This window comes from Rousettus aegyptiacus, unplaced genomic scaffold (assembly GCF_014176215.1).
Source record: "Rousettus aegyptiacus isolate mRouAeg1 unplaced genomic scaffold, mRouAeg1.p scaffold_m13_p_3, whole genome shotgun sequence".
Taxonomy (NCBI): domain Eukaryota; kingdom Metazoa; phylum Chordata; class Mammalia; order Chiroptera; family Pteropodidae; genus Rousettus; species Rousettus aegyptiacus.
The window spans coordinates 150,032,076-150,103,047 of NW_023416306.1; the positions used below are offsets into that span (position 1 = coordinate 150,032,076).

The following is a 70,972-nucleotide window of genomic DNA, read 5'->3' on the forward strand; positions in this document are numbered from 1 at the left end:
TTTACATTTTATCTATTTCTAAATCTAAAATATGTAGATGTAATGACAATTTTATTTTCTTAGAGCCATATATAGAGTACATTTTTATAAGAACATTTACCAAATATTTAATTGTAGGAAGAAAATTTCTGGGTTCATGCTCCATTTCCTGCTAGATAAAGTAACTCTTCTTTTCACAGATCACCGTCCTTGTGAGTATGGTTTTCTGTGAATCTGACATACAACTTGAGCTACTTCTTTACTTTCCTGTAGGTGCTGAAGTGTAAGATTCAGTCATTTTACAGATCTAGATTTAAAAACAGCTAAAAAATAAAACTTAGAAACAGCAAAATAAAACTTAAAAACGGAAAAAAGGTTTGAAATGATAGACTTTGCAATACAGCATCTTTTCTCATGTCATCATTCCATACCATGAGTTATTCTCAAGCTATATGCAAATGAAGACTATTCACGAATATACTATTTAGATATACAGTGCACCCATGTAAAATGTAAAGCTATTTTGTTTGTGTGTTAGCATTCAGGGCTTTGTTTTTTAATATGCCATATATAAACCTGAAAATATTTGTCTAATTCATGGACAAATCACTCAGAGAAACAATTTGTCTTCTTGGAATTCATTCATCTATTCATTTTAAATTATTCATTCAGCTGTCAGTTATGGGTGAGTACAGAATGGCCATGTGAACCAATAGTGTAATTTACAGTGAAAAGCGATATAATAAATGTTATGGACTTACAGAAGACAAGTCAACTGTAAAGCACTTGACAAACTATGGAATAATGGGGGAAGGCTTCTATTGTGAACATGCTTAAATTTGTATTTTTAGATGAATAAGACATACTTGTACACATGTATACATTCAAAGATAAAACAAGTAATTTGTAATTAATTTTTACTGTAAATTCTATTATTCCTCTTACCTAAAACCTGTATTTACATATGAGTTTGTCATATCTCAAAAGCAAGATTAAAATCAGAATGATTTCTGTGACATTTTATTATAGAATGAAAATAAATTTGATTTGATATGTAATTAACATGGAAATAAGTCAATTATGAAATTAGAATGAATAAGTTTAAAGTGGTATTTAAAATCACACTTGTGTGTATAAATTCAATAAAAACATTTTTCTCCATACAGCCATAGCGAACATAGGTAGAAAGATTTACAAAGGTAGAATCTTTAAATTATTTTATGTTAATGTTGCTTGTTATTAAAGCAAAGCACTAAAAGTTCCTGACTGGACTCTATAGAATCCCCAAAATACAAAGGCTTGATCCTGACTTAATAGTTGCCGGTAGAATTACACTTATAATTATTACTATCACATGGCAGTAAAATATAACTTATTCAACTATATTCCTTAAGATGCAGAAAATATTAAGTAATAAATGAACTAGAGTTGGTAATGTTTCCTTGGTCATTTTTCTCACCCAAACTAATAGAATGCTAGGCAGAAAAGTGAGTTAAGCTGAATCATAACAAAGTTAAAATACAACTGAGTTGGAAAAAATGTCAGCAAAAATAGAAATAACAAATATTTACATATTAAGTACTTCTGATAAGCCAGGCACAGTGTACTAAGCACTTCAAAGAAATGACTGTATTTAATCCCCCCCAACAACCTCATACATTAGTTACTATTAAATCTCCACCTCACGGAATCACAAAGTAGAATGGTGGTTGCCAGGAGCTGAGGGAAATCACGAGATGTTGGTTAAAGGGTATAAACTTGCAGTTCTAAGATGTATAAGTTCTGGGGTTCTAATGTGCAACATGATAATTATAGTTAATAATACTGTGTTTTATACTTGAAATTTGCTGAGAGTAAATCTAAAGTGTTCTCACCACAAAAGAAAAAAAGGTAATTATGAGGTGATGAATGTGTTAATTAACTTGATTGTGGTAATCATTTTACAATGCATACATGTATTAAATCATCCCACTGTATGACATAAATATATTTTAAAATAAACTATTTTTATTTGTCAATCACACTTCAATAAAGCTTGGAGGGGAAAGTTCCCAACTTACACATGAGGCAACAGAAACTTAAGGAAGTTAAACAAGTCACTCGAGGTTACAGTGACAGATGATAGAGCCCAAGTCTCCAGGACCCTTACTCTTTCCCATTTTGCTGTTCTGTCTTTAACATATTGAACACTACAACGGAAATATGAACTAGTAACAAAAGATACATATGATTTTTTTTCTAGAAGAGGAAAGAAGATGGGCATTTTGCTCTGATTAGGGGAATCGCTGGTAAAAAGTCACAGAACGGATCTTGTTCAAAGGAGAGCAAGTATATTGTGCCTTAAGCATACAATGTGATGCTCCTGGAGGATGAAACTGGAAGGGATACTTGAGCCCTATTTGTTTCAGAGTTTATTTGCTTAGGAGTTTGACTTGATCCTAAAGGCACTGCCCAGTCAATGGAGGCTTGCATTTGACAATGGGAACTCAGATGTCAGGGTGGAGAGTGAATTGGATGCATACTAAGCAATAGTTCCTAACAATCCAGACAAGAAGTGATGATGCACTAAACTAAGTGCATCCAAGTAATAGCGATATAGACCTTGGAGGGATAAAAGAAATTTGCTCTCCTCCTCCTCCTCTGCAAGCACTTAATTGGCTGTTGGGTATGTGCAAAAATGGTTATGGTCAACAAAGGAATGCTGGCCTCAGTTTTTCACACATCAGTAATGTTTTCTGCCATGGGTTCTTCTTTATCAACTCAGATGGGGAATCATCACTTGTGGACATCAGAGGAAAGGGTAATTATAAATTCGTTAGGCTTCCTGAGCGAAGACGTATAATGTCTTCCAAGAAAATAATTAAACCACCATGGGCAAAAAGCCTCGTCTGTATAATTTAAAGCTATGCGGTGGATCATTGTGTAGTGTCTCAAATTTAATCTACCTGTAGCTAATTCATAATCATGTTCCATCTGGCCAAAATTAGTCATATCATTCTGTAGGCCAAGCAAAACTATTTGTTTTGCTTTAGAGGTTTCAATCTTCTGTCCAGTGTAGTCTAATGTGCATCTGGATTATCCATTCTCCTTGTCTCAAAATATTCGAATCTTGCTGGAGTGTAAAGAAAAAGTAGAATAAATGGCATGTATAATAAAAAGCTCTTGTTTCAAGACCCCAGATCCCTTAATACAAGGGAGTTGGGATGGAATATTCACATACTTATTTAAAAGACAGGGAAACCAAACAGATGTGTACCAAGCTGCCAGGTAGTGAAGTGGTCAATTAGTATAACAAGCCAAAATGAAAGTAACAATCAAACCACTTTATTCACTTACTTTGACAGCACAGGCGAGAGGCAAAAAAGAAAGGCACTGGCTCTCCAGCGTTTCATTTTTCCACATGGAAGGGCTCCAGGCAAGGATCAGACGGAAGCACGAATGAGGGTTGTCATCTGACTATCAAGGAACCCTGAACAGTTCCTGCTTGTTTATGGACCTGTGTGGCCACAGGAGGAGGGGGAAGTCTAGGTGTGAAAAGGTACTGAGTCAAAGTGGAGAAAACTGCCTCAGCCAAAGGTCTCTAATAATAAGATCTTGGTGGAGAGGCTTGGAAAGTGTCTCAACCAAAGCCCACTGATAAAGAAGACTCCACGTGGAAGCGCCTGGGCAGGTATGCATATGAGCATGGCTGGCCCCAGAGGACCTGAGTCCTTGACTACAACTCCTTCCATATAACTACAATCCACTGGTTGTGCACCAAGCCTGGTGTGGGGAGGGCAGCTTCCCACACGAGGTCCGCCAGGCAAAGTCTTGTAATTAATTGCCTGTGGTCAGACCTGACAGATCACACATAGGATTTTGTTCTGGAGCCATGCTCCTCAATGTGAATCCAGAAGAATGCAGATCTGGTGATAAAATTAAGGTGGGTTCAGATATTCAGGGTGCTAGTCTGCCAAAAGCCATAAATTGTGAGTAGAGGGCATAAAGGAAATTTTTTGGTCTGTCATGAAATCACATAAAGGTAGTTGGCAGTCTTGATTTTATATATTATATCTAGGAAGCTGAAGACCAAAGATTAGATTTAGAAGTTGGGTAGAGAGAAGAGAAAGTGGAGTTTTCCTTCCTGTTTCCCAACTCTGCTGATTTCCTACCAAAATGTCAGATTTTAAGATGAGAAGGGAAAGGAAAAGGAGTAGTACTCTGAAAATATTTGACCTTCCTCAGTCCTGTGAGCACTGACTGGCGTAAGCCTTCGCCACAGGGGAAGTAGGCGTCTGCACGTACTGTGTCATTTCAGAGCACTGGCAAGAGTCTCCCCATCTGGCTGGAACGCAACTCAGATCTCAAAATTCTCTTCAATTTGTTCTCTCATTTTCATTCTCACCGCTTCTCACTTAGATTATTGTGATAGACTTCTGATTACTGTCCTTGCCTCTGCTTTATTTTTTCCCACTAGACTATCTGGTAAGCAATAAGAGACACAGAACTGGAGCTTCTTTAGAAGCTAGTTGTGCTGAGTTGGTAATTGAAGCTCATGGGGATGAGCAAGCTCTCCTAGACAGTGATATAATATTAAAAAAAATCACCACCACCACCACCAAACTCTTCTACTAATTAAGGAAAGCGTATACACCTATTTTTTCATTTATTCGATAAATAATCATTATGAATATTTATTATTATTCTGTTACTACACTCCGGGGATTAAGAAATTCTATCCAGAAAACGAAGGGAGCAATGGGGCCAAGTTTTTGGCAAAGGATTTATATAGGAAATGACGTCTGAGCTGACATAAAAGTTGAAGTTTTTCCAGATGGGGTGAGAGGGGGAGGAGAGAGAGAAGGGAGGAAAAAGGAAGGGAACAGAAATATGTAGACACACAACATCCTGGAATATTCAAAAAGTTTTACAAACATTTCCCTATGTCTAGATATTGGGGATAAGGTGGATAATGAGTGAGATTAGTAAGTATAAGCTACAGCAAGAGGCAAATTAAAGTAACTGGAGGGCTTGTATGCCACAATGAGTCATTTGGGCTTAATTCTGTAGGCAAGGAGGGAACCATTAAAGAATTTTTTACTTAGGGCAATAAAATGTGAGATATTTGTTTTTAGAAAGCCCAACCTGGAAGTTCTATGAACAATGGTTGGAAGGGTGTGACTGGAGATAGTACTACCTATAGACTAAGCAAAAAAAGAATATAAGCCTGAGCAAGGAACAGGCAGGAAACCTGAAGCTACCCGATAGGCTCATTTGAAGGTAGATGCAGGTAAGAGTCCAGATTTGGGGATTAGGTGTTTGCATTTATGAAGTCATATTTGAGCCTTGTCAGAAAAACTGCATTCACTTCTATTTAAGCTCATTAAGAGTTCATTCGCTTGTACCCAGTTTCTGGAGGTGGTGGTAATAATTATAATCAATTACACAAACTCTTCATTTGGATAATCGTGTATTGTCAACAAATGACTCACAGTTTTGGTATCTGCAGCTGGTTAGGAAAATTCTGTGGGAAAATCAAATGTCACCTTGGATGGTGCATGCTCAGTGGAGGCAATAAAAACTGGTTCTTGAGAGGGGGTGTAAAGAAAACCTCTCTCTATATAAAGCACTGATATACATGTGGCACATAAATAAGTATACAGTATATTTGTCCCATTGAAACTTCATAGGAACCCCATATTATATGATTCCTTCATATGAAATGTCCATAAAGATAGATCTATAGAAATAGAAAGTAGATTAGTGATGTCTAGGGCTGAGGAATGAGGGTGGGGGTAAAAACTAATGGGTACAGAAGAATAATGCACAACTTTTTGAATATACTAAAGCCATTAATTTGTACACTTTAAAAGAATGAATTGTATGGTATATGAATCATATCTCAATAAAGCTGTAAAAAAACACTTCCTTCTTTAAAAAAATGTTTGTCTTTTAGGTATAGCTACCATTTATTGAGCACTTAACCAAATATCAGGCACTGGGCTAAGTACTATATAAACAGTCTCATCTAATTCTCACAACAAGCTTGAGAGATGGATGTTATTGTTATTCCCACTTTACAGAGAAAAAAACTGAGGCTAAAATGCCCAAAGTCACAAAGCTTACGAGCAATAGAGGCACATTTGACTCCAAGGCCTACAGTCACAGGGAAGAGCCCAGCCTAAATGGGAATGATGGTGTCGTTTGACTAAACATACGTTAGGTTGATTTCTATGGTTTAAAAAAGAGATTAGAACTTTGAATTCACACTTTAACAGGTGCTTTCAACCATAAACTTCTCTATGTCTCCCCACCCACCCTGTTTTTAGAGAGTACTAAAGTGTTTTCCTAGCTTGGCAGTAAGTCTCTCTATATCTTAGTTTGACTAAATAATAACCACTAACATTGATCAGATATTGAGCTAAGTACAGACAACATTTTTCCATGTGAATCTCGCAATAATCCTATGAGAGGATACTGGGGTTTGGAGAGGTTAAATAGCTTTCCCAAGGTCACAGAGTTCACATCATTTAGCAACAATGCTATACTGACTCATTTTCCATTATCTTAATCTTGACGGTAACAATAACTACCACAAAAATAACTCACATGTGTTGCACATTTATTATGCCCCAGAAACAATGAAAATACTTGACATGGATATTGGCTTTTAATCCTCCCAACAATTTTATGAAGTAAGTACTATTGTTTCCTTTTTTTTTTTAGTAAGAGAAAATAACCAAATTTAATATATTTATATGTATGGGAACCCCACATACATAAGAGAGTCAGAGATCCCCACATGCCCGGGAGGCTCAGAGATAGTAAGGGGGATTGAGGTATATAAGACATTCTGAGCTACAGGTGAGGTAATGCACTTTGGGGGCATCAAAGGCTCATGGTAGGATAAGAATAGAACTTTAGTAAATAGAAGTTTGCCTTGCCCTAGAGGTAGGTCAAAAGAATCTTATGGCAAGTCCCCTAATTCAAATTTTTCTAGGTAATTAAAGTGAGGGGCATAATTTTCTCTTGAGCCTGTGGCTAAATTTGCCTTTAGCTCAAAGTAATCTGTATACCACTGAGGCACCTTTGGGTGGCCAGTTCTGAACTCCCAAATTTCCCTCCTCTGAAACTTCCCTAGATGAGTTTCACATTCCAGAAGCTGGACTGATAGATTGTTCTATCATTAAACCAGTCTCATCTTGAGAAAAATTCAATTCAGTTAGACAGTTGTGTCTCATTTCAGGAGGTAGTGATGCTGGCAGGCTCCCCAAGGTAAGCCTATGGTGCAAGTAATCAGGCATTTAATAGGAGGCATCTCTATGGGAACACAAAAAACCCAAAGGTTACCACAATCCTGGTTTTTGAGTTCTGAAGGCAGGCAGTCAAGAAGATTTCTAAATGTCTATCTTGTATCATCTTCAGATGGAGTGAAGGCATACTCTATTTTTAAGATGGGGATTTTGGAGCATAAAAAAGTTGTCACTGGCTTAGTGATAAGTGGCAGGGCCAGGAGTCTAACACAAAAGGCTGATTTCAGAATCCTCACTGCAATCACTACACTTCGGTTGAGTGACCTCTGACGTCCGTCTCCTATTACTCAATGCCCTGCTGCCACCTGTTTAAAGACTCAGTGACTTATTCCTGGACCTTGGAGCAGTAACCATTTTAACTCATGTAAGTTACATCATTAAAATTATTATTTTGAGTGGTTGTGTTGAGTTTAACCAGTTTAACAAGTTTTGGTCTAGCTTAAGCATTGGAAGTAACTAAGGAAGAAGAAGCAGGTCAAGCCAGTCACAGATTGGCCCAGGGCCAAGTTGAGGCAGGGAGATTTATTTTTCCACCCTGAAGGTACAGGGAAAGAACTGAACCTTGGCTTCCGGCATCACAGATCAGGAGGGCACATACAATAGAAGCCACTTTTGCCGGCAGGAGGCTCTGCTTCGCCAAGCAATAGTCTATTGGCTTTAGAAATGCGAGGCTGGATGGATTTCTTTATCAGTGCTCAGGAGGGACTATAGAGCCCAGATTTACCAGGACGAACAAACAAACAAAACAAAACAAAACAAAACAAAACAAAAACAAAGTAAAACAACACTTAATTTTTCTCTGGCTTAAAAAAAAAGAGGATTGGTAACATAGACCACTATAATTAAAAAAAAATTTTTTTTTAAGTAAATCCTGAGCATGGTGCTACCTAAAGTCTTCAAGCTAATGCACTAAGACTTGGCTTGCCCTTTTGTACTTGTCCTGTAGCTGTCTGATAGCCCTCAACTTCTACAATACCGTTGCGCCACCCTCCCAGCCCCTCTTTCAGGTCTATCTGCCTTTATTCTGAACTCGTCTCCGGATTTCCCCCCATCTACTCCTACATGCTGAGGTGGCCCTGATAACGCTACTACTTTGTGAATTAAATAACAGCCAACTCAAAACAATGCAGTGCCTTGCCTTCAGCACAGAAAGCTACTCAATGGACACAGAACACATCTGTCAACTATAACGCAAACTTAGTTACTGGAAAATAAAAGTAAAGAAAGACTGGAAGGAGAGAAAAATGAAAGAGGTAAAGAAAGGGAAATTGTTAATAAACTCCATCTATGTGGTGTAATATGTGCTTTCACGTGCTTTTCTCTTAAATTGAGCCTTAAGCAGCCTTCTTGATCCTACCAATGAGCTTGAATTGATTCATTAAAAAAGTTCAGAGAACCCTGAATTTCAAGTTCAGATATTTTACACCCCTATTACCAGATTATCTGGTACATGTAAGAGAAATAAGTACAAATGAAGCTATCTGTCCATCCCCATTCTTTTTCTCTGCTGTACTTCCCCCTATGTCCAAACACCTCCCTCCCAGGCCCACATATCAGCCCTGAATTTATTGACAGCCTCTGAAACTTAAAGGAAGAAAATAAATAATGGATGATAAGCTTGGCTGGTGACAGACTGTTGTAACAGCAGCAGAGCCTGCAGTTTAGATGCTATTCTGCAGATCTGAAGAGATCTTGAGTATAAGAGAAGAGGGTGGAATCTGGCTCTTCCGCAGCTCCAAGAGTGTGAGTCTACACTTCGCAGTCATCACAAGAAAACCAGAGTGGTCCCACACAATCCAAACATTTGTGGTGGTAAAAGAGTATGATCTGAGGTGCACAAGAACAGCCACCTGTTCAGAAAAAAAAAAAAAAGCTCTCTCTTACTGGGTCTGAAATGCCGCATTCTTTCAAGAAACCTTGATAATTTCCAAGTTCAAACATCACGACACCATGAAAACATATTGTACCAGTCAGGTAGTCAAATTTAACAGATTTGAGTATAAAAAGGATTGATTAAAAGAGTGAAGTGATATAAGATGGTGAACTAAGAAGCTACAGGTCCTCCTTCCCCATAGAGACACCAAGTTAAAAATATACAAACTAGAATACCTCTGTGAGCACTCTAGAGACCAATCAAGAAGCTACAGTACCCAGGTCATTTTAAAACCAAAAAGGATTCCAATAAAAGAGGTAGAAAAATTTGCAGCATTCAGCACATCCATCCCTGCCCTTCCCATGTGCAGTACAGTGCTGAGCAACCAGGAGAAAATCCCTCATACCTGGGCTCTTCTTCAGGACGGAAACAAAAGAATAGACCATGTGTCCAATATTCTAACTTGTCTGTAGGTTACCCAAGGGACTAGTTTCTATCTTGCCTAACTTGGACCACTGAAAGACTGGCACCAGAGTTTGGAAGCCACTGAAAACAGAGTTTGGAAAGCAAATAGCATGTTAGAGGTGCAGAACTGCAAGGTAGACACCAGGGGGTGCAATAGATCAGAAAAGGTTTGAAATGTCCTAGAACCTGCAGCTGAGTTGACTGGCAAAGATCTTCCAGTGTATAAAGCCAATGTGCAAAGACTGAGAGAAGTGGTTGTTTTTTTAAATGCCCAAATTCTAGCAAAAGATTACAAGGCGAACAAAGAAACACAGAAACATGGACCAGTTAAGGGACCAAAATAAAACTTCAGAAACACAGATCTATGAGCTGTCAAACAAAGAATTTAAAATAACTACCACAAAGAGTCTCAATGAGCTAAAAAGAGAACAAAAGTAGACAACTAAATGAAATCAGGAAAACAATGCATGAACAAAATGGGAATATCAACAAAGAGATAAAAACTATTAAAAAAAACCCCAGAAACTCTGGAGCTTAAAGATACAATAACAATACTAAAAACAATTATTACAAGAGTTCAACATCAGACTTGATAAGTCAATAGAAAAAATAGTGACCTTGAAGACAAGTCATTTGAAATCACTGAATCAGTGGAGTAAAAAGAATGAAGAAAAGCAAAGAAAGCATAAGGTATTTATTGGGACACTATCAAGAGGTAATATACATAATAGGGAATCCCAAAAAGAAATAGAGAGAATAAAAGGGGTTTAGAGCTTATTTGAAGAAATAATGGATAAAACTTACAAAATCTGAGGGAAGAAATGAACATACGGATTCAAGAAACTTAAAAAACTCCAGCTAGGACAAATCCAAAAAGAACCACACTGGGAAACATAACAATCAAACTGTCTAAAGTCAAAAATAGAGGATCTTGAAAGCAGCAACAGAAAAGCAATTTGTGACATACAAATGAGGTTCCATAAGATTATCAGTGAATTTATCAGCAGATACTTTGCAGACAGAACAGAGTAGTATGATACACTTACAGTGCTAAAAGGAAAAAAATCTGTCAGCCAAAAATACTGTATTCAGTAACACTGTCCTTCAACAATTAAGGAGAAATTAAGACTTTCCCAGATAAACAAAAGCTGAAGGAATTTATTACCACTAGACAAGAATTATTAAAGAGTCCTTCAAGTTACCATTGCAATTAAAGTTATAGAATTCTATTTTCAACTGATAACAACATAACTTCAATATTTCCATGTATTTACCTTTACTGGAGAAATATTTTTATACTTTTAGTGTAAATCTAGTAACCTGTTGTAAATATAGATTGTAATTTCGGTACATAGAATTTAAATGACAAAAACATTAAAGAAAACTACGAATCTATTTTAACAGGTATACATATATAAAAATATAATTTAGAACATCAATAACATAAAGTATGGAGGTGGAGTTGTAAAGGAGTAGAGTTTTTGTGTGTTATTGAAGATAAATTGCTATCAGTTTAAAATAAAATGCTATAACTTTAAAATGTTTTACATAATGCCGCGGTAATCCCAAAGAAAATGTTACACGAGTTATCTAGTCAAATTCACAAAAACCAAAAGTAGAATGGTGGTTAGCAGGGCCTGGGAGGAAAGTGAGGTAGATTGTTTAATGGGCAGAGAGTTCCAGATTTGCAAGACAAGCAAGTTCTGGAGGTTTGTTTCACAACAACATGAATATACTTAACACAACTGAACGAAACACTTAAAATGTTTAAGATGGTAAATTCTATGTTTTTTACAACAATTTAAAAAAAACTATGGGGGCAGGGAGAGATTTACTATTTAATGGATACAGAGTTTTTGAGTTTTGCAAGATGAAAAGAGATTGGCAGATGGATGGTAGTGATGGTTGCATAACGATGTGCATGTACTTCATACCACTGAACTGCACACCTAGAAATGGTTAGGATGATAAATTTTTATATTATGTATATTTTATCACAATTAAAAAGAAACCACATCCAAACCCATCAGTAAGTGTGACCATATCAATGAATTTGCTTCAATCTAAATTGTGTTCCACTTTCCCTGGCATAGTACCTTCGGAAGCCATTATATAAACATTCCCAAAGATTTGCCAATATAAATACTGCAAAACAAAAAATGTGTGGGATGGTTTACAGAATCAGGGCTAGACTCGGGACTACACCGGAAAGAAACAGTGCCCCCAAACATGCTATTAAATAAATCTGCAGTGCAGGCAGCATGCCTGCCACCACTACTACTGGATTCTGTTACTGGTAACACTTGTCAAAGCAGTCCATGACTCATTGCCACAGAAGATTAAGAACTGATGGACCAATAGCAGTTGACAGAACAATCTTATGCAAACTTCCTATATACAGAGTAGTATATTTTAACATCTTAAAAATGTATTGGTAATATTTTTCAATTTTAAAATTAGGAAGTTAAATTTACAGAAAAACAAACTAACTAACTAAGGAGATATGCGTTCTAAATTCCTTTCAATGCCCTAAGTTTCATGCATAATAAAAATGCATGCTTTTCTGCATATTGTGATCAATGATCAGCTTACCTCATTTTATCTTTCTTTTGATATTACACAAACACCTTCTTGAGCTCTGGCAGGTAGCTAGGTACAATGAAAACCACAGTACCTACTTCTCTCTTGAGGTAGACAGCCTCCAAAACTACCCTCAGTGTTCCCCTTCATCTGCTATTTACACCCTATGTAGTCCCTATCACCTTTTTCCAGGACTAGTCTGACCAATAAAATACAGCAAAAGTGATGGTATGTCACTTTCAATATTAGGTTTTAAAAGACTATGGATCTCTTAGATCTCTTGCTCTGGGAGAAATCAGGTGCCAAGTCATGAGGACATTCAAGAAGCCTATGGAGAGGCCTATCTGGCAAGGAACAAAGATGTCTATCTAGTAGCCGGCAAGGAATAGAAGCCTGCCAACAATGATGTGAGTAAGCCTGGAACTGTGTCTCCTCCAGGAGAGCCTTCAGACACCTTCATTGCTGGCCAACAGCTTGACTGTAACTTCCTGAAAGACCTTGAGCCAGAACCACCCAATTAAGTCACTCTCACAGAAATCGTGGGATTGTTTAAAATCGATAAATGATACTTTAAGATGCTAACTTTTGAGATAATTTGTTATGCAGCTATAGATAACTTATATCTCTATTCAGGAATTCTGAAGGGAAAAAAGTGTGTGTGTGTGTGTGTGTATGTGTGTGTGTAGGTTGTGAAAGTGTTAAATGCCTGGTGACACATACATAAAATTATGAGAAACGGAACAATGACAAAAAAAAAAAAAGTACAATCTCATATACCAACAGCAGAGCAGATCTCAGCACTTGGCCAAATAGGCTCCTGACAAGTAGACAGAATTTAAAAGTAAAAAGGTACATATTAGCTCCAAATAGCTGATCCTACTAACCTGAAATTTTTCCATTAGAAATAAATTTCATCGAGTCTTGTAGTATCAGGTCTTTAAGCATCTCCTAGAAGGAATAACATCTTATAATGGTATTTATAATAGGGTCATAACAGGAAAAGAACTCTAATTCCAATGGTTCATCCGAAGAGACTTTTAATACATACTACTTACAAGCACAGGCATGGTTATAGGAACCAAATAATGTTGAAGCATCCAAAGACTAGAAAGAGGAGGAAGATATTTGGGCAAAAGGCAGAAATTATGCCACCAGAGTCCATTGATAGGTAGACATGGGGGGAGGGGGCACCCAGCCATAACTGTCGTAATAACAGGGCACCCCCAAAACCAAGGTGCCAGAGCAGGCGGGGAGTGAGAAAGAAACACATAGCGCTCTCTCTCCCTGCATCCTCCAGTCTCATGTCGATATCTTCCTTTGGGCAAAGCTGACCAGCAACAAGAGGGCAAAAGAGCCCAGTTGGCGCAGGGGTCAGTCTCCTAGGGCACAAAGCCATGGGAAACTATTTAGCAGCTTAAAGGGCAGAGAATTGGATGGTGGGGGGGTGGCACAGTGTCAGAGCATTTCTATATTCTTAAAAAATCTTGAAGATTGTCCAAGACAGACCACCAGGCCATCTGTATAAAGCCTCTTTACTTCATCCCTAGCAGAGGTACTGAAAATTCCAGTGGTGGAAAAAACATGGCCTTTGGAGTCAAGCAGGCCTGCTCCCGGTTTTTAAGATGTATGACCTTGGGCAAATTACCTAAACTCTGAAAACCTCAGGTTTCTTCTTTGTAATGTGAGCATTTTAATAACCTCATGGGGTTGTGGTGAAATTAAATATATATGCAGAGGTGGGGAGCCTGGCCTCCTCCCCATGGGAAGCTATTAACTTAGTTAAGCATTAAAAATTTGATCACCAGACTCACAGTGCAATCCGACTTCTTAACTAGTTGAGTGGCTCACCAAAATATCTTCACTACTACTTAAATATCTGTCAGCTGAAACCTGGTGAAATGTATTCTGCTATGTCCGAACAAATACCAAACAGCGATATTTTAAAATGTGACAATTCTTAATATACCGAAATACAATGATTCTCAAGATTGTACTTATAATTGAAGGTAGGTAGTTAGATAGACAGACAGATAGACAGACATAATCTGTAGAGTGATGCATAAGAAACAAGTAACAGTGGATGCCTTTGTGAACAATTTTAGAAGACTAAGTCTGGGGGTAGAAGAAAAAATTAATTTTTATTATATATTCTTTTATAGAGAATACTGTTTGATTTTTTTCCGTGTATATGCACTATCTTTTTTAAAACTTCATTGACATCAAAAGTCTTTCAAGTCGGTCTCTTGTATTCTATTTATTCAATTTATTCCATAACTTATTCCACAGGCATTACAAAATGTTTATTACTATACTAGGTGCCGGGGCTACAAAAAGAATAAGACACAGTCTCTGCTTTCAAGTAGCTATAGTCTAGTTGCAGAGACAGAAAAGGCAAGCAGATAACCATCATGCAGTGTAATAAGTATGGCCTACCTGATTTTCCTTATTTGAAATTTCAAGACACACACATGCCCAACTCCCCTTACACTCCCCTTTTCATTGTGCTTATCACATTCTAACGTCCTATATAATTTATCTATTTGTTGTTCATGTCAGTCTCCCTCCACCCCATGAAGGTGAGAACTTTTGCCTGTTTTGTTCATTGATAGATCTCCAGTGCCTGCCTGAAAGAGTGAAATTTTTCATTATGTTTGTTGAATGAATGTTGAATGAATAAGTGCTATATAATATCAAAGTATGTAAAAGGAGCTACCAGAACACAGCAGAAGGAACATCAGACTTGTGTATGGAGGTCAGTAAAGTTTCATAGCAGAAGGGACACTTGTGCTAAATCTTGAAGCACATCTGGGTGACTTTGAAAGACCTAATGCTCTAAGAGCAAGCAAATGAGAAATACAGAATGATGAAACACACAGGGAACTATGAGTTCAAAGGCACATAGATCTAAGAGCATGGCCCATATAGAAAACTGAAAACATGATAATAATATTAGTTGCTGTTAATTGTTTAGCTGGCTAGGTGATGGGTTCTTGAAGATTTGTTATGCTATTCTTTCTTTTGTGTTTGTGTTTTAATTTTCCATAATACAAAATTAAAAATAAATAAATAAGTAAACTATTTTTTAATGAGTGTAAAAGAATTTTTTAAGTGAATGTTTTCTAGACAGGGGACATGGCTATAGTTACATGGCTATGTAACAGCACCCAAACTGGGTTGGCAGTAGGTGATGGGTAAAGAGGGTAAATGCCTGAAGAGGAATATATAAACCAATAGTTTTCTATTGTATGATAATTCAAACTAGCTCAAGTATGAAAGGAAATTCATTAGTTTACATACTGGGAAGTCCGAAGGTATCTGGCATTAAAAACTGCTGATCTAAGAACTTAATTGATACTTGTCTCTCTGTCTCTGCTTCATATCCTTTTTGTCTCTGTTCAACTTCATTTTTCAGCTAAGCCTTCTCCAGGTGGTAAGCAAGACAGCCATTGATAGGCTCCACCTCAAATCCTCACAAAATTAAAGAACTTTTCTCTCCCAATGTTCTTATATAAATCTCTTGGAAATTTCTGATTGTCTCTACTTAGGTCATGTTCCCCTCCCTGAACCAATCATAATGAGGTGAGGAGATAGAATAATAAGATTGCCCAGACTAAAATAGCACTAAAAAGTGGGGGGCGGGGGGAGGTGGAAGAGGATTCAGACACTATAATCGACAGCTCCACAAGGACTACATGGAATAGCAGAAGGAAGAATCCCCGAGAAGAGGGAGACAAGCAGATCCCAATAACTGACATCGTGGCCTCCACGAAGGGCTACAATTGATATTGGGGATGAGAAGGTTGTGGGGGTACAGTGTAGACTGAGTAGTAGGAGAGTAGGGATAGGCAGAGAGGCCTTATTTTTCTAAATAAGGCCAGACAGAACTGGACTCCAGAATTGCAGAGAAATTTGTCGCGGTGGTGGGGGTGAGGGGTCGGGTGGTGGAATGAATGAAAACATGAAGCTCACGTTAACTTCATATGGCTAATGCCACATGTGGGCATGAAATAGTTAAAAATCTCCCACTTTTCCAAAGAAGGATGACTGAAGACTGAATATGAATAAACACTGGTGATAGAAATGCTATAATTTCCTCAGGTAAATTGTGAAGTTAAATGCAATTAGAAAAACATCCCCAAAATAGCTTTTTGTTTTGTTTTGTTTGGCATGTGACCAAACCCTGAACAGCTCAGATTAGTATAAAAGAGATACAAATATATGTCTTTCACATATGCCTAAGACACTGAACTGGAGGAAGAGAAAAAAGCAGCACATGCCACCCGTTTAGGAAGTATAGAAGCTCCTAAGGGGACTTCAGTCTTCTAAGACCAGTAGGCAACGAGAAAGGTGGAGACTCAGAGAAGCAGAAACAAGGTCAGAACCCAGGGTGGATACAGAGCTTGAGACCCAGAAAGCCAGCAGGAGCACTCCGCCTTCTGCTGTCACACCAAGTTCTTTCCATCAAAATAGCTCCCCATACATCTCCTCTAAGAAATCTCCCAGCAAAGCTCAGCAGTAATGAGTTATTCCATTAGTGGTATGCTCACCCACAGAATTAATTGGCCTGTGTCCAGTGCTTGCCCATGAGGAATGAAGGGAGAGGTTTTGGTGACATTGGGCTAAAGGAACATGAGTCCTAGAAATCCTCCTGGCTCAATCACCTTTCTCCCCTGTGAGGAGCAAGCAATATATTCACAGGCCATCAACAGATAAGAGTCAAAATACTACTTTATTTTCACCTGAATAGATGCCAAATTTTTAGTGCAGAGCTACCTTGTAAAGACAAGTTTGAAGCAATAAAGAGCCACAGAGCCTTTCCCTCCCTTCCACACACCAAAATCTACCTACCTCCTGTCCTACCACATTTGGACCAGAAATAGTATCAATCAAAAGTATGTTCAGTGATGCATTTGAGGAAGAGAAAATGAGATGACCAGCTCCCAAGAGCAGACCCTGGTTCAGCATTCCTGTTCCTACTAAGTAAGGTAGAAGAGAAAGCTGCGTGGAGGTTCATTCCCCTGCCCTGTAAATGTGGGCCAATGAATTGCCTGGAATCTGACCAATCTATAAACAAATCCTCTTTGAGAAAAGGCAAAGGCCAGGAGAGAAGGGAAGAGATGGAATATCCTTTTCATCTAAATACTTGCTTCTTAAAATGTGGGCAATGGACTAGCAGTATCAGCATCACCTGGTAGCTTGTTAGAAATGTACAACTTTGGACCCTATCCTAGATTAATGGAATCAGGGAATTGCATTTTAATAAGATTTCCTGGGAATTCATATGCACTGTAAAGTTTGAGAAGCACTGAATTTCTGATTCTGAAATCCATGCTCAAATTGTCTGTCATTTGGATCTTTGCTCACTTCCTAAAATAGTGCTCTGAATATGGTCAACAGTTAATGACAGGATGTTTGAGAAATTCTCTTTGGCACCTATTTAATTCCATGTGAAGGGAAGAGAATTTCTGAGAAACCAGCACACATTCACCAATGAGTGGCTTAGACAGAGAGAAACATACTGAAAACAAGCAAACAAAACAGTTCTAGACATACACACATAGTTCTGCTGAGCGGGACAGATGGGCATAGTAAGTCTCTCACTCTATCCCTCCGCCCATAATATTCCCTCCCTTCCTCACTCAGGTTTTCCTTCAACCATGCTAGTTTTAAGCTCTTGTGTTGAGCTGTTTCATACACAGGATAGTACCATGTGGATTACATGTTTCTCACAGACCTGTTCTCGAACCCAAATTATGAAAATGAGATACTCTACCATTGAGCCAGGACATAGCAGGAAAACAAAAAGCAATTTGGCACATCGGTATTTCTCACCTTTAAACAGTTGTGACCATCATGACCCAATTCACATCTTATTTCCGATAGTAGCCAAATCCCAGGCCTGGATCTTTGTCCAGTATTTGCCTTCAGTAGCTCTTTCTACCTGAGTAAGAAATTAACAATAAAAACTCAGAGCATCCAACCCCCAGTACCTTCTCTTTCCACTACCTGACACAACACCTTAAAGTAAAAAGGGCCAGGGGTTGGCAAATGTGGATTAATTAGAGTCTGTCATAACATTTTTATGGGATCCAGTAATGACAGGACTTAATGAGTAATGATTAAAGTTACTGTCTGTTAAGCACGTGCAGTATGCTTCACAACTCTATGAAGTAAGTAGTATCCCAATTTAATGAGTGGGAAATTTGAAGTTTTCAGAAGTTGAATAACTTGCCCAGGAAACAGCGAAGATAGAATTCTAGCCCACACCTACCTGAGTCCAAAGCCTCTTAACCACTCAACTAATATATCTCAGTGGTCAGAAACCACTGTGTGAGTAAAGAATCATTTTCCTTCTCTGAGGCTAGGGTGATGATTAAATGCAATTAAAGATGTTCAAGCACTTAGAAAAGGTGCTATAACAGATAAGGTATAATTTAGTACATTAAGATTATGTTCAAGTAAAGGCCCTTAGTACTATATAAGTGGCAATTATACATGTGAAAATTATAACTAAAGTGATTCTAGTTCATTCAATATAAAGTTCTCATTTATTAAACTAGAACATATTTTTTAAAGTTTAACCCTCAATGTTGGCAAGGATGTTGAGAAACTAGTACATTGTTGATGGGAGCATAAATTAGTCAACCTTTCTTAAAAAGCAAACTGACAATATGTTACGAGACATTTTAAAAAATTGACATCATAATTTCTTGTAAGGAAAAATAAATTAGGACAAAAACTTAAGTATATATTCAGTTAAGAGCATAAATTCTGAAATCAGTTTGCTTGAATTTAAATCCCAGCTCCACTACTTACTACGGTGTGATCTTGGGCAATTCTCTGTCACCTGGTATCTAAAATGAGGATACTAATAGTGCCTGTTTCACTGGGTTGTTATAAGGATTAAATTAATTATTATATGTAAAGTGCTTAACCTAGCACCTGGCACTAAGTAAGCACTATATATAAATGGTATCTATTTTTATTATTTCAGTATTCTATGTAATAGCTAATAATTGGAATCAATCTATGTGATCATAGAAAAATGGTTAACTACACTATGATACAGACATAAAATGAATACTATGAGGCCATTAAAAATGAGGCTTTAAAAGATTAATCGCATATAATGTAAAGTAAAAAAGAGCAGGAAACTGTAATATATCATCTCATACCACTCATGTTTGTTAAAAGAGAACTTTGTGCAAATACAGCTGTATAGAAAACTGGTAGCAAATACATAAAAATATTAACAAAGACTATACCTGGGGGACGGTGTAGAGTGGGAAATTACCCGTTTCCGTGCTTTGCAAATCCTTGAGAGCAATGCTTCTCACATTCTGATAGGTATAGGAACCACTTGGCGATCTTGTTAAAATGCTCTAACAAGCTCCTGGGTGATGCTCATGCTACTGGCCCAAGGCCCACACTTTTTGAATAACAAGGTTTTAGAGCAGGGGTTCTCAAACTTGAGTGTGCATCTGAACCAACCAGAGGTTTTCTTAAAGTACAGGTGCTGGACACCACCTCTAGGATTTCTGATTTTAATAGATCTAAAGTGGGGACCCTCGAATTTACATTTCTAACAGTTTTCCAAGTGATGGTGATGCTACAGGTCTGGAAACTCCACTTTGAAAACCACTGCTCTAGAATATATATACTTTTTCTCAGCATAGTAAGAGAGGGGAAGCACTAAAAAATAGGTCAGGCTTCTCCATGGTTTACAAAATCAAATCCATACTCTTCATCCAAATGCCTCCATAATCTAACCCAGTCATTTCCTACTACTTCTGATTAGGCCACAAAATCAAACCACAATGCCCTAAACATTGGAGATTTCGAATATCATTACTTCTCTATTTCCTCACTCTAGCTGATATGTCCTTCTATTTCATCATGCTCAAATTCTACTACTCATCTTCAGAGCCCTGGAATGCCATTTCCTCCATAAAGCCTCCTCATCCGCCACTACTTACACAGTCAACCCTCCCTCCCCTACGGAGCTTCCACAGCTCTGTCTATTCCTGGTAACACTGGTAGAGTGATTCTAAGGGCGGGTGGTGTCTCTCCCCAGGAGACTGGGAGTTAATTGAGAGCAGGGCAGTCATTTGCTTATCTCTGCCCCTTGGTCTCAGCAAATCCTCAGCGGACAGCCGACACTCAGGGCTGACTGTAAGAATGAATGGAGTAAGGAGTGGCATCCCGAGGAAAGGCACTCGACTGTCCCGTAAATGGAAACTAGAACACATGCACGCCAAGCAGCCTAATGACCAACAGTAACAGGTGTTTTCCATCTCTGATATCTGTGACTCATTCTACACAGCTGTCTCTGCACACCGAGGTGTCAGCACACGGAGGCTTCTGGAGTACAACGCCTCACACGCTGAAATGGGCGCCCGGGCGGCCACACACGGAGACACACCTCAGAACAACCTGGATCCACATAAAAGAGGCCCTGCCCCCTTAAAAATACTAATGTCTTACTGTAAAGAACGAGAAGCTATGGCTTGTGCCTATGCTCTTTGCTTCCCGCCGCACCTTTCCTTTTAGTTTCCAAGAAATCTATTGAGGGTGAGTCTCCCTGTGTTTTGTCGCTGGAGTCCCCCTTACACACACACACACACACACACACACACACACACACACACACACACACCCTTCCCCCATTCGTCTCTTTCAGACGAGGCACGTCTCCCAGGGCTCGATTGAATGGGAAAGGACGGGGCCGTCTTTGTCATTAATCCTCCCTCCTTCAGGCAAGCCAAGCTTCTTCCGGGTCAGGGACAATCCCTGCCACCCCAGTCAGGCCCGCGGTCCCCCATACCGCTAGCCTCAGATTGCGCGAGGGCCAGGTCGCCACCCCCTGCAGGTTGCGGGAGGGGAGGAGGGCGAGGAGGAGGGCGGGCGGCGCGGGAGTGGGGGAGGGAGGGAAGGAGGGGAAGGCAATCCGAGGAGGAGGAGAGAGCAGCCTCCCGCAGCTGGCGAGGAGAATGGGAGTGCGGGGCGACAGACCGCCGCGGGGTGTCACGGCCGCGGCCAGGCTTGCCAGACGCAGGGCGAGCGCCCGCCGCTTTTAAACCCGGGAGGGCGCGGCGGCGGCGGCGGCGGGAGGATCGCGGCGCGCGCGGGGCGCCGGGCGGCGGCCGAATGGAGAGGAAGGGCTCCGCAGCCGGGACCAAGGGGAACCCGAGCCCACCCGCGGGCAGCGAGGCGCAGCGGCCACCGCCGCCGTTGTGCGTCCCGGGCGGCGGCGGAGGGGCCCCGACGCGGGGCCAGGCTGGGGCGGCGGCCGAGCCCGCCGAGTTCATCCGGCGCGCGCACGAGTTCAAGAGCCAAGGGGCGCAGTGCTACAAGGACAAGAAATTCCGCGAAGCCATCGGCAAATATCACCGGGCGTTGCTGGAGCTGAAGGGGCTGCTGCCCGTCCCCGGGGAACAGGAGCGGGACTCGCGCGCCGCCTCCCCGGCCGGGGCCCCCAACCCCGGCCGCCTCTCGGAGGAGCAGAGCAAGACCGTGGAAGCCATCGAGATCGACTGCTACAACAGCCTGGCAGGTGAGCTGCGCCGCGCCGCGCCGCGCGCCACCCGGCCCCTCCTCCCCTGGCCTTCCCCGCCTCCCGCCGGGCGCGGGCCCCCGTTCCCCGGCCTTCCAGTTAAAGCTGACCACTGCGGCGCGCCCGCGATGCGCACTCCCCGCTGGGACCGTGCTGCTCTGGGAAGGAGAACCTGGGAAGGGGGCGCTTTGGAAAAAGTGTGACTTTTTAGCATTATACCTTCCTAAACTCGTTGCGTCCCTTCCCCCGCATCCATGGTAAATCTCGCCTATAAATAACTGGACAGACAGAAGGGGACCCAGCTGGCCGGGCGGCGACTGCTGCTACTATCGCTCCCCAGTGGACCTGGGTCCAATGCGGGAAGCATCGCCAAGGTGGGCCACCCGCGCCCACTGCGAGCCAGGCGACTGCTCTCCGAAGGTATCTTGGGCGCCAGGGCTGACCCCTCACCTTTTCCCCAACTGACCCTGTAGGTGAGGTCTTTCCCCAAGTTCACCTGGCCCCAGTAGCAAAGTGCAGTTTGCCACGATGCCTTCAGCATCTTGAGCAAAATGGATTCCAAAATGCCACTTTCTTCTCTCTCCGCTCTGCTGGGGCCCGGTTGCCAGGTAAAGAGAGTGATCTCAAAGGGAGCCTAGTTCATGGTTGGGCTGGGGCTGTGCTGTACGTTCTTGCTTTCCTCACTGCCTCATTCTCAGGCATATATCATTGATCTTCACACCAGCTACCTGCTAGGTGTGAGGAAAAAGGAGCCCTTCTACTGGGATGAGAAGGTGAGGTATACATTCCAGAGTTCACTTGGGGAATTGAGGGGAAAATTAGACATTTCCACAAATTTAACTTTGACACAGGACAATTTAACATCGCTAAGAAAGTCTGGGTCTTTCCAGGGCCCGTCCTGTGAGAAGGTGGGAGATGTTGACAGAGGCAATGGCCTTATATGTTAAAAAGCATTCTCTCCTCTTCCCCCAGCCCGTTTGCTGGAGTTTGGGCTTGGTCCAGCTCCTCTAACCAAACAGAAGGCCATTACTCCTCATCCCTAACCCTTGAAGTTGCCTAAACTAGTTATGGACAGTTGGAACTGAGCAGGGTTGGGAGAGTGACTGGGTGTGGCTGGGGATGTGCCTGGGGTCTAGGCAGTTGGGAGATGAAGAAAATATATCGATAATTCTGCTCTGTTCCAAAGTGCAGATCTGTTCTGTTCCCTTTGAGGTTTCTAATGCCAGCCTACCTCCGCCTTCCCGTAATGCCATGTCCAGTATCATCTTTCATCAGGCAAAACCCAGGAACTTTAAAAATTGTAGTTTACACACTTAATTAATAGTAATATTAGTAGCAGTTATAGAAATGATGGTGCTGATAACAGTACTAGCAATAACGGCAGCAGGTAAACTACTAGTACAGCAAAGATGGAATATTTCGATCCCTCACAAGGTACAGTTTGATTCTCTTTATTTCCCGTAAGTCTCTGGCATACTTGTTATTGCCTGATGAATAGTTAAAGGGCAGAGTGGCTCTGAGTGGAGGAAGAGGCATTCTGGATCACTAATGCGGTGATTTCAGAGTGGTAATGGAGTCTTATGTATGGTATTATCCAGGGGCATTCTAGGGTTGCCCTGCACCCCATGCTTTTGGCTACCGGCCTGTGGCTAGCATTGCCTATCTTCTATCGCAGAAGTGGTTACATTTCCATGGTGAAACCAAAGATGTGTCCTTGTTCAGGCCAGCCCAGTCAGGGTGGGGCAAAGAACAGGACAGCTCCTCCACTTCTGTCCCAACCCCTCACCTCACCACACACACATACACAGACACTTTAGAAAACTTAAATGGTGAGAGAAGCAGATTCCTCCCTCTGCTGCCTTCTCCAGTGTTCACCACTAATATTAATAATTTATTGTGTGCACTGTGTTAGGCCATCTACACGAATTTTTCTTTTTAATCTTTAAAACGACTCGATAAAAGAAACATGATCATCACTTTTGCAGAGAAAAAAACCCCGAATTTCTGAGCGATTCAACTCCAAAATTAGTGTTCTTGTCATCACACCTTGATGCACAAAGTCAGCATCCTCTAGGCCTCTGTCTCCCTGGAGTCCTGTCTTAGGTAGGCTCCAGAGCCTTCCACTTGGAAATTCTGTTGGGAGCTCTCAGTACTGGTAACCAAGAGGAAGAAATACAGTTTCTTGATTCAAAGCTCTAATAGGGCTATTTCTAATATTGTCATTTCACATTTAAAAAGAAAAGAAGAGTAATTACAGGATAAGCAGTCTCATCAAAGCCAAAATCTGTATCCTCTATAGAAAATTCAGTTGAAAGAAGGGATCCACACAAAAGTCACGTAGAAAAGAAGTAGAAGCCTGATGTTGGTTTCCTTTTGGACAATGAAAAAAATTGATTACTACTACCTCAGAAATCCTAGCAAATAGAAAAGTATCCTTTCTTGTTGGATTATAAAAGCAATACATACCTATAAAATGTATTTTCTTTTAGAAAATACCAATAAGTTTAAAGAAGAAAATAGAAAATTACCTTTAACCCCGCCACCTAAAGAAATCCAGTGTGATGATATATTTCCTTCCTGTTATTTTTTTCTATACATAAATGTTAACTGTTTACAAAGCCAAGGACCTCCAGTACCCTGCTTTTATTTCTACTTACCATTATGTCAGAAGCAGTTTACATTTCATTAAACATTTTTGTGATGATCGTTTTAAATGGCAACCTAAAAATTTTAAGTGTGTGTTTGCAATTATCATTTGATGGAATGGGAAGGAAAGATGATCACCTATTTTGTTAGAGCCAAAACAGTGTAAGGTGGCCCATAAGATATGCTTTCCCTCTTGTGCCTGCCAAAAGGAAGGAGACAGCAACTGGAAGTTCATTCTGGCAAAAAGGCAACCGACCCTTCCATCGGGGCTGCAGTGCCAGCTGAGCAGCCAGCCCAGCAGCAGGCTCCACGCAAAAGCTGTCTGTAAGATGTTCTCTCAAGGATCTGTCCCCCTTTACATAGCTGTACATAAAGGGGGAGGTTTGGGCATTAAAAGGAATTCGAACTTACCCAGAAGTACCTGGAGGAATAGGCTGTGTTGCTAAGGGCATCTCAGCACCAAACAAAAGGCAGTTGTGAGGTTTCTGGAAGAAACCCGGATTCAGTGGACCCTTGTACTCTTCGTAGAAGGCTGCAAGAGAATAGCAAGGGGGCAGCTAGAATGTGCTAAGAGGTATTTGTCTGAAAATCCATCTGGATGACTCGAGGAGGCTGCATGAAGAATGAGCAGGCAATTTGCAAAGTACCCATGGTCATGGTCTATTCGGTCTTGGTTTCTTCTGATTAATAGGGATCTGGCCAGTGGCACAAAATGACTGAACTTGATTTTACAAATCTTATTCTCTGAGAAATTCAAGGAAAAAGACGGAAATGATTCTGTTCCTTCAGAATTTCTAATGACTTTGATACGATTAGAAAAGATATTCTAACTTGCCTGGGGAGAGCCTTCCCGAAGATGCCAAGGAAGCATGTATTGGCCTATTGAGCAACCCTTGTTGACCTTGAACAAGACACGGGACTCCCCTGGGGCCTTGGAATGTTCTGTGCAGAACCTCTTAAAGGGCAGAGCCTTTTGCTCGACATCTGTTCCTGTGGGGCCATGGTGGCCCCAGCTGGGGTGTGATCAAAAGGTTATTACACATAATGACTTTGTTGATATTCTTAAATGATGTTTGAGAATCAAATGCCAGCAGTGGCGGTGAGTGCAGACAGGTCATGGCATTGTATCTAAAGGCTGGATGAGAGTCGGTTTATGCCTCTGTTCCTGGTATACCCTGTGACTTTGGATAACTGCGTCATCATTTTACCTCCATTTCTCCATTCAATGAGAGCTATGTTTGGGAGCTTTTTTGTTTCTTTGTTTGTTTGTTTGTTTATTTGTTTTACCAAAGGGGCAGCTAATAGCTGTTGGTCCCTAGGACAGCAGTGTGACAAGGCCCAGAGAAGTCACACTGGGAGAAGGCCTGGGTTGGGAATGAGTTTTATCAGTGCTTATAGACATGTCCGGAAGCCATGGGGCCAGGGCCAGCTACATAATTTGTGGGGTCCAGTACACAATGAAACCGTGTGGCTCTTTGTTGAAAAAGCAGAGGCAAATTGTTGTTAAAGGTCTTAAAAGTTAAAGCTTTTTTTTTTTTTTCTTTCATGGTCTCTTTCTCTCTTTACATAGTGTTTTTATTTGCTACTTAATGTCATTACAGGAAAATTAAAACTTTAAATTATTGGCATGACTTGATGTTCTTTATATTATGCAATGCCACTTTTAAATGGAAATATAAGAGCACTTGTATATGGAATCATATAAATTACACAGTTCACATTTTGTAGTTTATACATGCATATGTAATTTATTCTTACCAGAACAGTGGAAATGCTAACAAAACAAACTCAACTGTTTTTATTTCATTTCTTTATATGCATACTTTACATACACACTTTCTACCAAGTTTGGCTTTCTGATAAGTAAGGAAAGGAAAAGAAATTATAGATTGATTATCCTAGTCTTTCTTTCTATGTCATTATTTTCAGGCTAAGTGGTTAGCTACTAAAGGAAAGTAACTTGTAGGAAAGGATAAGATGGAGTTCCTAGGTCATTTGTGTTTCTTCAAACACTATTGCTTTCTTTCTGCATTCGAAGCAATTTCTGGATTGAATGGAAAGCATAGCTTCTTGGGACTGTTAATAAGTCTGCTTACCTATAGACCTAACACTCTTGCCTTGTACTCAAGTTGAGTCTTGCTGAACTCCCATGCATTGTGGATCCACTGGAATTCTGTGCTATATGCAAACGGGACTACAACGAATGGTGTGCCCATCTCTTCTGCTTATGTCCATGCTCCATTGTCCCATTGGGCTTCACTTACAAAACAGTTTCAAAGATAAAATTAAGAATTTCAAGAAGGCAACAGCTAAGCATTAAGCCAAATACAGAGCCCTTCTGTGGATGGTCTTATGGTACTGCATAAAGCACCCACCCTTGAAGCTAGCCCTCAATGGGACACCAGAAGATGACTGGGTGGATGTATCTAAAGTGGACGAAATTAGATATAGACTCTGAGGCAGATCCTAAGACAATGGGTACTCAATAGAAAGTGATGCGTAACCGAAGAACCAAGCATAAAGATGGATAAATTACAAATGCAAGAACTCAGTGATGAAAAAGGAGGTCAAGAGCTAGAGGCAAGTAGGTAACCTGGTAACCAGAAGAAGAGTTATTGGGGTAAGAGTTGGCCAAAGGAAAGGGTGAAGAAGAAAGACTTCATACTAAGGTGCTCAGCCAATATCTTAACATCTGGATGGGAGAACTCAACTGGTCAAGCCATTGTCGATCTGTGGCTGTTCCTTGGGCAGCACCTTGGCCAATAAATCTTAAGCCTATAAATGTTTTTCTAAGACCATCTTCCTAGAAAGGATATGAGAATTGAAGTGTAGAATGCTTTCAAGGAACGAACATTCTGAATGTAGACTTTGGGCAGAGTTTCTAAAGTGGATTCTGAAGCTCCTTAGTTTACCTCCAAGGGAAATGAGCTGGATGCCTCTTAACCAGAAACTCTTTTAGACATCTTAAAGTCAGAGTTTCTACAGCCAAATACATGGGAGTGTCCCATCCAGGGCAAGGGGATTTGGCTGCAATACAGACAGGAAAGCCAAGATATAGAACAGCCAAAAGTTGTTCCCAGAGTTTTGTAGGTTGTGAGTGACCTCCAGATGGGACATTCTCTCCTTAGAGCTGTTCTCTTTTACCACCAGTCTGTGCCTACTCCAAACAGCTATGATGAAAACCAAATGTTTCAACAAATCAACCAGCAATTTCCCAATTCCCAGGTGTTTGGCTTTGGGAAGTCAGATGACCATGGTGGGAACAGTTTTCCATTTTCACTGTGATGATTAGTGTAGTCCAGTCTGAAGCACATAGGTGCAACCACAAGTTGTAGCACAGACAATGGTACCAGATACAAAAAAGCCAAAGATAATGCTGCAGAAGTTTAAAGTTGTTTAACTTTGCTGGTGGTATTCATATGGCCTTGAAATTATTCATTAACAGTGAATCTTTCTTTTATACATACATATACATTTTCATATCAGCAATGAAATATTGGCATGCCTAATATGTCTCAAAATCGACAGTTCCCAAATATTTTTGAGAAGGAAGCAGGATGCATAGTGCCAAGATTTGACTTGAACAAGAAGAATCCTATATTGAAACATATTCAAGTGGACCTTCTTTCCCTTTTCCATCAAAAGGACTTTAACGAGCACTCAAATTATAGCAAGATTTACACAGAGGAAGCTCATGGGGCAAATGTTTCCCTTCCACAGTGTTTCTGTGTGTAAAGAGTAAAAGTGAGAAGTGGTGCTAACTAGCTATCTCAAGAATTATGTAAAATCAGAATTATAATTTCAGGTTTGACTATAACCCCAACCCTTATGCAGGTGCATGAATTTCTTTGTCAACATTACCAACTTATCATCCAGCATGAGCTTAGGCACTTCCAGCAGTAATGATACTCACTGCCACCTAAAGTGACCCATTTGACAACCACCTCCACAAAACAATATAATAATAATAATAATAATAATAATAATAATAATAGTAATGTTAATAAGGTGAGTAAATTTGAAGATCTAGTTGGCTTTATTAAACAATTCATGAATCAGGCAGTTTCTCATCTGGCAAGCAGAGAGATACTCCAAGGGGTTATACAAGATGGAAGGCTTTCAGAAAAAGGATGGTAGGACAAGAAACTTATCAACAAGACAAAAATGAAACTTCACCGGAAGGAAGTAAGAACTAAGGTGACAACAGCTTCTCTTTGAGCTGCTTTTGCATTGGCTGGGCTTGTTGCTGGTCAAGAGGAAAATCTGCCTCTGGAGTAGTAAAGTAGCTACACTTCCTGTGCAAGGCGTGTTATTCCCTATCTGGGATCTGTAAGTGACATCTTCCTATTTGGAGTAATTGATATCAAGTGGTAGGGCATGAGCACTTCCTCTATAGGCCTTTCTGATTCCAATTTTAATTGCGGTTTCCTTTATCAATTTTCACGGTAACAATAATGACAGTAAAGACTACCATGATGAGCCCAATTCCTGGCACCTGGTAAATGTTTGTGAATGAATGTATTTGAAATGAGGAGTGATAATGCTTATCCCAGCATCTGTCTCACGTTAAGGATCCAATAAATTCAGTCATTCTACTACATTAATTGAGCACCTAATATGTGCTAGACCCTGGGCTTGGGGGCTTGGTTACAGGAATAAACATAAAGGACAAGGTCCCTGCCTTTATTTGATTTATGCAACTTTGTGAGATAGAATACTCTGGCTTAGAACAATGAGTCACTTGCCCATGGTCACATAGTAGTAGTATGTGACCAACTGGGACTTCTCATCTTCCAATTCTGTAATTCCAAAGCCTATAGTCCTAACCATCCAATCACCTTCATCTTGTAGTTTCTTCCTTAAGTACTAACATTTACCTCCTTGAAATTTCTATCAATCCATCCATATTCTATCTACCTTTTGAAGCACCAGAAAATACATCTCATCACTGTAACAAGGACAAAACCTGACATTTATAGGGCAACTTGCTTGTACATCCTCCGGAATTGCCTTCTGTGGGTTAAATATCCTTTGACTATGATTGTGCCTTGTATGATCAGGATTCCTATTCTATGACCATCCTGGGTGGTTAAAGGGAAATTTTCCTGTGTTCTGTAATCAGGTTATAGTTTTCCTAGGCCCTATGTCACTAGGCAGGTGACCTAAATTTGTATGGACAGGAAGGAGTGAGTAGCTGGTGAGTCATAATTTCTAATGAGCCTAGAGGCTGCAGAAACCCCACCCATACCTCCTTCTCTTTTTTTTCCCCCTTGCTCCAGAGCATGTGAATTCCCATTAAGAGGTTTTGAGAAATCTAAGTGGAAATGTAAAGAGCAGAAGTTCATTTCAGTCATTACCATTTCAGTAACTGCTCTGTGGACAATGAAGGGAAGTGACCCACTAGATGAATGATATCTGGAATTGTCCAGACACATTACTCCATGCCATGAGAGCTATGATACCATCATTTAAAAGTATGTTTTTGTTTAAATGCCAAGTGAGGTTGGACACAGTATCATTCTATGTGGCCCAGAACATGGGCTCTCCTAACATCCTTTTTTTTAAGTTTGTGTTTTTATGACTGTCTGATACTATGTTCTTTGTGGGCCAAAACCTCATCTCCCAAGAAACAAAAATAAAAAACCCCAAGCCCAGAATTTATTACACTTCAACTTTTCTGGCGAGAGAGAGAGAGAGAGAGAGAGAGAGAGAGAGAGAGAGAGAGAGAGGGAGGCTGACTTATCAATGATAGTTGAATGTATCCTTTTCAAGTTTATCTCATTTCCACGTCAGAGGACTCAAAGTATTTGGCATATTCTTCTGATACGGTGATGCACACATAATGTCAGTAATGTTAAAATTACTAAACAGACAAGACGGTCCTGTGTCTAGTGGAACACAAACTGAGGTAGCCCATGTAACAGCGGGTGGCACATTCACTACATATGTGAACTCAAACTGGTCACAAGATCTCTAACCTTGAGTTTCTTCCTTATTAAATAGACATAATCATGTCAGCCTGACTCACAGGGTGAGGACGAGTAGCAAGAAGATAATGTATATGAAATGTACTTTATAAACTACAAAGTAGTAGAAGTGTAGAATATCATTTTAAGTGGACAGGGATATGTAGGAGGAAAAAAAGAGAGAAGAAAAAAGAAGTGGGATCTACCCAATAAAGGAAATTCTTGCCTTAAAATTCTAATAATTTTAAGATAAAAGGGATACTTGGATAGTACCTACTAGGAAAACTCTCTTGATGCCTGGTATCTGTATTGAAAATCTGTTGACATTGACTCCTCCATATAGTTTCAAACACACACACTAAAAAGGTTCGCCAAATGCATGTTGCTTCATAGTCCACCAAAAAAGCACTTGCTAATATATTTTTTTAAGTGTATCTGATAGGATGTGGGGTGTTCTTTGAAGTCTAAGGTTGCCTCAGTTTCTTCAAATGTTCCCACCTTTAAGAATGTAGAAGAAGTGTGGCTTGGTGAACAGGGCTTGGACTACAAGTTCAGCCTCTAATGTGCTGGGTTCTTAGGGTCAAAGAATTTAACCTCTTGGGCCACGGTTTTCCGATTTATAAAAACCTAGGGTTGGATTTTAAGATCTCAAAGGTCCTGTCCAGCTCTTAAAAGAAAAATTCTCTCTGGACATGAGTGCCATCTGGCTGTGACATATGTCACCCCATTGATCACCAGGGTTGATTTGGCTGGTCTGGCTCCCTTACTGTTTCCCATGCATCCCTCCTGCAGCTACATACCAGGTTGGAGAGGATGACCTTCCCAGCTAGAGGAGGGTCAAGTGTATATAAGTAGCCGTGCTCCCCTGCTAGAACCTCCAAACAAGCTCTCAAGGTCCATTTGTAAGAAAACAAGGTAGTCAAGTTTCCGAGCCTCCAGACACATCTAAACGAGGCCCCTCATGTGCCAGTCTGCCTTTCTTTAAAAAAAAAAAAAGAAAGAAAGAAAAAGGAAAGGTCACTAATCGTCAGAGAAATGCAAATTAAAACCACAATGAGATATCACCTCGCACCTGTCAAATTGGCTATCATCAATTAATCAGAAAACAACGAACGTGGGCGAGGATGTGAAGAAAAGGTGGCGCACTGTTGTACACTGTTGGTGGGATTGCAAATTGGTATAACCACTCTGGAAATCAGTTGGGAGGTTCCTCAAAAAATTAAAAATAGAACTACCTTTTGACCCAGTGATTGCACTTATGAGTATTTAGCCATAATAGTACTCATCCCCCTTTCTACAGTTCCCACTACCCCGAATCCATATACAGGGCTAGATCCTGGCAGCATGGTGCCCACACTAGGAGGACGCCCTTCTGGCCTCAGTAGCATGTTAGTGACAATTTGAATATGCTGGTGAGGCAGGGCAGAGAGTTGGGTCCGAGCTGGCGAAGCAACATAGTCCTGAACATTGGCGATGTGTCTCTGGTGTCAACAAAGAGACAGTGTGGGTGCCCAGTGTCTGAGATTCTTGCTGGCCCCTGAGTCTAGGACACCCTGCCCATCGGTGGCTCAGACACAGCAGCCAGAGCATCAGAAGGAAACACACTCATTCGTAGAATCTTTACTGGACGCTCGCCATGGCTCTTCACAGCCCAAATCCTCTCTGTTCCCCTCAAAACATGGCATGGGGCCATGAGAACCAGAGTTCCGGCCCAAATTCCACTGCCGACTTACTCTGTGACTTTGGACAAGTCGTATCACTCCTAGTGTCAGTTTCCCCATATGTAAAGAGCGGGTGTTGGGTCAGATGCCCCCCAAGTCTCCTTTTAGAAGTGTTGAACTGTTTAGGATTTTGAAGGCCCTCTTGCCCCCTCCCACCTTGGCCTCTCTCTCTGGGAGCAGCCAAATTTGGGAAGGAAACAGGAAGCAAGTTCTCTTCTATTCCAGTTTACTGGTGTGTGCTGACAAATAATCAGTAAAAGATTGCAATTAAGATCCCCAAGGCAACGCTTGCAAATTTGGGGATAAACCAAAATAAGGGAACTTGCAGCCTCCCAGGATGATCAAGTCAGACAGAAGGTCTCAGAGAGACACCAAGGTAAGGGTTGGAAGCCTTTGTAAAATATTATTTGGGTCCTGGAATCTAAACTGATTCCACACCGTATATTACCTATTGCTGCTATGTCTTGCCGGATTATTCCAAGATTCAGACTTTGATTCTAAGCAGGCAGGCAGTCATTCACCCACAGACACCTGGAAATACTGGCTACATTAGGCCAAGAAATCCTGATGGGAAGGAAAAAAAGCTTTTAAGAAATGGACTGGCAGGGCCGAGAGTTTCAGGGAACAATTTTTGGCTGTTATAGCATCTCAGAGATTTGCCACCCTTGGCCCAAGGCTAGAGATCCCTGAGAACTGAGCATTTGGGATGTGATTCTAGGCCTATTGTTTATGCTGAGTCAGACATGAGCTCCTTTCTCTAATGGACCTGAGCCCTCAGTTATGGAGGCCACTGGGTCTTGGAAACTTGCATGGACTCTTCCCTGATACCTATATAAGGAGAGAGCTATATCCCTGTGTGTGCCAATGGGGACAGGAAGGAAGAGAGAGGACACAGAGGGACAGGTAGGCAGCAGACTTATACTCCAGAAAACCTGCAAGGCAACATGGTCTAACGAAAAAGAGCTTTGCTTAGCATAAGAGGATCTGGGTTTGAACCCTGACTTCCCATCAACTCGTCCATTAACTCTGGGACTAGTTTCTGTTTCCGTTACTGCATGGAAATAATAATATGTACTGCACAGGATTGTGATGGTAAGTGAAAGATACATGCACACATGCCTAGCACAGTGCCTATATAACGGATGCTTAATAAATAATAGTTACATGTAAATCTAACTCCTACTCCAGTAGGTACTAAGACAGGAAAGTATGTGAGAGGAGAGGAATAGAAGAGGCTATGGACAAATATTGGAAGCAAGTGATCACATAGAGCAGGGCAGAAGAGAGGTCAGGGAAGTTTCCCCTCCCTAAGTGGCTGGAGGGCTGGGGAGGTGAGTAAGGTGTGAACCAACAGCCTTCATTGTGGGTGTTTCCTACCTAGTGTGTTCCTGGGCCCTGAGGGTGAGTGAACAAGTGACCCATCAGGCTTCCTGTGAAGGGCAGCTGAGCTCCAACAGAAATCGGGCCTTTGGGTCCAGAGATCTGTGCCTACCTACTTCTAGCTTCTCAATATACAGGTCAGTCCAAGAAAACACTTAGACATTGCTGGGTAGACATATCTCTGGCCGAGATTGTGCAAGCAAATAAGCCTCAGTTAGACTGTTTGTGCTCTCTCCCGCTTTTTTTTTTTTCCCCTACTCTTCCCCAGGTTTCTCTGGCCCTTTGATCTGACCTACCAGTGAAAGAACCTCAGGCTCTTTCACCAGTCAGACCAGTTCAGAGTCTGAGAGCAGAGAATAAGGAGTAGCCAGGAAGAAAGGGGACATGCTGTGATCAGTTGGGTTCCCCGGGGAGCTTAACAAGCTAGAAAGTTTACTGGTGGGAAGGTGAAATGGAGGAAGGCAAGGCCTCTGAAAGGGAGGCTGCCGCTGCGTGCTGGCCTGGCCTCTTGTGCCTTGTTCCAGGGGGTGCCAGCTTACTGAGCTCCTTCTTGGTGCCAGATAAGGAAGGCCCCTGGCTTCACGAGGCATCCTGAGTGTGAAAGCACTAGCAGGTGTGTCCCTTGGGCCCTCCTTTTAGCACCCCTTACAGACACTCCTCTACCACAATGCCCACCTCTCATGACCCTAGACTTCTCCACGGCAGTGCCCCGTGCAAAGGCAGGGATTTCTGCTCAGGAAACCTTCAGAAGCCTTTTCCGCACCTTTTTTCCCTGCTCTCTTTGAAGACATAGTGGGCAGGGTGATTTTAAAAGATGGCTTCCTAATTACAAAAGGAAAACGTTGTAATTGTAGAAGATAATTAAAAATAAATGAAATTCAAAGAAGACAATAAAACTCACTTGTCATCTACCACTCCAAGATGCCCAATTTTTCCTGTTTGGGTTTATTTCTTTCCAGTCTTCCTTCTGTGTGTATATAAACATGTGTATATAAAACAGACATCATTCACTATGCATCAAGGTCTGCCTTTCTCCAGTTTATTGATAAAAACAGGGTTTGTCTCATACTCGTTGGGGCTACTGCTGGGAGCCCCAGTCTCCTTTCTTCCCTGCTGCCCCCACAGTCTGTTGCTCTTCCACCTGGGTGTCAACCAAGGGCCAGTTCTGCCTCCCCCTGTTGCTTCTTCTCATTCATGTCCCCTGGTAATGTCCCCCGGTAATGTCAGGTGGTACAGTCATACTAGATTTCACTGAAGGGTACAGGATACAAAAGGAGTTTACATCTCAAAAATTGAATATTCAAAGTTCTTTTTCCCAAATCTCATTTAACCATCAGACTACCAGGAACTTCTTATTGACCTCTCACCTCTTCTGGCTGGTTCCAACTTCCTCATGCTTCTGAGACGGTTTTCCCCCCTTCCAGCCCTTCTCCACATCTTAGTTTTTCTTATTCTCAAGTTCCTGTTGTTTCACATGCAGAGCAGTTTGGCCATCTTTGCATCTACCTAATTTGCCTGATCTCAAAGCTTCACCTTCCTCACTGAAGCCATTGATGAGGGTATTCTAAAAATAGGGTAGTTTATTCCCTAAGAACTGCGATGTCTGCTATTACAAATTCTTCATCCCGATACCCACGTGTGCACACATGTACACACACACATTTTTCACAAGATTCAGGTTGTACTGTACAAACTTTTAGGATCTTCATTTTTCCACCAATATTTTCCATGGAAAACATTTTTCAGTGTCATTACATGTTTTTCCACAGCTTGATTTTAATGTCTGTGTCATGTTCCATTAAACCAATGTCTTTTATTTATTTAACCAATCTCCTGCTGGGAGATATTTAGGTTATTTCCAATGCTTTGCTGTTACACGCAGAGGCCACAGAAGTGCTTTTCCTGCTACATGCGCGCCTGTTAACTAACATCCCCAAACATAACTTGGTGACATGATATTTGCTCTGGCGTCATGGAAGGAAGGTGGGAGAGGCAATGGGAACAGAAGAGATATTGCTGGGGTCACAGAGAAGTGGCAGGAGAGGTGATCAGAACAGGAGAAGCATTCTTTAAAGTACAAAAAGAGAATAGGATGGGATTTTGGGCTTCTGAGATTTCCCCTCATCCCGGCTCAGAACTCCTGCCAATGAGCATGACAAGCGCCAACAAGGAAAAGATCATACTGGGCAACGGACTTCTTCTGACTATCTCTGGGTATATATTCGTTATCACATTTCAAATGACCCAGCTGGCCCCTTCAAAATCCCACTTCCAAGAAGGCAGTGTTAACGAAGACTCCCACAAAAACAATCCTGTCCCACCTTCTTTCTACTACTCCCGTCTCTCTTCTGTGTATGCCACAGTGAGATCAAGAGTGAGAGGGTAGGATAACTGGTAATTATGCTGCCCTAGCACCCAGGTCTGTGCCTTCCCTCATGAACAGTGGCACTTGAGAGGGTCCAAAAAACTGAAGCGAAGGCTTTGGCATTACAAGTCCCTCGAGCAGAACCCAATAGCCCTTAAAGGACTGTCAACATAAACCTACAGCTTACAAGATTTTTAGATTAGTTTTTCACCTTAGCTCTTTGACCTGCCACTTGATAGCTAAGGGTGAATAACAAGAATATAAAATTATTGAGGATGTCAACATCTTTTGAATGCTCCCCATTTTCCTCCCAAAGCTCTGGGCACAGGCCATGATGAATGAATAAGTTTACTAAGAGCCTCTGCCCAGGATTGTGCCATGACAGTGAGAGAGGTGTAGCAGCCATCGTTTAAGCAGCCCTTGAATGCTGGGGCATCCAAGAGAAGAATTCAAAGGGTGAGGAAACAGAGCATCTTGGAAATGGTGAAAAGCCGAGATCTCCAAGGACCGTGTTGCTAAAACAGAGAAAACAAAAGAAACACTTGGCAATGTTTGCTTGAATCAAGTACAAGCATGTGCTAGATTGGAAAAATAGAAGGTCAGAAATTAAAGTGAGTGGAATCAGAGGAGATTCAACCCACTAGATAAAGCCAAATGACTCCTGGTAGAACGCACAACAATGGCAGTAGAAGGAGAACTCTATCTGGGCACCAAGCAAGGCAAGTATGACGTGAACGAAGACACTGCCATCCTCCTGTGTCATAGCTTCTCAGTGCCTTAGACTTGGAAAAGACCTTTAGAGATCAGTGAGTCCAGGTTTCATATTCTTTACCATCAGTTCTGCAGGAGTGAAGCCAACATGGAACTTGGGCTTAGACGATCCTGGCTCTTTCCCTACAAGCCAAATGGCTTCAGCAAGTCACTTAATTTCCCTAAACCTCTGGAAGCTTCTGGAAGCAAGGCTAATAATACCTATTTCCCAGAGTCACTGTGAGGGTCAAGTGAGTTGTGAAACACCATACAAGTGTTAGGTATTGCTACTTATTGAGCATGCAATATCTGTAAACCACTATTATGTGGTTTCGCTATGTGAGGATTTAAAGATGACCAGCAGATGCTTGTCTGGAAAGGCAAAGATGACACATTTCATTAATAACTGCAATGATGGGCATCTCCTGATCTAAGCAAGAAATAATTTTATTCTTTGGAAAACTAAAGGGCCTATTTGATGATCCTACCTGTAGATCTGTCATCATTAGAGAAAGACTACCAAATGTGTTCTGTGAAAACATTAGATGAGGGTGTGCTATAATTCACAAGTAATAGAACATAATTTCTTAGCAAGTTAAAAATCGAGATAAATTACCTGATTTTGATAAAGAGCATCTACCAAAAAAAAAAAAAAAAAAAGCTAACATTATACTTAGTGGCGAGAGAGTGAATGCTTCCCCTTATGATCCAGGCATTTATCCTAGAGCGATGAAAGCTGTCCATTATTCATAGTAACCAAAAACTGGAAACAGCTCAGTTGTCCTTCAACAGATGAACGATTACACAAACTATGACACATCCCTATGATGGAATACTACTCGGCAATAGAAAGGAATGAACTACCTACCGATCCTTGCAACAACCTGGATGCATCTTAAAGGGATTGTGATGAGTTTTAAAAAGCCAATCCCAAAAGTCTTCAAACTATATGATTCCAGTTATATAACACTTTGAAATAACACAATTTTAGAAATGGAGAACAAATTAATGGTTGTCAGGGGTGAAAGAGGAGGTGGGGCTACAGGAGGGACATGCACGTAATTATAAGGGCAACAGGAGGGATCCTTGCGGTGATGGAACTGTTCTGAAACTTTGGAGGTAGACAGAGGGACCTACATATGTGATAAAATGGTAGGTAACTGAACACACACACACACACGTAAGATCTCTCTGTATTATTTCTTACAACTGTATGTGAGGTGACAACTATCTCAATAAAAATTTCAATTAAAAAATAATACCATGGGGTTTAGTTTGCAAGCACCAGGGAAGATAGGAGTCGTTTCAGGAAGAAACCAGAGATGTGTTGTGTCATCTGTATTAGGATAACAGTAGACTCTCAAGGGAATTGGAGATGCTGGTGGTTTTAGAACTTAAAAAAAAAAAAGTGGTGGTGGAAACTCTCTACTTGGTTTCATTTGTTGTTTGTTTTTCTTCTTTAGTGCAGAAAAACAAGTGGGGTAGAGAGTCCTAGAGAGTTGTATAGGAAGCTTTCGGATGAGAAGTATGCATATAAAGTATACATATAAAGTGAGCACAGTTTGGCACCATCAAGTCTCACACTTAAGGCCATAAGAAGCTGAATCCTGTTTCAAATCTATCTAATGAAGGAACTGAGTTAAAATCATTATGGGCACTTCAGTATCCTAGGAGGGCAGTGTATATAATGCTTAAGAGCACAGTCTCAGCTCAAGTGCCAGGTGGCTTAGGTTCACATCCTGGCCCTGACACTTAGCTTTGTGGCCTTGGGCAAGTGACAGAACTTCCTTGGGTCTTAGTTTTCCCATCTGGAAAGTGGGCAAAATCTTAGAACCTACCTCATAGGTCGTTGTTAAGATTGATGCTTAGAACAGTGCCTGGCCTACTCACGCTTAATAAAAGTTACCTGCTCTTACTCTTAGTACCCTCTGGGAGAATGGAATGCTGCCTGCAGGTGCTGGGCTAGATTCTCCTGAGCTTGTCACTCAACTAAGAGGTAGTAGAATTATGATATCCACCTACTACTGCCAGACTACCAAGACTGTGTTCTTGACCATGGGTCCCCCGCGGGTCTGTATTTGAAGCCCTTGGGAACCCATGCAACCCCTGGTAAAAGATAGGTCACCTGAGTAAACTGCCTTTTTTTGTGTGTTCCAAGGTCAATAAGGCAAAAAGTGATGCATAACAACTTTTGGCACTATACAGGGCACTGAGATCAGGTGATGAACCAAATACTCCACTCCATCCTGGAGCCGATGGACTAGTGGGGAAGACACTTATTAGCTTTGTGATGTTACATTTTCACAGATACTCCCATGTGCCAAGTATTGTAAAGGAGAAGGCATAAGTTGGGGGGTGGACTTCAACTAGTACAAAGTATCATGGGAGGGCTTCTTGGAAGAAGTGGTATTTAAGATGGTTTCCAAAGACTGAGTGTTTTTTCAACCTTAGCACTATGAACATTTTAGGCTGGATAATTTTTTGTTATGAGGGGATGTTCTGGTCATTGTACAATGTTTAGCAATGTCTCTGGCTTCTACGCAATAAGATGTCATCTGTGATGACCAAAAATTGTCTCGAGATATTGCCAAATGTCCCTTGGGGCATAAAATCCTCCCGGTTTGAGAACCACTGATGTAGGTGGAAAGGAGAAAGAACATTGTAGGCAGAGCCAAGAGAGAGAAAGAAGCTGGACAAGCAAGATGAAACCAGGATACACAGACCCTTATTGTCCATTTTTAGGATCTGGGACTTAAGGCAAGAATGGATTTGGGTGATGAAATGATGGTGACTATGTGGACTCAAGTAGAGACAGGAGAAAGAGATTAAGTGACATTCAGGAGAAAGAAGTGATAAACATTAGGGAAACCCTAATATATTTTCTTTAGAATGTTACATTCATGTGGGTAGAGCCCTTCATCCAGGGGGTCTTAGATTGTCATTGTGGATTCACTGATGATCCAGGACTATTCATTCACATTGTTGTAACCTGGTCTCTATTTGAGTTAAGGTTTATAATACGACAGTTTCTGTGTTCTATACAGTCAGGATAAATATTTCAAAGAGTAATGAGGTGGGACCCAGAAGAGCTGGATCCTAGTCCCGCCTTTGCCACTAGCCAACATTAGGAAAATCACTTCCCTTTCTGGGCCTCAGTTTCCTACCTGTAAAACAAGGCGCCTGCACTTTACTAAACAGTTTCGATCTAACAGCCTATGAATACAACATTTGCCACCTAATCAAAGGGCGAAATTGTTTCACTGGTTCCTTCAAAAGGAATTCTGTTCTTTCTACTACTTGTGCTGAAGTGGCTTCTGTTGGGAACAACAATCAGAACTGGAAAGGCAGCGATTAAGAGGGGTTTTGTCAGGCAATTCTCCTGCTATCTAGAGGTTTTGTTGATTTTTTTTGTTTGTTTTGTTTTTTGCATAGATATTGGATTATGTTCTGATGTGGTCTTGCCAGGCAAGGCTCTGGAACAGGATCTTTCCTGAAAGCAATAAGCACTGTCAGGCAGGTCAGTCAATCTCGGCAGAGGAGGCTGTGGAGGCAGGTCTTAGCTGGATGAAGAAGGAGCTCATTCTCATCTATGGCCTCAACTCTGAGTATATATTTGGATTCAAAGATGCAGTCATTCAGTGGCAAAAGGGGCGGAGTGTGGGGAGACATGCCCACAGTGGACACTTAAGGATGTGCCTGGGCTCCAAGACAACCATATCTAGAAGCTCTTTTGAAAGAAATGTTATTAACTTGGTCTTTGTATCCGAGCCCTGGTCCACGCCAGGTATCAGTTTCCACCAGGGAAATTCAAAACATCTTCACCAAATGAGTCCCAGAAATTGATCTTTTCCATTTCCAGGCCTCTTTGCTCTCCCCTACCCCCATTTTAGATGTTCAAAGACTGTTCAAAAAAATAAATAAATAAACCACAAAGGTCTGTTTCCTAAGCTGCTCAGGTCAGCAGACAGAAGTGTCTGAAGATGGAGGGCTGGGTGGGAAGAGGGCCACTCAGTCTGGGCCGAGAGAACAGTGGATGGGGCACGTGGATGGAAGCTACAGACAGGACACCCTATAGCTCTGGGAGCAGATGTTGTAGCCAAGTCCCACACAGGTAGCAGCCAGAGGTTCATGTTCAGGAATCTCTTGACAGAAACCCCTCCTCATCTGCAGAGCTGGGTAAGCACTAGGGCAGATGCAAACAGCATGGGGGTGGGAGGGGGCAGCAGGGCCTCAGACCCCACAGCTGGAGGAGGAGAGGGGAGGAGAGCCACGGGCATCACCTCAGCAGATGACTCCCTGGCATGTCAGCAGATAGAGATCCACTGTGACCACAGCTACCTATGCCCAGGCCCATGGGGTTGGCAGCTGGTTGCTTTGGTCGACTTGTTTGGCTTTCTGCCCTGTGGCCAATGAAACCTGACAGGTCAGTTTCTAGATCTGAGTTGATTCTCTTCCACTTTCTGGTTCTCACACCTTCAAACTTGAAAAAACTGTGATTCACCACCCTCTCTCTCACTCTGCAAAAGAATATGTTTTGTTTTGTTTTGTTTTGTTTTGTTTGTTTTGTTCACAATGCCCAATGAAAGCTCTGATCTCTTAGCCATTCTGATCCCAGGGAAGTTATTTAAGGGATAAAAACAGCTGAGGTTAGACTCCCCAAAGATTAAAATCAGTGACTCGCCTCTTTCTGAGGATGGTTCTTCCAATGTGGGAGAAACCTGAGTACAAAAGAGCAGCTCACCGCCATTCACCCCACTACCCCCAGCCTGGTCTTGGTGGGAAGCAGCAGTTATGCCTTCTGTTTTTGTTTGCTTTGAAGAAGCAGACTGGTGTCTTTTTTTTTTCCCTTTTGTTTGTTTGTTTGTTTTGTTTTGTTTTGTTTCTGATATTCTCTAAGGTGTATAACACACCTCTTTGCTCTTAATCGATACCTACTATTTTAGTGATTGAATGGAAGCAGAGGTAGCTCAGCAGGGTTGGGATTACAGTGAGGCAAGTGAGGCAACCAGAGCACCAAATTTCAGGAGGCACTCACTCTCCGGGGTCATACAAGCATCCTCACCCTGGTCCTGGTCCTATGGCTGATGGCTGATGTGAGAAAGCTTCAAGCAGAGACAGTTTACTCAGAGATGGTTGACTGCGGAATAGGACGGGGCCCCACCATAGGCACCTGCCAGGCTTAGCTTCTCCTTGTCTGGGACACTGAGGTTTATCATGTTTACAGGTGTGCCCTGTATGAGGCTGGGCATTAGCTCATCAGAAGGCCCCTACTCCCAGGAACTGCAGAGACAAAAAAATATGAAAGAGAACTTGAAGAAAGTCAGAAGCAGTTGTCACTGCAGTGGTGCAGGGGATGAAAAGAATTATAATATTAAATAACACTGTGGGTACTTACTATGTGCCAAATCCTTTGGTAAATACTTTATGGTAAATACTTCATGGTCTTCTCAATAACTCAATAAAGAACTGGGTCTCTGGAGCCAGCCAGTGTAGATTTAAATCTCAGCCTTGCCTCTTTCATATTGTTGAACCTTGGGAAAATATTTAACCTCTCTGGGTCTCAGCTTCCTCGCCTGTAAAATGGTAATCATAATAGGACCTACACCATAGTATTCCAAGGATTATACCAGGTAACACAAGTAAAGCAAGGAGACAAGCACCCAGCACAAGGTAAGCACCAGACAAATATCAGCCATGGTTGGCATTGTGCTTGCTTCTTTAGCTCATTCCTAGGGCTGCCACAATGAAAGTCCACGAGCTGGTGACTTAAACAATAGAGGTGTGTTGCCTCACAGTTCTGGAAGCCAGGAGTCCACAATCAAAACGCTTGTAGGGTTGGTCTTTCTGTGAGCTGTGAGGGAGAATCCGTTTCAAGCTTCTCTCCTAACTTCTGGCTCTCACTGGCTTACAGACAGCCATCTTCCCCCTATATCTCTTCACATGGCCTTCGTGTGTCTGTCTCAGTGTCCAGACTTCCGCTTTGTCTCAATCCATTTAGCTGCTATAACAAAAATACCATAGACTATAGGTGGCCCAAGCAACGATCTCTTATTTGTCACAGTTCTAGAGGCCGAAAAGTCCTAGATCGAAACACCGGAAGGTTGTGTGTCTGGTGAGGACCTGCTTCCTGATTCTTGGATGGCCGTCTTCTCACTGTCTTCACATGATGGAAAGGGTGAAGGAGTTCTCTGGGGTCTCTTTTACAAGAGCACTAATCCCAATCATGAGGGCCTCACCCTCACAACGTAATCATCCCCCAAAAGCCCCACCTCCAAATACCATCACATTGGGAATTCGTTTTCAACATATGAATTTTGGGGAAATACAAACATTCAGTCTGTAGTACCCTTTTATAAGGACACCAGTAATATTGGATTAGAGCCCACTCTAAAGACCTTTTTTCAACTCGATTACTTTTATAAAGACCGTATTTCCAAATCAGTGCACATTCTGAGGTATTGTGGGGTCGGAATCCTACATATATTTGGGGGTGGCACAATTTAACCTATGATACAAAGCTAAGTAACTTAAGGTCACACAGCTTGTGAGTGATGAAACTGGGTCCTAGAACCCAGAATATCTGATGACATATTCCACAGTATAAACTCCCATGTAAAGCCCCAACACTCCTAAACCTTCTCTAGATGGGGAGAAAGAACCAAAGAGAGACATTCAGAGACTGCCACTGTTGTGTTGATGGCATTTTCTCATGCTTCTCTCTTGTATAGCCTGCCTACTCCAGGCTGAGCTGGTAAACTATGAACGAGTCAAGGAGTATTGCCTCAAAGTCCTGAAGAAGGAAGGGGAGAACTTCAAGGCCCTTTATCGGTCTGGTGTGGCCTTCTACCACCTTGGAGACTATGATAAAGCACTCTACTACCTGAAAGAAGCAAGGACCCGACAGCCAACAGGTAAGGCAGAAATTGATGTTTTTTTACCGTCAGATCCTTTGGGCAGTTCCTAAGGCCTTCTTATTGTAGTGGACAGCTTTCATAGTGCAGGGCCAGGCAGGTGCAGAAATGGCAAATTATGGGTCAGGTGGGTGCTAAGACCTCGGATAAGGAGAGCAAAGTCTATGTATTTGCCTGAGGTCTGGGTTCCAGGGAACTCTTCTCTTCAAATAAAAATAGCATTCTTTGTCTTTTCCAACCCCAAACCCAGCTTAATAAATACATATTGAACCCTTCGTATGTATCAAGATTTGTGCTGGACACCAGGGATGCAGATAAGAAGACATGGCCCCTACTTTTGAGGAGCTCACACTCTGGTTGGCAAGACAGAATACAAATGAATAATTTTAGTGCTAAGCCCAGCATCTTCCAGGAAGCATCCAATTTCCTCTTCTCCATTCAGATCCCATTCCTTAGAGCATGCAGTATCTGTATCATTCACTTAAATTCATATCCATTAGTTCAGCCATTTATTCATTCCACAGATATTTATTGAGCAGTTACAGTGGCCCAGGAACTATTCTAAGTGCTGGGTAGACAGCAGTGAACAAAAAAGTTGCTACCTTCAAGGAGTTTATGTTATAATGGAGGAATATGATCAGTGAACAAATGGACAAATAGATAATGCAATATTTAGAAGAGAGAAATGCTATAAAGAAAATAAACAGAGTAAGATGATCAAGAGTAAATGGGGTGCTGTTGTAGATCTGGTAGTAAGAAAGAGCCTCTCTGAAGAGGTAACATTTCAACAATGATTTTGACTTGATGTTGTCACTGTTGATCATATGACTGATTTTTATTTAATGTAATTCGCCCTCCAAGAAGTCTTTAAGAACTTTAGAATCAATTCGCAAATGTCTTAAGTGTATAGTTTTTTCTTTATTTTTTTTTTAAGGACACCAATATCTTTAATTTCATGTGTTGATTTCTCTTCTGTATATCGGCTGGGGTTCCCCAACTATACTGTAAGCAACTTGAGAACTAAGAACTGAGCTCATTCTACAGAATTTTCTTGAACATTACTATATGCCAGCACTGTTCTGGATGCTATGCCTGGCATTGTTGAGTATTCTACAGCATCGATTTCTACATCTGGAAGTAAATACCATGCAACTCCAATATTCTGATGTGTGCAGAGCTAAGCAGCTGTTTCGCATCATACTCCACTTGCTACTTTAAGTAGCGGGATTGGGGACAATTCCTCAGTTTGCGGTGAGGTGGTTGTCTGACTCTGCTTATAAGGACAAAAATAAGACAATGAACCAAAGTCGTTTTAAACTCTTTGATTCTAAAAAATTACATTCAATGAATATTTGTTGATCATTGGATTAAGTACTTTTGGACTAACCTATTTTGATCCTCACAACAATTTCATGAGGAAGGTATTACGATCCCCAGGAAAGGCAGGCTTTGGAGGCAGGCACACTACCTACTATGTATCTCCTTGGGCATCTTACTTAACCTCTCTGGGACCCAGTTTTCCCTTTTGTCACATGAGGATGATGCTACATACCTTGCAGAATTATAATGGAGATTAAATGAGTTAATGAAGGTAAAACACGTGACACAAAGTAGGCATTCAAAAATGGAGGTTGTTTTCTTTCACACAAAGCATGAGGCTGAAGAAGTTGGTTACTTGCCTGAGGTTAAAACTCTAAACAGAACCTCAACTAACTGTGCTGACTCAGGACCACTGGGATACATCGATGCATAGAAATAAAGGGAGAAATCCTTCCTCTTCTGCTTTCCTTCCCGTCTGTCCCCCAGGTCAGGGTGACTTGTCTGCATTTGCCAGGGGGAGGCAGTGAAAGAGAAAGCCAGCATCCTGGTTGCCCTTTCAGTCACCATGAGCCTCGGCTGAGTGAGTCTGGCAGACGCAGATTTGGCCTGGTTCTTTATTGGCCCAATATTTCCCTCGCCAAATGTTCCCTAAGGTGTGTTTCTCTCCTCACAGACACCAACGTGATTCGGTATATCCAACTGACAGAGATGAAGCTCAGCAGATGCTCCCAGAGAGAGAAGGAAGCCATGTAACTACAACACCTCTCTAGAGTTGCACCTGCGCCTGACCCTGGACTTCCAGGCACCCCCTGGTGGAGAACCCCACCCTGGGTTCTGGTCCTTTCTCCCACTTTTTCCATGATCCCCCCTCCCACCTCTTCCTCCTGTTTCCCCTTCACTTTGTCCACTCCCAGTGTGAACAGAAGGAGAGATGAAAATTTGGAATCTATTGGGTTGCCCCATCAACGGAAATATCCTCTTCTTTAGTAGGTCAGCCACTGAGAGGGACCTAACTTCTTCGGGGAAAGCTGGGGGGACTCTCGGAATAAAGGGAGAAATCCTTCTCCCAATGGCCAGGAATGCCATTGTAGCTTTGACTTTGGCCTACGCTTCTGACACAGGTAGAACCTGGCGGGTGTACCATCCCAAAGGCAGAGGCATGGAGCCCGTGGCTGGACCCTCCACACCTTCCCGATGGACCAGAGCATCTTAAGGCAACTGTGACAAATCCAGGGATGAGACAAACACCAGAAGCTTTGATTAAGCCAGGAGAGAGACTGTGAATTTGTACACTGGATTCCCTTCCACCCACAATAACCTCAGCCCCTGCCTCCCTCCCTCACTTGTTGTCTTGGCTTGTGCTTTCTTCTCCCCCTCGAGGATCTGAGACGCTGCCAGGATTCACATACCACTAAAGCCCACTCTCAGTGCCCTCTGAGGACCACACATAGCATTCTCCCATAGTCCCACCCAGCAGGCAGAAGGGCAGGGTACTGTAGACCCAGGATAGACCACATAGGTGATCGGGGGAGGGAGAGATAATGTCTAGGGGAAAGAGCATTGTATAGACTGGGGGACTGAACTGTGGACTAAGTATAAATAAAAATAAATTAACAGGCAGCAGTTCCTGCCATTTCTGTTGGAAGCAGCCCACTTCCCCACTTATCCTCCCTCCCCCAACTCTCAGTCAGAACTACTTACAGGCAGGCAGGATGGGGCTTTCCCGAAAGCAATAGGCTATTTGTCCAGTGGTATACAATGCTGGCTGCCGCCTTTTGTGCTTTTAGTGTAGGCTGGGATTGGGGAGACTGCCCAGGGACGTGGCTTCGTGGGACTTTGTGGAACTTGTACAGCTTCTTTTTGATGACATTATCTGGACTCAATATCTAGCACAGAGAATGTGTTCAACAAATATTTGTTGAATGAATAAATTATGACTGCAGACTGGCTCTCCTGCCTTAAACTAATTTTATCCCAGCCTAGTCTCCTGATACTTATGCTCCTTATGCTATGCCATGTTGCTTCAGTCAAATGAGAAACATTTCTCGAGGGCTTATTGTTTTCCTATCATTGTGCAATATGCTATGGGACATAGGATGTAGTTCTAGTCTTCAAGGAGTTGGAAGAGTTGAGAAATACTCATATAAGATGATTACCAATTTAATTTATATGATACTTTAAATTTTTCAAAGCACTTTCATGTATTTTTCGTGTGATTAGTGGAAGACAATATTGTACAAATTAAAATATATACAGATGCAATAATGTTAATAGTTAGCATTTATTAAATGCACTATCCTCAGATCTTTACATGTATAATCGCATTTCTTTCATGCAATTATCCTATGAGATATCATTCCCATTTGATGAATAAGAAAAATGAAAATCATAAAGATTAACTGTCTCAAGACTGAATGGCCTTAAGTGCAATAGCTAGCATTTGAACCAGGTCTGTCTGACGCCAGAGCTCTAGCTATTAACTACTCTATGGTTAGTTGCTGCTCTACAAAGTATTGCATAGAGCAGTTACAACCATTCAAGAGCAGGAAAGTGTGTTTTAAGTTGAAAAGCTTTGACTGTGCCTATGGTGGTACATGAGCTGCCTCTTATATTTAAAATGCCCAAGGCAAAGAAACGTCTCTAACACTAGACTCCTTAGTGGCCAGGGCAATGACAAGCCAGGAAAAAGACAGCTGAGACCCAACGGTTATTTCTGTGTATTGTTCATTCTCCTTGCTGGTGGGGCCAGCACACATCCAAACAACCCACCTAGCGTTCCTGACTCCACTCCCAGCATTGGGCAAGAGTCGCAATTATAGGTAGAGACGAAAAGGAAATACATTAATTATGGGTTATTTGTTTAATCAGAGGCTCCACCACTGCAGGATCCAATTACTGCTGACAGACCCAGAAGCCAGAAACACAGGTTATATTCACATAGGCCCTCAAAGGCTTGCAGCGGGGTCTATTAGAAGGTGCTAGAAATATCCAAAGGCCCACAGTTGCTTTCCTATAGCTCATCCTCTGGAAAAAAGAAAAAGGAAAAAGCTGTTATAGCTACCACATTCTCCCCCATCCCTACCATATCCTTCTCTCTGCCCTCTTCCTGCAAAATGGTTTCACATTACCCCTATTCAAAACCACCTGCAGCATACATACAAAACTCCCTTGTTCCCAAACCCAGAAAGCCGGTGGGTGGGTCAGCAAACTGCTTGTTAGGATCTGAAGGATAAGATGAGGTCAGAGTTGGCCTGAAGAACCAATTCGAACTGGCAGGGTCTTCCTTTGGTCTTGAATTCGAGAAAGACCGAGAGTAACTCTTCCCAACAAAGAGCAGGAGAGATGACTTGCCTCAAGGAGCGAGTTGCGGCAGGGTTGGACAGATGGGGAGAAGATTGCTGCCCTCCTTCCAAAAAGAAGTGTTGAAAATCAGAACTAGGTGAGGACTACCTCGTGGGAGGTCATGGTACAAGTGTATAGGCTATCTGCTTGTCTGGTGACCTAGACACACATTCTTATTGGAGCTCCGTTCACTGTAACCCGAAGTTAAATGATCCCAAAGGAAAAAGCTGCCTGAGGGTATTGGTTGATGTTTGGGGTGAGAGGTGAATTTTCTGTTCATTCGTCCAACAGAGACTTCAGAGAGCTGTAAAGCAAAACCAGATCTGTTCACCTTACCAAACCTTTAGCTTCCTTCTTCCCTCCCCTCCCCCAAATGGGGACCATCATTTAACTATTTACTTTGTAGATGTCACTGCTGAACTCTACCTGGGGCACTAAACCTGGATCTGACCTGCTTTGTCATCTCCTGCTTGGACTTTTGTGAAGTTTCTTCGGAGAAAAAAAAATATATATGCTTTTCTTGTAATTATTATGAAAGCCTCACACGTGTAATTGTAGAATTTTAGGGGGGAAAAAAAACAAAAAACAAACAAACAAAACCCCTCCAACCCATTATCCTACCACCCAAGACAAACATTGTAATCTTTTTGGATGTATCTTTTGGTTCTTTTTGGTATAAATGTGCACATGCAACACACACTTTTTTTTTTTTAACAGAAATTGGATCACACTTTATATATATATATATATATACTCTTTAATAACTTACTTTTCAAAATGTGTATTTATATTTTAGAATGAGTAATACATATGCACAAACACAAATTCAAAAAGTACAAATAGCTCTGTATGAAGAGGTGAATCTTCACCCTGTCCACCAGCGCCGTTCCCCTCCCGTTACTTGTGTGCCCTTCCAGAGCCATTTAAGCATTTTCAAACACGTGCATATATACTCTTCTGTAACACACAAATGGTAGCATATGAGCACACGTTTTTGCACTTCGTGCTACTTCACTTACTATATCACGAACATAACAATTTTTGCGTAACTCTCATACTTTTTTTCAACAGCGTTCGCATTATGTGGATGGACCCTTATTTGGTGACCAGTCTCCTAATTGTGACTATTTCATTTCCTTCCAATCTTTACTGTAAATAATGTTGCAACAGACATTCTCGTAGCTAAATTTTGCACATATCTATGACTATTTCCTTAGGATAAAAATCCAAGGAGGAAATTGCTTGGCTATCTTTAAGGATTTTGATATATGTTGCCAACTGCCCTCCAGAAAGTTTGTACCCAAACACTCTCCTATTTGCAGCCTTGAGAGTGCCCTGTTCCATGCACCCTCACCAATGGTGGCTATTATCACTTATCAAATCTTTACTAATTTGATAGGAAAATAATAGGATATTAATGTTATTTGAACTCACACTTCTTTACCGAGTAACATCTTCATATGCTTATTGACCATTTGTACTTCTTTCTTTGTGAATTTTCTATTTATTTGATATTGGTATGTTTACCCTCATTATCAGTATGTAATTTTATTAAGAATATTGTTTTTGTCAAGAAACATTGCAAATATGCTTTCCAAGTGCTTTGCTTTCTAATTTTGTTTATGGTGCTTTTTGACATACATAAATTCTTAATTCTGCAATTAATTTGTTCCTCTGTTGCCAGCTTCTTCTGCCTATGGTTCACCCTCCCGTTTCTATCAGAGCGGCCCATCTAAAACACAACTGATTATGTTGCTCCATAGCTTAAAAATCCGTAGTGGCTCCTCATCACTTTAGAAGCCAAACTTCTTAGTGTAACACACAAGGTCTTTTATGTGATTTCTTCCACTGACTCTTCCAGGCTCACCTGCTGGTGTTTTAAGGTACCCTACATTGAATTGCTGCACAGCTCCTTATGATTCCTTGAACCCATCGTTCTGGGTCTCTGTGCTTTTTCATGCTGTTCCCACTGCCTAGACGGCCATATCTTCCCCTTCAAACCTCCTCTTTGCCTTGCTAACTCCTTAAAGACTTTGAGCATCACTACTTGAAAGGCTTCCTTGACCCCTTAGTCTGCACTCCTAAAGCAACGTGAGCCTATCTCTGGCTAACATTTGCTACACTGAATTGGAATTTCCTCTTTATGTTTGTTTCCCCCACAGCCTGCATGTTCAAGGTAGACACTGTGGTTTATTCATCCTATAGCTAGAATTTCTCGCACAACGCCTGCACATAATAAGTGCTCAATAAATGTCGAGCACTGAGCCCGCAATGATTGAATAATGGATTCAGTGGCAAATGTTACTTTAGGTAAATGCAGGGCTGAACTGGATATGTGCTTCTGAGAATTGAGGAAATCCTAGGAGATGCGTTATAAGTAAAGCCATGTGCTTCACTGCTGTGCTTTCCAAAATATCTGAAGCACCTGAAGTAGCTTGTTAAAAACACATAATCATGGATTCTGCTTTACCCCCACTGAATCAGACTCATGGGTGTAATGCTCAAGATACTATAGTTTTTTTTTAACATTCCAAAGTATTTCTCATGACCAGCCAAGTTAAAAAAGGTACTGCTGAGGTGTACTAGCAGACAAATCAGAGCCCCAGCAAGTGGATAGATGGAGCTTTGTTTGAATGCCAGCGCTGACATCTACTAGCTGTGTGACTTTAGGTCAGTTGCTTGACTTTCCAAACCCTTATTAACCACACCTGTACATAAAGACTATTATATATACCTTAAAAGGATGTTGGGAAAATTAAAAAATACCTGTCTCCTAGCTCAGTGCCTAGTACAGAGTAAGCACGCAATGAACACTCATTTCCTCCCCCCACCATCAGCCTCAGTTTCATTTATAGTGTAGCTACTAATACCTGTATATTTGTCTTCCATATTCCTACACGGAACTGTAGAAGGAAGAGAACTTCCAATAGGCCTTTGGATTACTCTGATCCAACAGGACCAGATCCTGAGTAATATAGGGGGCGGAGGAAACCCCATATTCTACCACATGCTCTCCCCAAGCATGTCAAGGAATCCATAGCCATCAATTGGAATAATCTTGATGCTTTTCTGAACCAATTATTTTTTAGTCACATCCAAAGATCAACACAGTTTTCTTCTTGTGGTTCTACCCAGAGGCCAGTGGTTTCTGAGCTGCAAGGAGAAGTGAGTAGCCATTGCCCGCTCTCCTTTCAATGCCCTGGTATCCTTGTCGCTTGCCTCAGAGTAGAAGAGACAAGACTAACTGTGAGGTCAAAGTAGCCGATCTGCAGCCATTTTGATTAAGATGCCCCTGCTTCCCGCTCCTGATGCCTGCACTCCTCTCCCCACCAGCCCTGGGCTGGCAGTAGAGACAGGAAAAATGCATTCAGTCCATCAGGCTTGACAGAGTTCACATTACTGAGTCAGCATGAAAAGTCCCACTCTAAATGGACTGAAATTGGATTCTATTAAAAACCACACTCACTAAAGCCCTTGGCTATTAATATTTGCTAAGACATGGAGAAGGCAGGGAGGCAGAGGCCCCTGTACAAGGTTGGAGATCGCAGCTGTTCTGTTGAATTGCTTTTCTGGAAGCGAGCCTACGTTCGAAAGCTAGATTTGCCCTGTTTTCAACATCTCACAGAATATCAGGGCTGGAAGGACTCCTGAAGCTCAATAGTTCAATCTCTCATCTTATAGATGAGGGACCAAGTCCAGAGAATGTAAGCAACTCATTCAAGGTCACACAGCTAATAAGTAACAAAGCCAGATCAGTTTTCTGACAACAAACAATGCTCTTTCCACTGAACTAACACACACTTACAAAGCACTTAACTTTTTTTTTTAATGTAATGCTATAAAATTATTCTCTTCTAAAGAAATGTAAACCTAAAAATAAAAGGCCAAAGCGAGAGATAATAAACATTTATTTGAGGTAAAAAAATAATAATAGCTATTCAGAAAGCACTGATTCAGATAGAAATCCAAATCATGTTCTGATAAGGAGATAAAGGCAAGGGATATTTATGAGAAAGTGAAGGGGAACAATTACATCAATGGAAAGAAGACATTTCTGCTGGTGCAGATAAGCTTTCATAGTGACGTTAATTCTAAAGAATGTTTTTAATTTTCAGTCCAGTAATCATATCTGCTTTGTTGTTGTTATCCTTGCAAACAGTTCTTTGGGATACAATGTTGCCTGAGGCCCAGTCCAAAGGTTATTTTGCTGATTTAACGTTCCAAAGGTTTGAGGCATAAGACATACAAGACAGTTCTGGGATAGTAGCTCCGACTTCATTTTAAAGTGGCTCCGTTTGTAGTATTTGTTTACAGAAAGAAGGGACGTAGTACCCATTCACTCATTCCCTCATTCCCTGACTCAATATTTATCATGCCAGTCACTTCAGTATAGGGCAGTTCAATGGTTAAAGACGTATTGTCTCTGCTTGACAAGTTTACAGTCTATAAGGAAGAAGGAAAAGCAAACAGGCAACTACAAACATGTGTAATAAAAACACCAAAGGTACACACAGAAGGAGCCAGTCCGAAAGGATGAGGAAAGATTTTCCTGGGAAGGTACCAAGATGGTGGGCAGTAGTGGTGAAGGTCAATGGCAGTGTACTACGATTCCTTTTCCTAGACATAATATGAAAATATTTGAGATCTTGAGATCAAGGGCTGTCTTTTCTTAATTTTTTCCTGGTTTTTCATGCCCGAGCTCAGGTAATGTCACTTATACTGCCCTGTAGACCCAAAAGCTGAGAAGTCACAAAAGACCGTGAAGGTGATATCTGATTAAATTCTCTCTGTGTAGTTCTGGGACAAGTGGTTACACAAAAAAATGTTTTCTCTGGGTGCAATCAGAAGCTCTTCAAGAATTGTGATTTCCATAATAATCGAAAATTCTAGACCATGTTTCACAAATATAGCTCTAGAGTCATATTGCCATGAGCACCCTGAATAGCTCCCATTGTTTTTATGTTCTTTCGTTTTCTCTAATCTCAGCTTTTTAAATTCTAGAACAGCACCATCCATTAAAATGTAATGTGAACCACTTACATAATTTAAAATTTTAAAAAGTAAAAACAGAGAAAATTACTTTTAACAATATATTCTAAATAAAAATAAAATGAAGAAAATAATCAAAAAAGAATAAAATATTCAGGAATAAAGTTAGCAAAAAAGTACAAAACTTATACTCTGAAGACTACAAAACATTGATGGAAGAAATTAAAGAAGAACTAGATAAATGGAAAGAAATCCCATTTCATGACTTGGAAGACTCAATATTGTTAAGATAGCATTACTTTCCAAATTGATCTACAGATGCAACACAATCTTTATCAATATTCCAACTGAGTCCTTTGCAGAAACTTACAAACTGATCCTAAACTTTGTATGGAAATTCAGGGGACTCAGAAAAGCCAAAACAATCTTGAAAAAGAAGGGCAAAGTTGGAGGATCCATACTTCTTGATTTCAAAATTTACTGCAAAGCTACAGTAATCAAGACAGTACAGTATTGGCATAAAGATAGACAATAGATCAATGGAATAGAAATGACAGTCCAGAAATAAACTCTCAAATTCATGGTAAATTGATGCTTGACAAGGTTACTTAAAGCAATTCAATAGGGGGAAAAAAGAGTCTTTTCAACTGTGCTGGGACAACCAGGTAGCCACATGTGAAAGAATGAAGTTAGCTGCACGTGAAAGAATGAAATTAGATCATCGCTTCATACCATATGCAAAAACCAATCAAAGACCTACGGGAGGAAAAGAGCTCCAGAGGGGAAGAACCGAGGGCTCGACCAGTCACGAAGTTTTCCAAGATCATTGCAGGAGTCCTGAGCTAGAATTATTGCTTTGTCTGGTTTTATGTTTTGTCTTGCTTGTTTTGATAAGTCCTAAATGAAATCTGGCAGCTTATAAGAAAAATTATTTTCCTAGATTTAGAATCTACTGAAATTGTTAAAATCACTTGAGGGCTTTTAGTCCCTCCCCTCACTCCCCAAACCTCAAAGCAGCAAGGCTTGGAGAATGGGCTGAGTGCAGGTTGAGGGGTGGGACTGGGGGAAAGGACATTTGGGACATGCTGGGGACAGCTCTGGTAAAGTAAAGCTCGCATTATCAAAATGTCCCTTAAATGTTTTACTTTTTGATTACTTTTGGTTCAGCATTATAGGGCTTCTGTTTCTTTGACAGAGTGCAGATATGACTGAGGAAACCTGAACCTCCGTCTGCTGTCACTGGCTGTGGGACCTCGAGGCAGTGGCAGGGCTCACTTACCTCATCCTCATCTATGAATGGGAGAAGGCAAGTCGGAAATCTGTCTGGGTATCAGAATCATCCAGACATTACTTTAAAAATTGCACATGATGGGGCCCTGGAAACTGCATTTTTTAGAAGCTAAGTTCTGATACTGGTTCATAGACTGGTATTTAGGCACCACTGAACTATTGTAAGGTCTCTTACATTTCTAATATTCTATAATATGTGGTAGGATATCCTAGCTGACCTCAAACAGAAGGTGTCCTTCCTGGTCCATGTATTTTTTTCATTTATTTGCATGAATTAATATGTATAATGGTCAAAGGTAGGAAAAGGCTTCTGCTTTTTTGGGAGGTTGGGGTATAGAAGAGCTTTAGAGAGGATAGAAGGATAGAAATAAAGACAGAGGAACTGGAGTGTATGACCATACAGCATGGTTACAAGTTCATGGTAGACTGACATTTGGTGGAAATTTCTATGATAAAGAAATGAAGAGATTAAAAAGGCATTCCAGTGCCCCATTTGGTGCATAATTCCGTGTAAAAAGGTACTGACATTTCACCTCCAGCAGATCGAACCATGCAATCTTTGAGCTTGAGGTAGCTTAGGGCTCTTGGATACCATCAGAACTGTCATTGTCATCATAGAAGAGTCACATTCTTTAGCTTCCTCCATTCCCCATCCACTCCTTGTAACCAACAGGCAATGAATGGAGACACAGTCCCCGTAGTCACACCCCTTTGGACTGTCCCTTCTAAGCTCCCTTCCCTACCCAGCCCAGCTCACCTCAGAGATCCTCCTACCAAGTCCAGTGAACCTTATCTTCAACAAGAGCAATTGTTCAAGTGGCAGCACTTATTATGTATCAGCCAGTATATTAAACACTTTATGTAGAGTATTTTATTTAATTCTTATGACATAGGTAATATTATTCCCATTTTCACATGAGAAAACTGAAGCTTTACAACTGCATTGAACATCTAACTTTCTTCTCTTCTCTGAGAACCTTCCACCTACCCACAGAGGTGGATTTTTAATGGCATATCAGTACCAAGCATATACCACTACTCCTCAGACCATGATAAAAACGTGACCCTGCTGGGGAAGGTCAGTTTCTTTATCCCAGAGGTGTAGATTTGGATATAGATACATTTGTCTTCACTGATAGGCCCTTCATGAAGGTAGAACTGGAACTCCAGTGTGTGGTCATGTGTCCCATGAAGGACAATTGAGAAAGAAGAACGAATCAGATGAACTGAGTAAAACAGGAGCAGAGAACTCTGCAACTCCAAAGGAGAAAGAGGAAGAAAGAGACCATGCCATGGTCCACAGAGGCTCTCCCATCAGCTCCTAGGTTTTCTGAGAATCTCTCTTATTATTCAAATTAAGTACTCTATTTCGAGTAAGATAAATCGGGAGGGTTTCAATTATTGGTAACCAAAGAGGCTTGACTCAGAGAAGTTAACTTACCTAATGCCACATCGCTCCAGAAAGGATGAATGTGGAGCTCCAAAGCCCACAAACCTCTGTGACTATCTAACCGCTCAGACTTTGCCTTCCACCTGGAGGCTAACAGCACAGTTGTAGAGCATTCCTTACCAGATCACACTGTCTCATTGTCCCTCCATTCATACTCAACACACCTTCCAAGGAACCTCCAAGACAGCCTCACATGGGAAAAGAAGTTACTTAACTATAAGACTGTGTGGGAAGAAAGCAGGGCAGCACCATTTGGGTGGGTAGGGATGGAGCATCAGGGGGCATGTTTATGCTTTTGCCAAGTCTCAGTTCTGTGCGGGAGCAGGTGGAGCCATCTCTTTCCCTCCATGAGACCCAGCTAAGCAGATGGCTAGGGTGAGGCAGGGAGAGGCCAGGGAGAAATAGGAACAGATTAGCCTTGGAATGGGGATTTCGACCATGAGGCCTCGAGGCCCAAGTCCCTCACGGGAACTGCATTCCAATTTGCCCCAAATGTGCTGTCAAGCCAGGTAAACCCCAAAGAAAAGTGGGTCAAAGCCTTCTCTGGGCAGATCCATTAGAGGTAGCTACTCCCTCAGAGCCACTTGAAGTCTGCAGCTCCTGGAGCTCCGTTTATTGACTCTGTTTATTTCTCTAATTTGTCAAGTACTGTCTGCAAGCTCGAGTTTGCCTCCTAAGTGCTCAGCTTCTATCCTGCCTCGCAGGCTTCACCAATTTAATTAGCATACTCTGCACTCCATCTTTTGAGTCATTAATGAAAACACTGTTGAATACTGGGCATAAGTCAGAACCCTGGGAAGACTCTCCTCAACTATAATGTCCTCTTGCCTGGCTTACAACCTAGTAGGGGTGACTCTTCTTAGACCATTTTTGCCCATTGTTCAAGAGTTTTTGTCCTCTCTTTTCATTCATTCATTTATTCAATTACTCATTAATTGTGCTAGGGCTAAAGACTTAGTACAATTCCTGGCAAATGCAAACTCTTGGAAATTGCTTAACAAATGCAAGCTATTACTACCATGAGATGCTGTGGGGAAACAAAGATGTACAGGACAGACCCCAGCCCTCAACAATAAGAATGGGATGAAATTGTCACTTGCCAGTCCTGGGCTAAGTATTACACAGATATTACCTAGCCTGTGCTGGAGATTAGCAACCCTAGGGATGCAGTTGTTAGAGTAAGGATTCTACAGTTTTTATTCTGGCTTTTCCACTTACTGGCTTAAACTTTCCTTGCCTTAGAGTATTCTAAAGTTACCTCATAGGGTTGTTACAAGCATTTAAATTACTGAATAAGATAATACAGAAGAGGTACTTGGAGCATTGCTCAGCACATGATAACCATTCAATAAATGTTAGCTATTATTATTATTTCATGCAGTACAACTACCCAATATGAGGTATTATTATCTGTGTTTTACTAGCAAGAAAGCTGAGGGTTAGGAGGATAAGTAATTTGCCCAAAGTGTTTCAGCTAATAATAAAACTAGGGTACAAATCCGAGTCTGTTTGATGCCAAATCCCATTTGCTTTATTATTATAACATCAAAAGGAAGAAAACATGCATAAATAACTATTTTACAAGATAGAAAAGCAGATGAGACTGTAAAGTGTAGAATATTTTCATGACACAGAGTAGATTCTCAATAAATACTACCAAATGATGATGATGATGATGATGATGATGACAAAATTATAAGTGCCATACTGAAGTTTTAAGAAAAGGTGCTTTAGGGTATCAGAAGAAAGAGAGAATTTCTAAACAGAATAGTTGGAGACCTTCATACAGAAAGTGCAATTTGAGTAGGCCTTAGCAGGAGAATGTGAGTTGGACTCAATGAGGAAAGAGTATGAACTCTGAGAAGAAATATATCTGTCAAAATGGACTTTTCGTGGTTAACTGGGACCAAATGCATAACCAGAATCTAGTGGCCATTGCTGACAGAGGCCTCTCATGCACTCTTCATTTCGGGAAAAACAGACTTCTTGTAGCATGCTCCTGCCCTTGAGTCAACCATTATATGGGAGTTCCTGGGTTCATTTTTTTGACCAGTGGATTGAGACATGACCCATCCAATCAGAATTGCACAATTATCTCCTCATTTGCATCTAAACAATCAATCAGAACCGCTCTATAATGACCAATCAGAATGCACAATACAGACCAATCAGAACAGCATGATTCAGACCAGTTAGAACTGTACAAATTTGGAGACCTCGTTTGCATAAAATCGGACCAGTCAAGAACCTGGGCAGGAACTTTATAAAAGGTGGCCTCCCCTTTGTCTCAATTTTGAGACAATTTTGGTTTCCACTGGAGGCTGTGCTTCCCTGTTTTGCAAGCTGTTCACTTTCATAAAATTTCTCCTTTTTCTGCACTTTTTTTGAGAATTCTTGTTGAGAAGATAAAAAGGCACCGCTTACAGAGGAAACTGCATGAGCAAAGGCATAAAGATGGGAATGTTTAGGGTACGTTTGAAAAAAAATAGCAAGTTAGTACGTGTTATATTAAATGAAATAATTGTGAATGAATAAAAAGTATTAGTAAAAGAAGCCTTGACCAAAACGCTGGCCAAAGTAGAGAGATTTCTCATACTCCAAGAGTTTCCTGAAAATTGGGGAAAGAGCCATAGTAGGGATTTGGGGGTGAGAAAGGGGATTTCTTTAATATTCAGCCAAGAGTAATATTCAGAACAATCCAATAGGGCTTAAGTTTGAGATGGGGGTGAGGCAGGGCTGACATTTAGCCTATGAATACATATGGTAAATATGGTTTGCTGAAATACCAGTGTTTTAAACTTTGAGGACACTATACTGAGCAAAATAAGCCAGTCACAAAAAGACAAATGCTATATGATCTCATTCATATAAAGTATCTAAAGTAGTCAAAATTATAGAAACAGGAAGTATAAAGGTGCTTGCCAAGGGCTCAGGGGAGGGAGAAGGGGGGATTAGTGTTTAATGGGTATATAGTTTCAGTTTCGCAAGATAAAAAAGTTCTAGATATCTGTTGCACAACAGTGTAAATACACTTAGCACTATTGAACCCAGATCTTAAAATTGGTTAAGATGGTAAATTTAACGTTATGTGTTTTTTACAATAAAGTTTTTTTTTTTAAGTGATCCCCTTGAATACATTAAAGTGCTTTCCTTCCAGCTGGTAGATTGCACTGCCCTGAGCCACTCAAGGCCCCTTCCCCTGGATCTCTGGACATTCCTGACATCCTGCTATAAAAAGATTAATGTCTACACTATTTTGAAAATCACCCCTGGGGCTAGGGGACTTGGCTTGCAGATGAGTTTGGACAGGATTTTTCTTAAACTGGAAAAACACAATGGTAGCATCAATGAATGGGGGAGGAGAGCAGAGTGGTTGATGAAAAATGTTGAAAAGCAAACAGATCCAACCGATGCCTCAGATACTCCTCAGGAGAGATCCCTGCAAAGGAGAGTGAGCATTGCCAGGACTCCCTTCCTGCTGAGTCACTGGGGCAGCAGCCATGTCCAGCCATGAGACTGTGATGTGGGAGTCGGGAGGTACAAACCCTGAGAGGGTTCCTTTCTGAGCCCAGGAAGATCACAAGAGTTCATATCAGGACATCGGGCACTGTCACCATGCTAGGCACCCACCTGACTGTCCATCTTGTAGACACCTGGTTTTCCTCTTCCCCCCTGCATCAGGTATCCCTGATCACTCCGCTGGCTTGGCAGTGCTGTGAAAGGTGCCAGAAAAACAACAATCCTAAAGAATTGGTTCTTGGCAGCTTTGGCTGTCATTTCTCTTTCTAATGAACCAGCAGAGAGCTCGATCTGGTGGTGCTTCATCACCCCTTGACCGGCTCCCAATTCATCATCTGTGAGGCTGCACAGCTCTCTCTGAAGCAGGAGAAGAGAAGGGGAGGTGGAAGCTTGGGGTCTGCTCTCCCTTCTGCAGCAAATTTTCTCCTCCCGCCCCAAGTAATGATCTCTCTGCATTTCAATCTGATTACTCACACTCCCCACAGTTACCTTCCCCCATCCCCAGCCCTTTATAACAAAAAAAAGACAAGAACAGGGAGGGAGGGATCCTGAAGCAGAGTTCCAGATTAGGCTGGGGTCCACAGGCAACTGCAGAGGTCAGATGTGAGTGGTCCTCCTGGATGAACGGTGACCCGCTCTCTGAGTGTGGGGCTCTGCGTGTAATGCACTGCTCTTCATTTGGGAAGACAGGTCCACCCTTGAGAAAGGACACAATAGGAAAGGGGTTCTGGACCTCCAACATCTGCCTTTCTGCTGGATGTTTCTTTAATAAAAGTCAGAGCCTTCCAGCCCTCCCATATAGAGCAAACTAGGAAGATATATAAAAGACCTTAATTCATTCACCCTCAGATATGACTGCTGTCCAGGCTTTTCCAAGGACTTTCTCCTGAGAGGGCAAAGGAGAGCCCATGAATGGCATTGAGGGCCTGAACAAGGGAGAAAGGGCACAAAAATGGAAGGGAGGGGTCTGCGACTGCTGAGATAGTCTTTTCTTGGCACCTTAGCCCTCCACGTGCAGTGAGTCCTTCCTACCCCTCTCCAGCAGGTTGCTAGGGAAGCATCCATGTTGTCCATCCTGGCATTCGAGTCCTCCCTGTGCGGTGGCATGTGCTCTCTGTTCTCCCACCCACTGCTGGCCTGATGCTCACCCGGGAGTCCAGTAAGTGCCGGAGTGACAGCATCCCTGCCTGTGTGGAACCCACTCTTCAATCCCTACCTTAACGCCTCTTCCCTGCAGCAGTTCCCAAGCTGGCTGTGCTGATTTGGGAATCTGACTCAGCCCTTCCTGGGCATCACTAATGTTGGCCTGGCTACTCTGATAGCAGCAGACACTCATCTGGCCACTTCCATAGCCAGGTCACCCCATGTTGGGCTTTGAGTCACCTTGCCATGGCTGGGAGGGGTACTCTCCTACATGCAGAAGGACTTTTAGCTATAATACAACAACTAATATTTATATAGATAACAACACCTAATTTTTAGAAAACTTCCCAAGTGTCACGCACTGTCCAAAGTATTTGCATGCATTAGTCATTTAATCCTCACAACTCCACAAGGTCTATACTATTGTTAGCCCTGGCTGACAGAGGAAAATGGAGCATAAAAATTTGATAACTTACCCAAAGCTGCATGTAAGAAACAGTGCCCAGATTCCAACCCACTATTAAATTCCAGAGTGTAGGCATTTTCCAAAACATCATACTATGCGGCCACCAGAGGTACACAGGACTGATACACAATCCTTTCCTCAGAGCAAGTGGTGATGTGATGGGTGGAGAAGTGAATGAGGAGGGGAGGGGGAAGAATGCAGAAAGGGACGGGAGCCCAAGGCCACAGAGGAACCAGAACTCGCTCTGCCTGTTCTCTGAGACCTGGCTCTCGTTGGTGGTGTGGTGTGGGTGAGAGAGAGAAGAGGAAACTAAAGAAATGAAAAGAGAGCAAGTGAGCAGAGGACGTCCAGAGGAGAGGAACGCCTGCAGGCCAGACTGAGAGCCGAGAGCCGCGGTGCGATGGAAAGAGCATATTGGGGACATACAGTGGGAGGAAGCACGGGAAACGGGCACCACGTGGAGGTGCTGACCCCAGAACTGGGCTGTCGATTCAGGGCTGACACAGCCAGTCGCCAACTTTGGCTCTAAGGCCTGAAAACAATCAGCTCATCATTGCTGGCTTTTTATTTTCCAAGTTTTTCCAAAGACAGGAGATGGCAGTGGGCTCTTCACAGTGTCCTCAGAGGGCCAGGGAGGCCGGGGCAGAGACCAGGAACTAATACTTCCACCAGCAGGGCTCAGAACATGGCTAGCAATGCTGGTTCCCTGGCCCTGAGCAGGCCGCAGGCTGCCAGAAAAGGGAGGAAAGCCACCTCAAGGCCCTGGGACACCTCGTCAACAGGCCCGTGTCCCTTGGAAACACTCCAGAGAAAACAGCAACAGTGAGACAAAGGATTTCCTTCCTCCCCTGGCATGTCAGAAATTCCCTTGGGATCCTTCCAGGAGCCACAGGTTTGTCTTTACAACAATTCTAGTCAAAGTTTTTAATCCACTCTGCAAACAGGAAATGGAAAAGGAAATGGGGATTGAAAAGATGTGTCAGAATCTGTTGTTGCTGTGGGAGCTTGCTGGTTCTTGTCACGAGAGATAAAGCTGAGGACACCACAGATCTCTTCACATTGCCCTTGACAGGGATGGAACTTATCCACAGCCTAGAATGGAGGAGCAGGGGAAAACAGTACACAGTCAGGGAAAGACAAGAAGGAAGGAAGACAGAGAAGCAAAGGCAGATGGGGGAGAGGGCTGGAGGGAAAAGAGAGGGAAACGGGCAAGATGAGAAAGGAGGGACAGAGGAGAGGTAGAAGGAGGGGAGGGGAGGAAAAATGGAATCATCATGACTGGTCCGTTCCCACTTCCTGCCTCTCCCATCCTCCATATACTATCTATCAGTCAGCAAGTTCTTGTCACTGACACTTAAGTTCTCACTTTATTGGCCCCCCCACCCACCCTTCAGGTCCTTGCTGCCTTTCACCAGGACCGTGTCGGTGGTGTTCATTAGTCTTCCGAGCTTCGGTTTCTCCCATCTTCAACTCAGCTTTTCACCACTCTAGATTTACCTTCCTAAACTAATTTATTCATGATATCCTTCCCCTACTATATCCTTTTTTACATAATCCCTTTTTTAATCGCTCCTGATCCAATTTGGTGTAATGAAAAGAAACTTTTCGTAGAATAGAACTCAAGGGTTCTCAACCTCAGCACTTTTGAAATTTGGGGGTGGATGATTCTTTGTTGTGGGGTGCTATCTTGTGCATTGTTGGATGTTTAGCAGCATTCCCAATACCCAATAACACATCTCTACGCCAACCCCTACCACCACCACCACCACTTGTGACAAACAAAAATTTCTCCAGACATTGCTAAGTGTCTCCTGAGGGACAAAACTGTTTGGTTAAGAACCACTGACCTAGATTCTAATCCTGACTCTGTCACTCCTCTATTCCCTTGGGTAAGTGACATACCTTCTTTGAACCGTATAGTTTCCTTGACATTAATGCGGGGCTAATAATATCTACCTTACAGACACATTGTGAGACTTAAATAAAACAACTCTTAACAAATAATACATACCTATCACAATATCTAGCAGACAAAAAATACTAGGTAAATAGTTGCTTTTTTCCCCCCTAATCTTCATTCTTTCATCCAAAGGGCTTTGGTAGTTACCATTGTACACAGTACAAATCACAGGGTCCACCACCATTTAGCCCCATCTTGTATGCATTGGTTGGAATATCCATTTGTCTGTTAATACAAGGGATAAAATAACAACAGACTAAACAAGATAGGAGTTTGTCTCTCAAATAGCAGTCCAAGTAAAAGCAGTCCTGGGCTAATACGGTGGCCACGTGTTGTCAATATCCAGGCTCTATCTTCTTCCTGCCATCTTCAACACAAGACTTCCATTTCGGGGTCTAAGACAGCTGTGCCATCTCCCACAACCGCATGTCCATACTTCCAGCCAGCAGGAAGGACAGAAGGATAGTGGGGATGATATGTCTCTTTCTTCACATGGGCACACTTGGGAAGTGATCCACATCACTGTGCTCACATTCTATTGGCTGGAACCTAGTCACATGACCACATCTAACTGCAAAGAAAATGTCCCTGGCTAAGTGGCCAAGTGCTCAATCAAACTTTCTATTACCACTGATGAGAGAACAGATATTGGGAGGAAGTACAGTAATGTTGGTCTCTGTATATAGCCCCATTTTTCACAGTCCTACTAAGAATCACCCTTTTGGTCAGCCTGGATTACTTAGTTCTCCCTCAGCACCTCGCATTCTCCTTTCCACCCCTTTACTAGCCTTGTCTCCCTACATGGGCTTCCCTTCCCCTTTTCCCTGTCCACCCCAATCCTGTACATCCTTCAAGGCTGTGCTCAGTCCTCCTTGAGACCTTTCCCAATTACCCTATCCGAAAGCAAGTGCTTGCTTCTCTAAACTATAGCGTTTATGAACCTAATTATTCAAACCTGAGTGTTATACTGGCTAGAATGAACAGTTACTAACCTATGTGCTTCTTCTTTTCCTAAAATAAGTTCCTCAAAGGCTCTAGCCTGTGGCGTTTACTTTTTTCGATTCCTATGTAAAGCTTTGTATTAGATTGTTAGGGCTGCCATAATCAAGTACCACAAACTGGGTGGCTTAAACAACAGAAATCGGTTTCCTCACAGTTCTGGAGGCCGAAGTCTGTGATCAAGGCGTTGTCAGAGTTGTTTTCTTTCGGAGGCCTCTCTCTCTGTCCTGTAGACAGCAGTTTCCCACTGCATCTTCACATAGTCTTCTCTCTGTGTCTGTGTCTCAATTTCCGCTTTTTAGAAGGACACCAGTCATATTGGATTAGAGCCTCCTTGTATGACCTCATTTTATATTAACTACCTCTTTAAAGGTCTAGTCTCTAAATGCAATCACATTCTGTGGTACCAGGAGTTAGGATTCTAAAATATTGTTTTGGGGGGACAAAATTAAGTCCACAACAACCATACTGGAGATGCTCAGGAAATATTCCTTGTTTATCTGAGTTGAAGACACAGAAAGAGAAAGAACAGTTATGGTGTTAATTAATTTCTGTGCCTAGGACCTCTCGATAATGTTTTTACATGATTACTTCTCTTGCTTCCTCTCGGTACTCATTATTCTCTTTGGCATCTATGACTCCACTCTCTTAGCTTTTCTCCTTCTCAGCCCACTCCTCTGTCTCCTTTGTAAGTTCCTCTACTTCTACCGTCCTTTAAAATGTCAGTGTTCTTTGGCATTTTTTTTCTCCTCACTCAAAGCTCTTTGCATGATGATCTCGTGTACTCCATTGCTGCGATCATCATTTGTATTCTGATGGGTCTCAAATCCATATCTCCCACCAAGATCTCTTCTGACAACCGGTTCAAAGCATCAACAGTTCTATTTGGATATCCTACAGGTGCCATCACATCAATATGCACCAAACTGGATTATTTATCAAACCCCTCCTTCTTCTCCACCATGATGTACTATCCTCCTCCTTCCCCCCACACACTCATATTCTTCCCTCTCTAAAGATCATTATCTCAGTGAACTATGTTACCATCTCCCTAGGACTAAACTCTGTTCTCTCTTATGTCTTATCCTCAAATCCCACCAAGTTTTACCTTCCTACTACTTCTTTCCGTCTCCTCTCCTACCAGTTTGACTTTGGGCCACTGTCATTTCTCAACTAGATTACAAAAACGACCTGCTTTCTAAATCCTTTGCCTTAAATCCATTCTCTCCTCTTCAACCAAAGTGATTTCCTAAAACATAAATACAATGATATCTATAATCATTGTCCATAAATACACCCTTTAAGGACTTACTTAGACAAAATTCTAAATTCCTTAGTCTGGCAAAAGGATTCTTTGTGCTCTGGGCCCTTCTTCTCCCTTCAGCTTCATCTCTCACCCATCCTCCTCTATCCTATCATATTACATTATTATAATACATCACTTACAGTTTCCAGAGGAGTTCTACATTTCAGCTTCCAGTTTTCACACATGTTTTTCACTCTACCAGGCCTTCCTTTCTTTTTCCTCATCTCTTGGCTAATTCTTATTTGCATTCCAGGTCTCAGTTTAGACGTTACTTCCTCCAAGAAGCCTGATTATCACTTGAGAAACAACTTCTCTGTACTCCCTTCCCAGGAACCAGTCTCCTCCCCCAACCTCCACACATGTTAAAACCCTCCTGGCGGAGTTCATTTTCTAACTCCTGAGCATCTCTTGTACTTTGTTTATATCTTTATTAAAGCATTTATCACATTGTAATTTACTTTCAAACTCCTATCTCCCCTGCTAGCATGCAAGCTCCTTGCATATAGAGGCAGTGGTAATTTCTGTGCTAGAAATCTCTTTGTCTTTCTGGATTCTCACTTTACTCTTCTCTGCCCTGCTGTGACCCATACCAACTATATCGATGGAGTTCAGCCAATGGAAAGAAGAAAAAGAGGTCAATGTTTTCACTAGCTAGATGAGACCTTCAGAGGTCACACAGAGCTCCTGCCAGGTGGCCCTCTCCACAGGGCTCTCTCTTGGATTCTGTGAATTTTTTCTCTTATCCTTTCAGCCTAAGGTGATGATGTTACTGGCTCCAAGGTACCACACTATCTCTTGTTTTCCTTTACTCTGTCCTCACCTTTGGAAGTAATTGCTTTATTAAACTTCTTCAAATGACCAATTACCCAATTTAAGTTTGGCAGGACCTGACTAATTTCCTCTTTGAATCCCTTGTAAAGGGTCTAACGCTTAAATGTTGAATGAATGAGTGAATGAGTGAAATGAGGAAAATAACCCAAGCCATTGGTTAGCTTGGCTTACTCAACCACCATTTCTCCTCCATTTCACAAGAAAGGAAAAAAAAATTCCAGTTTAGAATTTGGAACTGAAGTGAAACAGTTTTAAGGTTGGCAAATAAGGGGTCCTTGGGACCCTTTTGGGAGGAGGTGGGGTAGAGGAGTGGCAAGGGCTGTTAGGCAGATGCCCTCTTACACGAGGTGTCCCTAAGCCCTTCTTCAGAGCTTTCGGGGAGCCGAGCACATCTCCCTGTGACCCGCCGGCCCCGCCAAGGGAAATCCATTTCCTGCCGTGACTCTGTCCCAGCTTGAGTGAGAAGGGCTTTCAAACCTTCCTTTTCTTTCTCTTGGTCTCATCCTTAGAGAAGTGCTTAGAAAATCACTCGAAATGTTGCCTCTTCCATCCTCCCATTCAAATACAGCAGCCCAAACTATTAGAAAGTGGCCATAGAAGAAGGCCTACCCCTGATGACGCTGAGCAAAGGTTTAAAGGAGGCGTGTGGGGAAAGAGCATTCTAGAGAAAGGGAAGCACAAGTGCAAAGACCCTGAGGCAGGCATCAAGCATTAGAGAGACAACCTGGAGGCTAGTGCTCGGAAACAGAGGAGTGCAAGGAGGCGTGGTAGGAGACGAAGTTAGAAAATGCTGTAAATTATGGTGCTAGAAGCTGGCATTTGAACTCAGAACTGATTCCCAAGCCCATGATCACACACGCCCTGCCTTGCTCGACCGCATCACTGGTTCCCAGTCACAGATGATTGGCTGTGTGAGATTAGGGTTGGAGTGGGGGTTGATTCTTTCCAGAGAGGGCATTGTGTGGTTCGGAGTCAGAAACCAGGAAGGGGGTAAAGAATTCCATTTTTAAATAAGTGGAATGTCTGTCTTCAGAACCAAAAATTGGAATATAAGTTTCAATAAGTACATGAATTTATAAAAAGGGTAGGGCAGAATACTTGAAATCAGGGCATCCAAGATTTCTAGGGTGTGGTCACCATACAAGCACAAATGTTCTTATCCCAAAGATCCACAGCTAATTTACCTTCATCCACCTCTAATAAGGAACACTTGGGAAACTCCTCCTTCACTGGCCTGGAGAAGAGGAAACTAGGACTCTAAAATCCTCCATCTCAGGGATCCCCAACCACTGGTAGGGTCCCTGGCCTTTTAGGAACCTCACCTGCATAGTAGGAAGTGAGCAGCTGGTGAGCAAGCCAAGCTTCATCTGCATTTGCAGCCTCTCCCCAGTGCTAGCATCACTGCCTCAGCTCCACCTCAGATCATCATGTATTAGATTCTCACAGAAGCACCGGTCCCTGGGGCCAAAAAAGGTTGGAGACCGCTACTCTATCTGCTGCACTAGTAGCAAGGTCCAAATGGGCAGAGTGCAGGAGGGGTGGGCCTGGAGATCTGGTTCTGACTTTTGGTCACTCTCAGGAACCTCTGAGGACCTTCATCTGTTTCCCACCCCCACCCCCCACTTCTGATGAACTTGCTAGAACAGATCAAAGAGAACCTCTTGAAAGGGCTGGCTCCCACTCCACATAATTGCCAGGTAAACACGCAGTGTCTTTATGATGTAATGGGCCTGTACTGGCAGAGCAGAGGAAATTGCTCACTTTGGGGAGAGGCAGGAACGCTTTCAGGCCATTATGTTGCACTAAGTAAGTTGCCTTTGCCAAGGTGAAATGGTTCCCTTGTGACTTGAAAGTGAACTCTCTTTACCATTTTGCAAAGCATTTCAGTTACCTGGGCTAAGACATTCCTCTTCTCTCTCCATGAAACCTCTGCAGCAGAGTGGCCATACATCCGTCAAAAAGACTGGGAAAACAGCATGCATTGCATACAGGGCTGGAATTCGTGTTGAAGAGACTGCCCAGAGCCATGTAAGGACCTCCGGGTTATCCCAGAGAGGACTCCAGGCTCGGGTTCCAGCCCTGGTCATTTCCTGATACCACCCAACAGCCGAGCGACCTCCAGCAAGTCAGTTCACAGCTCTGGGCCTCAGACCTCTCATATATAAAATGAGAAGATAATTGTTAAGTTCACATTCAGCTCTAAAATTCTGTAATTTTAAGCAGAAGAGATTGCAAAGGGCATTCGTAGTGACTGGGATGGTTCGTGATTGGGCTGAATGATCTATCTTTGTTTTAGGTCCCGAAATCCTTTCAGCTGAATATCATTGCCACAGGCTAGACTGAGACCTAGATAGAGATTTTAACACAGGCAACAAAAGAAACACACACACACACACACACACACACACACACATTAAGGTTGTGGGGTTGTGGGAGGGGAAGAAGGCTGGTCATTTTCACTTAGAGCTTGGAACCCCAGAGGACAAACACACAAATAGGGCTGGGGACACACACATAATCAGTCCCTGAATTTTAATATCAGAAGATCACTCTCATAAGCTGCACCAACAACTTGGTATCCCCGTTGGTGCCAACTAAGCCCTCTCGCTTAATTACATGCCCAGAGCACTACAATTTAAAATCCTGGCAACCACGTTCTATGCAATTAAAAACAAACGCACAAACAGGCCTTCCTTGTGCCCCTGATATTTTGTTAGTTTGTCCCTGCTGTTCTCCCACTTCCCTGGTAACACTTAACGCTCTTCACAAAACAGCCTCCGTCCCCTGTCCCTTAAAGCCTGTTTATCACTCTCCGACTTCCATCACGAGGTCCACGGTCACGTGCCATCCAAACCGACAGCTTTGCTTACTCCCAACCTGCATTTCCAGGTCATTATGTTTCCATTTATTCCCAGCTGAGAAACACAAAATTCCTGAATCGGGGGTGCTGAGTGGATTTCGCCTCTTCGGTGGCTCTGAAAGTGGGACTTCAGCATCCAGCCTCAAACAGCCTTCACTCATTAATCAGCTCTGCTTTTTCTGCCTAACTGCATTTATGAGCAGATTTTGGTGCCTAAGAGACTCTGTCAGCCAGAATCCCAGGGAACAGAGAACCCTGAACCCAGTACTCTTGCCTCTACACATCATCCCAACCAAATATCAGCCCCAACGACATATTCTCAGGAAAACTACTAACAGGCAGCTATGCAGTCAGCCTTTAAGTTTAAGTAGGTCCCTCCCCAGCCGAGCAAATGCCACCGCTTGACCAGGAACAAAGGGGGCACCACTGGGCATGCTCCAGGATGGAATCTCTACATCAAACTCATCGGCAAGACCTGGGTGTTCCACTTCAAAATTGGTGAACATTTATCTTCTTCTTTTCACCTCCAGTGCTACCATCATTTCCTGGTGGCAGGTGGACAACTTCAGCAAGACTCTTTTGACAGCTACGACTTTCTCTATTACGTTTGTCAAGCCCCTCTCCACTCCACAGCCTGAATGATCTTTTCAAAATTCAAAGTAGATTATGTCACCCATGATTAAAAACAATGATTTCTTTCTACTTACAATAAAATCCAAACTCTTTACTACGGCCTAAAAGACCCCCCAGTACAATCCTCTCTTGATGGGCTTCTCATCTTTTAGGTCTCGGCTTAAATCAGTGGTTCTCAATTGGGGGCAATTTTGTCCCCTAAGGGACATCTGACAATATCGGGAGGTATTTTTGGTTCTCACGTTGGGGGTGAAGGGTGCTATTGGCATCTAGTGTGCAGAGGCCAGGGTCACTGCTAAACATTATACAATGTGCAGGACGGCCGCTACAACGAAGAATTGGCCCCAAATTTCAATAGTGCTGAGGTCGAGAAATCTCAGCTTAAATTTATTTCCTCAGAGAGGTCTTTCCTGAGCTTCTTTATCTAAAGTTGGGTCTCATGCACCTCGTCCTGCACACTGCCCTTCACAACCACAACCTGTAAATATGTTTGTGTTGTTATTGGCATACTAGTGTGCTCCACCAAGTTGGAGACCAAGCAAGTTGTGTTCCGCTTTGTTGCCTCTTTGCCTATTACTAGGCAGGTGCTCAGTAAATATTAGTGGAAAGAAGGGAAGGAAGGGAGGAAGGGAAGGAGAAAGGGTGGTCGAGGGTAAACAGCATCCCCACTTACTCTTTCTGAGCCACCTTCATCTTCAGGTGGAAAATTTGCCATTCGACTTGGCCAGCTACACTGATAGTTTTACTAGACAGTAAGCTGAGTGAACTTTGAAACCTTTTTGAAAGTCTATGATAAGGGGGTGGCATGAAGAGGTCTAGATTGCTTCAGTAGTGACTTAGCTTTTTTCAAACAAGTCCCCCAAAGGGTAAGGACCATGTCTACTTCAGCCTCCACTGTAGACCCAGCACCCTGGGTCATGCCCAGGACACAAATAGCAGGTTCCAAACAATGGCTATGAATGAGTGAATGAATAAATATCAGAGGGTGGGGAGCGCATGTAAACCCCAGGCCTAGAGAGGAAGGAGGTTTAATACTTCATTATGCCCACTTTTGCTGGAAGCTCCTAAATCCATTCAGAGAACCAGCCCCTCCACCCCCGCCCGCCACCCCCCTTCCTTTTAGGCTCTAGCTCCTTTTGTTGCTGACCCTTAACAAAAGCATGGCCTATAAAACGTCACTTCTAGGAAAGACTTCTATCCTTTGTCAGCTATTTCAGAATGTCCTTAAAGGAATAATAAGTTTGGCTTCAAGTTTTCACAGCACCCATTTACAGTTCCTCACACAAATCCTAGACATTTATACATTTTGTCATGCAGTGGCCAGCTAACTCTCTCAAAGATAAACTTCTCTCCACCCCCCACCCCCAACAACTCCCACCCAAC

The 70,972-nt window shown here is 42.1% G+C and overlaps 1 protein-coding gene across 1 annotated transcript; it reads left to right on the forward strand.

The window, feature by feature from the left end:
• The first annotated feature begins 20,893 nt into the window (after positions 1-20,893).
• On the forward strand, positions 20,894-48,640 carry TTC9 (tetratricopeptide repeat domain 9). Its single transcript, XM_016139934.2, has 3 exons — positions 20,894-21,742; positions 43,299-43,481; positions 45,475-48,640. The coding sequence occupies exons 1-3, from the start codon at positions 20,899-20,901 to the stop codon at positions 45,552-45,554; spliced, it is 1,107 nt and encodes a 368-aa protein (XP_015995420.2). The 5' UTR covers positions 20,894-20,898; the 3' UTR covers positions 45,555-48,640.
• Positions 48,641-70,972: the final 22,332 nt, after the last annotated feature.

Coding starts and splice junctions, on each gene's coding strand:
- TTC9 (XM_016139934.2), top strand. CDS start 20,899: ATGGGAAAGGACGGGGCCGTCTTTGTCATTAATCCTCCCTCCTTCAGG. Junction 21,743..43,298: donor CTGCTACAACAGCCTGGCAG/GTGAGCTGCGCC, acceptor TCTCTTGTATAG/CCTGCCTACTCCAGGCTGAG. Junction 43,482..45,474: donor AAGGACCCGACAGCCAACAG/GTAAGGCAGAAA, acceptor CTCTCCTCACAG/ACACCAACGTGATTCGGTAT.